The sequence below is a fragment of the Psammomys obesus genome, unplaced genomic scaffold (genome assembly GCF_907164565.1).
Source record: "Psammomys obesus unplaced genomic scaffold, mPsaObe1.curated_primary_1811, whole genome shotgun sequence".
Lineage (NCBI taxonomy): Eukaryota > Metazoa > Chordata > Mammalia > Rodentia > Muridae > Psammomys > Psammomys obesus.
The window spans coordinates 2,325,504-2,393,396 of NW_026592732.1; the positions used below are offsets into that span (position 1 = coordinate 2,325,504).

Below are 67,893 nucleotides of genomic sequence, written 5' to 3' on the forward strand. Positions count from 1 at the left end.
ATTACAGCAATAGAAACCAAACTAAGATACCCCGACTCAGAAAGCAGGGTGGGGTGGGATTTAGCGTCGTATGTCCTAATGCTACGGCCCTTTAGTACCGTGAGCCCTTGTGGTGAGCCCTCCCCAAGCAGAAAATTATTCCATTGCTACTTCAAAACTGTAATTTTGCTACCGTTATGGATCACTATGTAAATGTCTGACATGCAGGATAGCCGACATGTGGCACCCCGAGGGGGCTGAGACCCACGGGTTGAGAACCACTGTCGTATGTTGTAATTCCTGCATTACAGGCGGCAGTTTAAGCCAGTGTCAACAAGATCCTAGCTCCTCTCTGCCTCTGCTCTGTCAGTTTTACTCTCTTCTGCTCTAGACACATTCCCCCCCACCCCCAGATGAGAACACGTTTGGGAGATGGCCACAGGCAGCACCTACAGAAAGAGCATATTCTCCCATAACCTCCTCATTGGTTCAGCCTGCACCCTGTTCTGCATGGGACATCATGATCAGCCTGGATGGATTAACATGTCTGTCTGTCTGTCTCTCCCTCAGTCACGGTGGTGGGAGGCGATGTGCAGGAGAATGTTGGTTCTTGTGGGGTAGTGGTGGCACATGCCGTTAATCCCAGAACTCAGGAGACAGAGGATCTCTGAGTGCCAGGACAGCCAGAGCTACACAAAACCTGTCTCCAAAAAAACAAATAATAAAAGAAAGAAAGAAAGAAAGAAAGAAAGAAAGAAAGAAAGAAAGAAAGAAAGAAAGAAAGAAAGAATGAAAGAGGTCAGCTCCTCTTCCACACAAGGGCGCTGTACAGTGGTATACTGTGTATGCGCTGAGGTATGTATATAATACAGCAGTCTCAACTACCTTTAGCATCAATTCTTTTTCTTTCCGTGCCTGAAACCCCTAGAATAAGAAATGAAGCCGGGCCTGGTGGCCATGCCTGTAATCCCAGCACTCAGGGAGGCAGAAGAAGCCGGATCTCTGTGAGTTCGAGGCCAGCCTGGTCTACAAAGTAAGTCCAGGGCATCCAAGGCTACACAGAGAAACCCTGTCTTGACAAACTCTCCCTCCACCTTCACCCCCCCCCCCCCCCAAAAAAAAAAAAAAAAAAAAAGAAAGAAAGAAAGAAAGAAAGGAGCCACGCTGTCCAGATGATAATGACTGGGAAGTGTGAGGCCCCCAGGCCAGCCAAGCACCAAGTCTCTGCATACCGCGGTGCCCAGCTCAGGCTTATGAAATGAATGAACGGACGCCCCGCATCCAGAGATTGTCCTAGTACGATCCCGAGAGGATCAAGAGCCCGGTGGAGATCCCCACGTGCTGCTGATAGCGCATCTTTTAAATGTCCATTTATTTGCCTGCTTATTCACACTTATGCAGATGCATGCTGCGGTCGGAGGACAACTGCTTGTGGGAGTCTGCTCCCCTCCCTCACGTGAGGCCCAGGGATCGAACTCACACCCCCGAGCTTGCCTGCAAGCGCCTTCACCCGCGGAGCCATCCCAGCGTGCTGGACACGGAGGGGGTGGAACCTTCGGGAGATGGACGGAACCTTGAAGCCCCGGCCACTGTAGAGCCGGGCCAGGCCAGGCTCCCAGACCCTCAAGTTTTGGATTAAACCATTTTGCAACCGCTCCAGGGGGAGAGAGAAGAAAGTCCTTCTTCTTCTTTCTCCAGCCCTTTCGCTACCTCCGAGGCGCAGAGAAAACGCACTGGCGTCTCCAACACCCACACCGTTTCCGCCTCCGGCTCTCCACGCCTCCCGGCTCCACAGAGCCACACAGCCCGTGCTGGCCCCCCACATACACACCGCGCGGTGGCTCGCCCCAGTTTGACGCATTGCAGGGAAGGCCGGACCAATCGGAGCTGCGCTCTCATTTCCGCCGCGAGGCGGGTCCAATAGCGGCGTGGCTCACAGAGGTCCGCCTCGCTCCCCGCCACCCCGTGCCCCTCCGCCAGAGGGGAGAGCGGAACGGAGGCGAGGGGGGCTGAGAGCGCGGAGGCCGAAAGTAGTCCTCGCGGCGGGGAGCGCGCGCGCGCGCCCGCCCTCCCGGCAGCCAATCCGCGGGGCTCCGTGGCGGGGGGCGGGGGGGGACCGCAAGGCCCCGGCGCGGAGGGATCCGTAGGCAGCCGCAGTGCGGCGGGAGCGCGCGGGCCGGGCGGGGCGGGGCCGGGCGAGGCGGAGCGCGCGCGGCGGCCGTTGAAGGGACCGTTGGGGCGGTCGGCGGTGGCGGCGGCGCGCGCTGCGGGCAGAGTGTGGAGGCGCGGACGCGCGGCGGAGCTCGAGCTGCTGCAGCTGCTGCCGCCGCCACGGTAACCTCGATCCCCGAGCTCCGGATACCGGTGCCTCGCCATGGTGAGTGGGGAGGCAGAGGTCGGGAGGGGACCCCCGGGACGGCGAGCGAACCCTGGGAGGGAGAGGCCGGGTCCTTCGGGATCCCCCAAGGGGCGCTTGGGACTTGTAGAAGCGGATTTAGCCGCAGATGGAATTGGTGGGACCCCCAAACGGACAGTCTTAAGGCTTCAAATGGAGAGCACCGGGACACCTCCCCACCCCCAGGCGGCCTTCGGGTCCATCACTGGGCGATTGCTCTTAGAATCACATCCACCCCGATCCCGGGAGGAGGAAATAGGAAACGCCGGCGATGAAGGCTTTGGGTCCTAGGAGAATGCAGGAGGCTGCTCCTGGTGGCGTGGCCGTGGGTAGCTGAGCCTAAGTGGGAGAGGGGACCGATCGGTTCATGGGGGTTGTTCTGCAGAGGACCAGATAGATGGGGGTCCAGGGTCACTTCTGCACGCTGGACCTCGGTGGCGGAGGGGTCTCCAAGGACAAGCATTGCCGAGGAGGAGGAGGGTCAGGTGCAGGCTGAGGTAAGGAGGAGCCTGAGGTGGGTGGCAGCAGAGGCTAGAAGATGCTCTTGGAGCCCGCGGGGACTCAGAGGGGGAATGGAGGGAGTTAGGGTCGTAGAGGTGTTTTAAAGTAGGGACGTGCTCACGGGTAGTGGGGGAACCAGGAAGCCTTGTGGAGAACTATGTGGTGGGTAGCTAGGAAGGATTCTGAGGTTTTAGGCTTTTGCACGAGGAAGAGAGATTGAAGAGAGGGTTGGTGAGGCGTGTTTTGTTTGGGTCGGAGGAAAACGGGGTTTCCAAGGTGAGGGGTGGGGGAGGGCTTGAGTTTGAGTGGTGGGGGTGGGATTGGACAGGCTTCTAGAGGAGTAGGAGACAATGAACAGTAGCTGAGGTAGGCCTAGGTTTAGAGGTGGCTGTCCCCAGGGAAAGGCTGACAAAGGCTGATGAGTCTGGGTTGGTAGTGGGCTGCTGCAGAGGACTTGAAGGAATAGCTGTGTGGTCCCCTTTCCCTGGGAAGGATTGGGCTGGGCCAGGCTGAAGGCACCATGGCAGTGGGAGCAGGTGGGCGGAGTTGTTCAGGTCCTTATTGCGCACTGAAGCTGCATGAAATGGGAGTGGGATCAAAGTTTGGGGTGCATCAAATGAACTACCTTGCCTAAGCCAGGAAGCCTGGCCCCCTCATTGTCCCTGCCAGGCCAGGAGAACTGCCTTTCTCCTCCAGCTTCATGCACCTGCTTCTCCTTGCTGTGCCAGATGACAGCGCAATACAGTACAGCGTGGTGTCAGTGACAGACGCCTTCTCCCATCCCCTCAGGGTGGGGGCTGCAGTGTTTGTCCAGAGAAGACCTCCAGAGGATCCTCTCTCATTGACTCGAGGGCCACTTATTCTTTCTAGGTCTCTTCCCCAGCTCCCCACAGCCAGAGCTTCTGGAAGCAAAAGAGCAGACTACTTCTCCCCTGGTCCTGCCACCCACAACACCCCCAGCCCCCCCAGGCTCAGACTGGGAACCTCGTGCACCACCCTCCCTGGCAAAGCTGGGGAGGACAGGCAGCCGCCACCATGTATCAGATCTCATCCTGCTGACACAGACCTGAGGGCTCTTGCCGCCACCCCATCCCCCCCAGCAGACTTACTAAAGGGGCCCTGCATCTTGGGCAGCTGCCAGCAGCCCCCACTCCTTACCTCCAAAGAAGGTCCCGGCTTTTTGGCTTTGGCCCTGACCAGTTTTTCTTTCTGTTTGTAATCAGCAAGGTATGGGAGGTAAGAGTTTCTGGTAACTGGCCTTGGACTTTGGCCTGAGCTCTCTGGTGCCTCCTTGGCCCCGGTGAGGGGCCCTGGCCTTGGTTTCTGAGCTCATTTAACACTGCTTTCTGGCACCCACTGGGGGCCAGGGTAAGACAGAGAAATAATCCCCTCTTCCTTCCTCATCTCAAGCTGCTTTTTCTTACCCAGCCCCTCTTTGGTTCGGGAAACTGGAGACAAGAGGGTTGTTCTGCGGTGGAAGCTAAGGTTCTGGGCCATGACAGCCAGCAGCATAGTCAGTCAGTCTTCTTGGGCCATCAGTTTTCCAGGCCAGCAGCCCTGCCGTGATACCTACAGCCTTTCCGTGATGGAGCAGGAGAAAGGGCTCCTGGATGTCAGGGAGAGTGTCTGACAGGCCCTCACAGAGCCACGCCTATTTGCAGCAACCGTGACAGTGCCTCCTCTGCAGCTCTCGGCTCTTTGGGAAGAAATGGCACGTTGCGGCTTCCAGAGCCATCCTTGACCATTCTGCAGCCTCCCTTGGCCTCCTTACTCCCATCCCATTTTAGCGTCACGAAAAGGGGAAGGGAACAGAGCTTCTAGCAGACAGTGCTATGCGATGGGAAGGTCCGAGTGGGCTGACTTTTCCTATACTAGACCGTGAAAGAGAATGAAAAGCAGATGGGTCTATAGCTATCCTCCCTGGTGCTGCTCTGTCTCCTCCCCCCATTCCCCAGCACAGGCTGGCCTTGGTAACCAGAAGCCCATTCTCTTCTCACTTTCTGAGAGCAGCCAGCAGCAGTGTCCTCAGGTGTCAGAACCAAGGGGTGGGCCTGATAGTCTTCACCCTCCCTCATGCTCAGGAAGGCAGCTAGAACAAGGGCTCCTTGGCCTGGGCAACCAGGTCAGAGTTAGGAAGCCCACCACTCCGAGTCATTTTTGATAGCTATGAAGAGTACACATTTGGCCTTTTCTGTCTTTACCTTCCTTCTCCAATTCCACCCCCTCTGCAGGCATTTCCCCCATCACTTTGATTCTCCTCCAATACTGCCTGTTTGGGGCTTGGTCTCAAGTTCTCTAGGTTAAAAATACCCCCCCCATCTACATCATTTATTATAATGGGGGGTTAGAGGCTATTGTTTTCAAGACCAGCCAAAAGTTAGGGGTAGGCAGTGGTTTGTAGCCTCTGCTAGGAGCTGCAGAGCCTTAGTGAAATGGTGCTTGTGTCTACCATAGTTCACTTCTGTTTCTGGGGCTTGCAGGCTCAGGCCAGGATCCTACTGTGGCCTTGGTACCCTTGCTCTGATGGGAAAATGAAGGAGCATCATCTGGACTACAGTGGCCCCAGGATGGTAGAGGGGTTTTTTGTTTTTTTGTTTGTTTGTTTTTTTTTTTTTTTTGACAGGATTTGACAGGATTCACATACACACACAAAAAAGAAAACTGGCCCTATTTATTGTTCAAAGCTTGAAGTTGAGCTCTAGCCCCCATTTTGCCCCTCCCAGGAGGACCTCTACACCCCAAGATAACCAGGGCTCATGGGAAAGGAGCTTAGAGCTGTGTTTCCTTCATACAACCCTAGATACAGCAGGGCAGACTACCTTGGCTGGCTAGGCCTCAAGTAGCCCAGCCTGAAAGGGTTAAAAACTGCAGCGCTGAATCTGGAAGGCTGAAGCCCAAGCGGATTTTAGTCTTTTGCCACCATTGCTTACTGCAATACCTCCCTGCCATTTGGTCCTCTAACCAAGAAGTAACAGAATGGTGCCCTACACCTGCCTTGCCTATGAGTGCTTAGAGCAGCCTCTCGCCTGATGAGGGTTCTTTCAGGCCCTGGAGGAACCTGGAGCCACACTGTTGGGCCTGGTGTCTCCAAATAGGAGACAGAGAAATGAGAAAAGGTAGCCCCAGACAGTTTCTGTCCACCCTACCCAGCAACTGGCCTATTTTGATTTGGAGCCTTCTAGAGCACTTGGTGAGGCCTCTGGGGCTCCCGGAGTGAAACCTCAGCACCACATGCACTGTGCCCAGGTTGGGCTGGAGCAGCCCTGCTCCTGAGACAAGGTGCTTTGCCCAGCCTGCATCCGGCAGGCCCGCCATTGCAGCCCACCCTCTCACCTGGCTTGTGAGTCCCAACTATCCTGACTCTGACACACATACTCTTCCCTTGTCCAGCAGGAAGGCCTTCTGAAACTGGCTGCAGCAGAGGGGGCTGAGCAGCGGGAGGAGGCCACATCAAGGGTGGGGAGATAGCACAGTGACTTATTCTTCATTCCTCCTTTTCCAGGCTGACCAGCTGACTGAAGAACAGATTGCAGGTGAGTTTGCTGCTCTGACCCCAGCCAGATCTCAGCCTGCCCCTGCACCTGATGAAAATGTGTGTCCACATTCCCTCAGGCCAGGCCTGTTGCTAGAATGTTGATGTGTGTGCAGAAGATTCTGCTCAGCCAGGCCCTGCTGCACCTACTCCACGGCTCTGCCACAGACCTTGCCCAGGCTGCAGGGGCAGTCTGTCCTCCCCTCCCTCAGCTTACTTGAAATGAACCTCACAGGACCTGCCTGCCCAGCTGTTCCTCACAGTTGCAGCCAGCCAGGCTGAGTAGGTGTGCCCCTGCCTTTCCTACTATGGGCTGGCCTTCCTGCATACCCCAGAAGGTGAAGATGGCTGTCCCCTCCACTTCTCACTTGCTTCCTTTTTTCACTTCCAACCCTGTCTTGCGACAGGCGGATACCTGCCCTTTGCCAGAGCTCTGCTTCCCTGACCCCAACCCAAGCAGGCAGCTCCTTTCCTCCATTCCTCACTGCCTGTGTGGTGCAGGCTTGTCTGATGGGCCATGGGTGCCCCATCTTCTTTTCCTATTGTTGCTGACACCAGGAATCAATTCCTAGAGCATAGGACTTGTTTTAGTTGGTTGCTGCCATGTCCTCAATGCCTAGAATATAGTCGGTATCCCTTAAATTTTTTTTTCTGCATAAACAATAATCATACACCTCCATAAACTAAAAGAAAACCCCTAGATCCCATGTGATTTATTTTTGTGGCTCTGCCCCCAACCCAAGCCCCAGGAAGACCAGCTACAGGACCCATGGACTGTGTTTCTGTGTTTTTGCCCCTCCACAGCCTAAATACCAAGAAGCCTGAGGCAACTTCTAGTGTATCTCCTAGCCATGGGTTGCCACAAGGCTGACCCGAGGCCAATGTAAGAGAAAAGATCTCTGTTCCTAGCTCTGCTGGCTGTGTGACTAGATGGTGGACATGGGCCTGCTTTCTCAGAGTCACCACTTTGGCCCTGGGCAGGTAGAAACTCACCAAGGAAAGACAGATTAGACTTGTTTGTTGGTCAGGGGCTTTTAAGTCACGTGACCGACTCTCTACTGCCACCCCCACCCCTAGCATCCAGGTCTCAGCACAGGGAGATGACAGCATCCTCAAGGAGACTTGGGCTGTTTCCCCAAGGCCCAGAAGTTCAGGTCATAGCTGCCCAGCAGTGTGCATCCCTCCCACCCCACCTACCATCCCCAGGCTGGCCCTCCTATAACACAAACACCGCTTCTCACTGTGTGCCCATTAGCAAAATGTCCACCACGCCCCTCCACCACCACCACCCCTCCCAGCCCACACCCTCTGGGAACAGGCTGCCAGGCATCTGTTCTCAGAGGGTTTGGGGGTGGGGAGCTCTGGGTGCCAAAGTGGGCCCAGTGGGAGGGCAGGAGCTACATGTTTCTCTCCCCTCTCCTGATGCGGCCCCAGCTGTGGCCTTCCCACTCAGCACCGCACTCCTCATCCTCCTGGCTTGGCAGCCATCCTCCTTTGCCTCCCACCCCTTCAACCCCACACACTGCCCATCAGCCAAGTGCTGCTGGAGACCACCTCTACACGTCACTGCCCCACAGGCTTGGCTCCTCCTGAAGAAGCCGGTAGTGCGCACAGCTGGGGACTGGACTGGCAGTGCCCGGCAGAAGGAATCTGATGGCACATTTCCTTTTGTGGCTGGCCAGAAGCCTCTGCAGCTTCCTTTTCCCTCCTGCCAGTTGACCTTGGCTACTGAACTTCAGATAAAGAACTGTCTTTCCTCTTAACACCCGCCATCACTTTGGTCCAGTGCATCATTTGAGAAAAAGAGGACCAAGAAGAAATAAGAATTAGCAGGGGACAGCTGTCAGACCAGATAGCTCAGAGACAGAGGAGATAGGCAACTTCTCATGCTGTAGAGAGTGAAAGAAGGTGGAGGTGGCAGAGGCACTTGACCCTGCCAAGTGCAGGGTCCTGCGTCTTCCTTCTCCACCTGCAAATAGGAGACTAGGTGACTCTAACCCCTTGACACCTTGATCCTTTCCTTCACCAGAGTTCAAAGAAGCCTTCTCCCTCTTTGACAAAGATGGAGATGGTACCATTACTACCAAGGAGTTGGGGACTGTGATGAGATCACTGGGGCAGAACCCCACTGAGGCCGAACTGCAGGACATGATCAATGAGGTGGATGCTGATGGTGAGCACTCATTGTTCAGTCAGTTGCCCCAAGGAACTCTTAATCTCTAGAGGGCTCTAGGTAACATGTGCCTCCTTCCCCTCTTCTAGGGAATGGGACCATTGACTTCCCAGAGTTCCTGACCATGATGGCCAGAAAGATGAAGGATACAGACAGTGAGGAGGAGATACGAGAGGCCTTCCGTGTCTTTGACAAGGTAAGCAGTCCTTCTACTCCAAGCCCTGTGACAGATGCCAGACAGCAAAGCCAGAACCCTTTCTGCACTCTCAGAACCCCAGAATGTTGGGGAGGCAGTTGGCAATCCTTGCCCACTGCAGCTTTGCCACCACGGGAAGCTGAGTGACAAGCCTTTGTCTCCAAACCCCAGGATGGGAATGGCTATATCAGTGCCGCTGAGCTGCGTCACGTCATGACGAACCTGGGGGAGAAGCTAACAGATGAGGAAGTGGATGAGATGATCCGAGAGGCTGACATTGATGGAGACGGCCAGGTCAATTATGAAGGTGAGTTGTGTGGTCTAGGTCCCCCATGCCCTGGAGCTGGGAGGACTGCAGGGGCTCAGCTTGTGATGGACTCAACTTCGTATCTCTTGGCAGAGTTTGTACAGATGATGACTGCGAAGTGAAGGCCCGGGCAGCTGGCCATGCCCGTTCTTCTGATCTCTTCTCGCGCTCTCCTCTCTTCAACACTCCCCTGCGTACCCGGTTCTAGCAAACACCAGTTGATTGACTGAGAATCTGATAAAGCAACAAAAAGATTTGTCCCAAGCTGCATGACTGCTCTTTCTCCTTCCTCCTGACTGTCCCTCCATGGCCCTCATCGCTTCCTTTGGCCTCCCCCCTTCCATTCCCATTTTCCAGGCCTGATGCATTCATAAGGTGAACTCCATTGCCCTGGGGAGCCTCTGCCCTCCTTCTGCAGCCCGGATGGCTCTCCTCCGTTTTTTGGTTTGTTTCCTTCTGTTTGCCCTTCTTTGGGTGCTGGGGTGGCCACCAGTCTTGTCCCTTCCTGGTGGGGAAGGGTGGGAGGCCTTTGCCAAGTGGAGGAGCATGTCCTCTGCCACTGTTGCATGCACCCCAGCCCTGTGACTCTGTGTGCAAACCCAGCAGCCTATGGGGCAGGGTGCCAGGATGGGGGCGTTGCAGGACGAGGGAGTCCAAGTGGTGGCAGTGACTGATGTGACCCAGGATGGGGGGTGGGAGGGGGGAAGGGGCAGGAAGGCCTTGGAAGCTAACATTGCTTTCACTATGGGAGGGGCGGATAGAGCGGATGGCACTCGGGTCTTGCTGGCTCTGTTCTGAAACCATCTGGCTGGCTTTCTGAGGTCAGGCTGGGTAGGGGGCTGTCATTGGCCATGCTGCCGATCACACTTGCCCTCATCCCTCCAGCAATCTCACGCTGTTCTGTAAATACCTGGTGCTAACATCCTATGCCGCTCCCCCATGGCGCCCCCAGCCACCTGCGCAGTTCAGGGCTGGTCCAGGAATGGGTGTGGGGGATGGTCGCTGTGTAATGTGCTGGTGATCTTTTTTTTTCTTTTTTTCTTCCCCTGTATGCCCCTTAAAACTTTGATTTTTTTTTTTTTTTTTTTTTGTCCCAAACATGCTGGGCCAAGTAAAGGGTGGGGAGAGGGGAGACGAGCCCCACCATGCTCATAAGAACCAACCTGCAATAAAAAACACTTCTATGGGCCGCCACACAGAGCACGCAGTGGGCACCTCCTGCCCCGTCGTGGTGACTTGGCATCGCTTTCTGCCCGCCTCTGCCCTCACCCTGCCTGCCCCACTTAGCGGAGAGCATGATCCGCGTGCCCTTGCTTCTGACTCTAGCCTCTGGGACATGTCAGTCAATGTGGGCAGTTCAGTCTGGGTTCGTTTTCTTTCTCTGTTCTCATCTGGCCCCCCAGGGCAATCACGTTGCTTTTGCTGGGACCTGCCCAGCTTTGAGACTCTCTTCTCCACCCCTTGGCACCAGCCTCGAGGGAGGGAGGGACAGACCTATCAGGAGACCCAGCCAAGAGTTGAGGGCAAGGGCAGGTAGGCGTGAGGCTATGGACTTTGCCGAATGTTTCGGGTTTTTTGTTTTTATTTTTTTTTTTTATTTTTTTTCTTTTTCTTTTTTTCTTTTTTTTTTTTTTTAAACCGGGCAATATTGTGTTCAGTTCAAGCTGTGAAGAAAAATATATATCAATGTTTTCCAATAAAATACAGTGACTACCTGTCTGGACTCTTCCTTCTGTCCTCAGCCTTCCTCTGTGGACAGGTTGCCGAGGGCAAAGTGCTACCCTGGCCCTGCAGCCTGGGGGTGTGTATGAGGACTGCAAAGACAGCTCCATCACCAAAAAAGCACCTAGAGGCCCCCGACCCCAGGGGAAGGAAGGCTACTACAGCCAGAGGAACCACGGACACACTGGCAGAACAGGACATGAGGGGCCGAAAAGCAGCGAGGCTGGGGGAACCTCACAGCCTCGTCAGCCCGGGCGGCACTGACGGCACCGCTGAGGAGTGCAGTAGGGTAAAATCAAGTGGCTGTAGTGACAGTCCCCAGCACAGGCAAGCAACCTGAGTTGGAGGCCATCCTGGGCTTCAGAGAGACCCAGTCTCTGTGAGGCTGTGGTGAGAGAAGGCTTCCCAGTTTGCTTGGGGGTATGTGAGAAAGGGGGTGGGAGGGCTCCCTGCTGCAGATCTTCCTCACCACTCTGAATTTTAAGGGCTGGGCTTTAGATAGAGGCTCCTTTTGGGGCCAGAAAGATGGCTCAGCAAATAAAAGCCTAACAGCCCCACGCGTTCAGTCCCCAGAAGCTACCTAAGTCAACTGCTGTGGTCCCAGGTCGCAGTGGTGAGATGGGATGGTGGAATCTGGAGTTGCTTGAGAGGCTGCTTCAAAGCAGGGCAGGCGAGCAACCTGCTGACAGCACTCATGCAACATAGACGGGGCTGCCTCCTACTTCTGGGCCCCAGTGTACTGAAACGGAAAACACTGAAATATAAACTCTTGACTTGTACCACCACGTGTTTCCATTCCCACCCAGGCTAGGTGGCCCACCCTACTTGTGGGCCCTGGCTTAGGCGCATGAGCTGTAGACTTGTTTTTGGAGACAGGAAGTTCAAGCAGATAAAGCCTCCCACTGCTTGGAAGTGGTGCATAATCAAGCTCTCCCCTCCCAGATGCCAAGCAGTTAGCCACAGCATGCCCTGCCCCAGACCCCACCACCTGTGTGGTTCTTGATCCTTAGTGATGTTCAGGAAGACTTATTACCTGCAGACAGGCCAAATTATTAAATAATCGCCACCCTGAAGACATGCACAACACTCAGCCTCTAACTGTCCGGGTGAGCAGTAAGGGCTGGCAGCTAGAGCCCAAGGCCATTGCAGTGTCTGTGGGGGAGTCCTGTCCACGTAAGGCTCCCAGATCTAGGCCAACCAGAACCTGGCCAGTGTGCCAGGCGGGTCCCCTCACTTCTCGGAGTTGAGGGCAGCCCTTGAAGTAAGCTGAGGCCCCTTGTAAGTGACATTCTCAGCGTGACCAGCAGATGGAGCCATGAGAACAAAGGGCCTGCCGCTCAGGGACTGGTGCGTATTAGTATTGTTTAACTGTTCATTATAACTTAGTTTAGCAAGCTAGGAAGCTCTAGGCCATCTGCAGTTCAGTGCAGTTGGGAGATGGGTAGTGTGGCTGGCTTTAGGTGAAGCACATGTTCACTTTTTCGAGGGATAGCTGTTTAACCTCATTGGCTCCCTCGGCAAACGGGCCCTGCTAATGTTCCTGATGTGTACTGTCTTTACAATACATCCATGACAATAAAATGCTAATGAGGTAGTGGTGTCTGTCTGCACAGCCACCTGTCCACCACATTCCTAGAAAGGTCTAACTTTTGTCCTTCAAGACCTTTAGTCATTTCTCCTGTAGGTTCTGGGGCGCCGCGTTACTCCCACCAGGTCACAGCCACTTCATGCAACCTGTTGTGTTTAACTTTGCTTTTCTGTCATGGCGATGGAACCCATAGTCATGCACGTAGGAGGCAAGCCTCCCGCCGAGTCATGGCCCTAGAACACATAGTGATCTGTTACTTTTTCTTTAATTTGGTTTGAGAGAGGGTCTCAAGTAGCCCAGGCTGGCTTGGAACTCGCTCTGCAACTGAGGATGACGGACTTTTTTGTTCCTGTTTTTGGGTTTTTCGAGACAGGGTTTCTCTGTCTGGTCCTGACTGCCCTGGAACTCACTCTGTAGACCAGGCTGGCCTTGAACTCACAGAGATCTGCCTGCCTCTGCCTCTGGCTCTTGAGTGCTGGGATTAAAGGCTTGCGCCACTACCAACTTGAACTTCTGATGCTCCTGTGTGCTGTGCTTTCAAACCCTCACCACCACACCCAGATTCATACGGTGCTGGAGATGGAGCCCAGAGATTTGAGCATGCTGAGTCAGCAACTTTACCAGCTGAGTCATATTCCCAACCTGCCTGTGCTTTTCTTGAGTTGGGGTCATGCTATGTTCTTAGGCTGGCCTCCAACTTCAGGCAATCCTTCCTCAGCCTTCCAAGTGCAGAGATGAAAGGCATTTGTCACACAGCCAGCTCTTGTGTGTGTGTCAGTCTAGCACTAGGAAGAAAGTGAGTAAGCAGGCTGGTGAGATGGCTCAGCAGACAAAGGTGCTTGCACCGAGCCTGAAGCCTACCTTCGATTCCCAGATCTCACAGTGGAGAGAGAACCGGCTCCTGAAAGCTGTCTTCTTGCTTCCATGTGCACACACAAATAATGTAAAAGACTTGTAAAGAACAAGAAGGTTTTAGAATTAAGGCAAAACACATGAGAGTGGGAGGAGAATTAATTTTGAAGAAGGGGTCAGCAGAGTAAGAAAGGGTGAGGGAGTGTCTTCATCTTGTAAATGAGTGAAGTCTCCCTGGTGGAGACGGACCCACTCTCTTGGCAGCCCATTCTTGGTTACCACCAGACTGGGGCAGGCTTCTGGGACTTTTCCTCACATGCCCTATCTTTCCTCAGCCCAAGTTGTAATTTCACAGGGATGTTTCCTATAATACATATTGATGTGATTATTCAGTGATTGTCCCACTGGAATGTGAGCCAAGCAGGGCCGAGGCTGTCTCACTTACTGCTCCATCAGACCCTGAGTAACCTCCAGCCCATAGCAGGCCCAAGGGAAAGTAGGATGAATTAGTAACACATGAGAGGCCCGGGAAACCAGTGAGGTGTTGGATGCCAGAGTCAGAAATAAAACACAACAGAAACACTCCCTGCTACTCAGCTGGATTACTTCCTAAATTCCTGGCCCTGTGCAGCCACCACCTCCAAGAAGGCCTCTCCGGTCTCCCCTCCCTGAGCCACGCCCACTTGAACACAGGGCTGTCCTCCTCAGTTAATGCCCCAGGAGAGCAGAACCAGGGTTGTATCTGTCAATAACATGTCCCCCAAAACACAAAGGATACCTCACAGTGGGTGAGAGGCCAGACATGAGTATGTATATTCTGGCAGGCTGCCATCATGGGACCAAAAGAGGTGTCAGAAAGAGGTCAAGGAGGAGGCGAAGTTTTCCATTTTCTGGGGTGTTAGGGCTTGGCTCTAAAGGCTAACCCTCATGAAATGGGTGTTCCACCCCTGAGCAGGAAAATCCCTGCCCTCGGGCCTGCCCCAGTACAGAACATTGAATATCGAGCCCAGGGCCCTAGCTAGCCAAGTTCTGACCACTGGACAACATTTTCTAAGCCAGAGCTGCCCTTAAACTCTCTGTGGCTGTGGGTCAGCTTGAACCTTCTAACCTCTCCCTGCAAAGTGGAGAGACGACAAGTGTGCCCCGCCACGCTCTGCCCCTTTGTTTGTGTTAGAGAGAGCCTTCTTGGGTAGTCTAGACTAGCCTCACACTCTCCATCCTGCCTCAGCCAGTCCAGCACTGAGGTTATGGGCGTAAGCCACCACGTCTCGCTGACTTCATTAGTAACTTCATCTAATATACTTTTACTCTTCTGGGGTTGACATGAAACCAGGCGTGGTAGTCCCCACCTCTAATCCCAGTCTAGGGAGGTAGAAGTAGGAGGATCAGAGATTCAAGATTATCCCCTATATACGACATGTTCCAGGCTTGCCTGGGCTATATGAGACCCTGTCTAAAAACTTAAAGGTGGTCTGGAATGAGGTCCAGATCCCCGCACCCACATAGCAAGCTGGATATCCCAAAGGACCTATAACTCTAGCCCGAAGGGATTCAGTCCCCACTTCTGGCTTCCGGACATGCAAAGATGCGTGCACACATGGGTGTGTGTGCTCACACACACATGGGTGAGGGAGACAGACACAGAGAGACATGCGCACAGAGGACAGGGACAGGCAGAGAAGAGACAGAGGAGAGAGGCAGACACACACACACACACACACACACACGCACACACACCTTTTTAAAAAATAACACAGAAGTTTCTAGAAGCTTTCATTTGTCAGCATCACATTTTTTTTTTTATTGTGGTAAAATACCCGTAAATAAAAAGTACCATTTTAACCATTTTCCATTCACAGACTATTACACATTCAGTGGTATTTGGCCCATTTACGCTGCCAGCAACTGTCACCAAACAATAGTCTCCAGTACCTGCTTACTGGTCACCTCATCCTGGTTTGTTTTGTGGACTTATCTGTTGTCATTTGGTTTTGAAGTCTAAAATGCCCCATGCTGACCTTGAACTCTCTATGTAGTACTTGGGTGACCCTGAACCCCAATCCTCTTGCCTGAGCATAGTGTTGGAGTTGCAGGCAAACATCGCCATGCCCGGCTTACCTCAGCCTGTTTTCACCTCTCTTGACACTCCTTACCCTTCCTTAATGTGATCTGAAATATATTTATTGGGTGGAAAAAGAGCCAAAAGAAATCCTTGCTTTGCTTCCTAATCAATGTTTGCCGAGACAACGATATTGACAGCAAGAGCAGTAACCCCCACTGTGGCGCCCTCTCAGGTCCTGTGCTAAGTTGCTCTTTTGGGAGTGGGTCATTTAATCCTCACTGAGGTACAGAGAGAGGCCATGAGAGAGGGTAACATACAGACCTACTCCACATTTTCGCTGTGTGACCCAGACTGGGGGATTACCCTCTCTGGAAAGGCTCTGTTAATATGCTGCCAAGCAGACAGGAGGACAACCAGAGTGGATGTGAAACAGGAACCAGGGCAGAAGTGAGTAGCATCTGTTGACCCTCCCCTGGCCCAGCTCTCCAGCTGACTCACTTCCCTTCATGCACCGGCCAACTCATTCCCAAGCGCCCCGGATTCTTTCCTCGGAGGCCGGGGACTTGTCTGTATCCCCAGTCCCAGGCAGGCAGACCTGCTGACTTCAGGGTCCCCTGGGAGTTTGTTGAATGGGTGGATGGATGGATGGATGGATGAGTGAGTGGAATCTTTGTAAAGATTCCAAACATGTTGAAGTCCAGTTCTAAAAGGAGGCAGTTATTTGTTCCAGAATGGAGGGTGGGGAGAGGGGGCAGGCTGGGGACGTGCACCGGTATTCCTATGAAGTCTTTGGGACCCTGCCTGCTACATCACCACCATCTCTGTTTTGTCCCTGTATCCTCCCACCAAATCCTCATAGCACAATTCCAAGCTGTGGCCGTTTCTGTGCCAGACACGTGTCCCGCAGCGTCACCTGCAGTCCAGTGGCCTTTCCTTCTTCCCGATTCCTTTTGGGATTCAGGACACCCCACCCCCCCCGACGTCAGGTGGGGGATGGGAAGCATGGGGGGGGGAACGTTTCTGAGAGAAGTTGCTGGAATGGCTTGGGAGAGGGCATGGCTGTGTCCCCTGGGGACCTGGGGTGGGCAGCCAAGGCCCGCCTCAGTGAAAGAGGAGAGCAGACACACTAACCCCAGCAGACTCACTTCCACAGAAGCTGCTGGGAATTTTTCTGCTCCCTAAATATTTAGACAGCGAGATGGATGGAGGATCCTAGGGACAGAGCAGCTAGGCCAGGCCCTGGTTATTTTGAGAGAATCCTTCTTGAGAGCCACAGAAACTTCGGCGTCCCTTATTCTCTTCCCAAGGCCCATAACCACCTTGGGAGGAGAAACAGCAGCAGACACCCCCAGACTTTAGGGGTCAAATATGTGGCTTCCACCATTATCGGCTGAATCCCTGACCTGCCTTCTGGTTCTGCATCAATGGGCCCAGGGTGGCATGCAGACCAGCTTAGATATCAGCAAAGGGAGCAGGCAACCATGGTCTCCGTTTTGGATGGCATTCCCACAGAGCAGCTGTTACCACCAGACAGAGGCCCAGCAGTCAATGGTGCCACCTGCCCAGTGCCCCAGGATGACAGGGGCACCCAGTTCCCGTCCTTAGCTTGGAGAGTAGTGGGGACCTGTGGGTCTCTTCTCCCCGATGAGGCCTGGGAAAGGGGCATCTGCAAGTCCCCCTGGACAGAACGGGCACACAGGCAACATAACCAGAGCTTGAGACGCTGGAAGACAGCCTTGCGGAAAAGGATGAAGACCCAGGGGTCCAGGATGGGGTTGAAGGCATTGAAGCGGAAGGCAAGGAGGTCCCCCATCTCACTGCTGTCCGGGACGATAGCCTGGGTGAAGCCTCGGATCTGAGGGGCAGGGCGGATGTCAGATGCATCGCAGGTTTGTCCTCCCCCGACCCTACACCCCCATCTTGAACTTCCTACCCACAGGGATAAAGAGTTGTGGCAGGTTGGAGGGGAAGGAAATGAGATAAGATGAAGAAAGATGTAGGCTGAGTTGCTGACATGCACATGCATCCGGGGAGCAGAGGACAGGAAAGTCTCAGGAGACAGCAAATGGCTGGCAGAGGGAAGACAGAGTGGAGAGGTGGGCAGCCACCCACCAGACTGACCCTTTGCAGCTGAGGGACCTTCCCCGTCCCCTCCCCCGCCTCCCCCCGAAGATGCCTGAGCCCTCTGAGGCTCCCAAAACCTCATGTGGAGCCACCCTCGGAGGTAGGTTTGTCAGCCACTGGTAACCCTCAGGAGGCTTAAACACCCCAAAATCCATCCCACGCACCCAGCACAAAGGTGTGGCTGGAGGGCGCCAGCCTCACAGGCTGCTATAGTGGGAAGGACAGCTCAAAGGTCCCTGTGGGAGGACTGAGAGTGGGAGGCTGGGAGGGGAGGGAAGGCAGGGTGGGGCCCAGGCTCTGGGAGTGAGTGGGGTGCTCGTGGGTTATACTGCCAGGCTCCGGGATGAGAGAGCCCAGACAGAGACTCAGCCTGTGTGAGCGTGGAAAACAGGCACTATCATCCTCCTGTGGAGAGGGTGACAGGATGGGACCTTAGGGTCATTTCCTGCCCAGTGCTTCTAAGATGATTGTGTAAAGCTAATTTGAAATTCATCTGAAGAGGCATTTGGAAGCCATTATGCTTTGTGTCAGCAGAAATCGAGTGTTTGTGAATTGTGGACGCTGTTATCATCACAACGGTGTGTTTGATTGGGCAGCTGGGTGGAGAGGTGTTGACAGGGGACAACTAAGGGCTGGAGGGCATCTAGTGGAGCAAAAGAAAGTGGAGAGACTTCTTAGGGTTGTCAAGAGTTGTTAGATGGAAGACAGAGTCACTGTCTGACCCTTTCTGAGCCTCAATTTCTACATCTGCCCAAATGAGCATGCTGGATAGAGAGCAGAGCGGGGTGCTGCCTTCCTCCCCTCCCCCTGCACCTCAGCTCCAAGGGACACTCACCGTGAGAGGCAGGGAGCACACGGCCATGATGACGGTCATCAGGGCCAGCAGAATCAGGTGGTCGACCTCATCCTCTCGTGCCCGAGAGGTGGGCACTGCCGAGCCATGGTGGCGCCTCTGTTGTCGGTACATGTGACAGAGGCTGAGGGTGACGGAGCCATTGCAGAAGACGATGGAGGTCACCAGCAGGGCCACGAGGCTGGCGTAGGCCAGGGAGAAGGCACAGCCACCAGGCTGGGTGGAACGCATACGGATGAAGCACCAGCTCCCGGGGCAGTACTGCTGATGCTCACCCAGGCCCAGAAGGGGCAACGAGCAGAAGAGACAACAGAAAGCATAGATGGCAGGCAAGGCCAGGCGCGCGCAGCGCGGCCCGTCCAGCTGGGCGTACAGGTAGGGGTGGCTGAGTGCCAGGCATCGCTCCACAGCCATGGCAAAGAGGATGAGTGTGGAGGCCAGGCCAAAGAAAGTCATGGCAAAGGCGAAAGTGTCACACAGCGCTGACCCACCGTGGGCCAGGCCCAGCAGCGAGCTGTTTCGAGCATAGGCCACGAACACCGCAGGGCTCAGGAAGCACGTGCCCAGCAGATCTGTCACCGCCAGCCCAGTGACCAGCACGGCAAAGGCCGATGGGTGTGACCTCCGTCGCACACCCAGGATGCCCAGTGCCAGCCCATTGCCCACCACACCAGCCACGAACATCAGGGTGCTGGTGGCAGGTCCTACCGAGTCTCGCACGTAGGTGAGGTTCCGGCAAGAGTCAGCCATGCCCTGCCGCTCCCGGCCACCCTACACGAGAAGGCTCCCAGGGGTGGGAAGGGGGCCACCAGGTTGTCCACCGCTGGCCAAGGCCCTCACAGCAGCTGGGACCTCCGTCACTTCCCGGTGTGTGCTTCTTTCTCTTGTTTGTTTGTGTCTTCTCTAGTGTCTGTCACTCTCGTGTTTCTTCCCTTCTCTTGATGTCTCTTTCCTTGTCCCCTTGTGCCTCCAGTGCCCACTGTCCTCAGTCCCTTCCTCTGGGGTTCTCTGCCACCTCCTTTACATTTCTGCTCTCTGGACCCCTCGGCACCTCTGCCTTTTGTGTGTCCTGTCCCTGTCTGCGGGTCTGTGTAGGTTTCTGTCAGCTTCTCCCTCGGAGGGCCCGCCCTCCCTCCTCATCTTGCCTACTCGCCCCAGCTTTTTTCATTTCCTCTCTGCCCCGCCTTCCTCCCCCTGAGCTGGTCTCTAGAGGTCCCCTTGGGCTCCGTGCCTGCTTTCCCCGGCCTGTACCCCATCCACTGCTCTGAGCATCCATTGCTTGCCTCTGCCTCCCCTCCGACCCCTCCTCACAGTCCCCGGCACAACCACCCACTACCACTACCCCACCCTCAGCCTCTATGCTGTCTACCCCAGCACCTCATCCGTTTCTCTGTTCCTCTCTGTGTGTCTCTGTCTGTCCATCTCTCTCTGTGTGTTTCTGTCTCTCTGTTTCTGTTCTGTCTCTGTCTTTCTGTCTGTTTCTCTCTCTGTCTCTCTTTGTCTCTTTCTCTCTGTTTCTCTGTCTCTCTGTTTCTGTTCTGTCTCTCTCTCCCTGTCTCTTTCTGTCTGCCTCTCTCTCTCACTGTCTTCCCTCCACCACTCCGTTCATATCTAAGTCCCTGTTCATGTCACCCAGATTCAAAATTCACAAGGCGGGCCAGGCAGGCCCTAGCGCTGAGTGGTTCTCCAGCCTGGCTGCAGCCTGACCTGTCTGTGCCGTGGCCTCTGAAAGCTATTCTGGGCTTCAGGCCCTGGGGTTAGGGCCTGGCCCTGGGATTGAGAAATGATGAGGAAATTCCTCCATGATGTAGTGTTTTCCAGACACCCCGGAGAACCCTGGTCCCTGGACACAATTCACTCCTTCCAGGAGTTAAGGAAGGAGGTAGCCTGGCCAGACTTCATCCCTGAGCTCCTAGACTAGGATCTCAGAGTCCTGTGTCAGGACACACAGTCCATCTGTGGTCTCCAGTTTACAGGGCTTTGATGACCCACCATTAAAGGCTGAACTCTTGCATCTCAGCATAGCACTTCCAGGCCCTAGGCCAATCACTGATGACATTGACCTCCAACAAAAACACTTTGGTGATGGATAGCCATCTCGGGCTCCAGCATTGCTCCCCCACACAAGGCTCCCTCAGAATACCTCCTCTCAAATCAGTGTGTCAGCGCAGTTGTTATGGGACCTTCTCACTGACTCCATAGTTCCTGCTTTCTCACAGTTGATGAGGGCCAGAGGGGGCCTTAAGGTCAGAGAACAATTTGCCAGAGCCAGTTTTCTCTCTCTGCCATGTTGATCCCGGGATCAACCTCAGGTATCTGTTTGGCACCAAAGCCCAGCAAGCTTTGTTTTGTTTTTATTTGTTTGTGTGACGCAAGGTCTCACTATCCGTTCCAGGCTAGCCTCAAACTTTCTCAACAATTCTCTTGCTGCCGTCCCCAGTGTGCTAGCATTCAAACTCTGAGCCCCTGCACACACCCAGCTGTGACAGCCTCGTTTTTCAGGGAGACAGTTTTAGTGAAGAGCTTACACAGCCCTTTGACTTTCATTTCTGTACCAATGTGACCACCTTCCTGATGCATGATAGTCCTTGGCAAGGGCAGAGAGTTGGTTAACCCGAGTCTCCTCTTCCATGATCCGGGTCCCAGCAGCCTCCTGGGTGTGTGACTGTGTCCAGCATTCCACCCACTCCAGGCCTGCCTTGGAGCAGGACAAAGGTCCGTGCAGAGGTGTTTCATGTTCAAGGGCAGCAGTGTCCCTGACACTAGGGCTGGACAGCAGGCAGCTGTTGCCTTGCCCTCTCTGTCCCCCCTGCCCCCATGACCACATCTTCCTATCATCTGTGTCCAGCTGCCACCCAGCTGGCATCCCTGGTTTCCGACAGGATGGATCCCCAGTTCCAGCTGCTCTGGGATCCCCAAAGGACCACCCATCCCTACTCTGGGGAGTGAGGAGCCTGCCGGGGGTGGGGGAGGCCATGTGGTCCCTGTCATGGTCTCTGGTTCCCAGGCAGACCAGAGGGAACTCAGGAAGTCATATCATATTAATGAAGGATGACGCCTGGCAGGCTTGGCGTCCTGTCTTAGCATTAGGGGAGTTTCGAGCAGGAGGTGGGACCTCTGCTTCCCGGAGCTTTCTCCTGCTGATTTCCTGTCCCCATCACCATCACTTAGCTCGGGAAGTCCCCGGCTTTTCTGCCCAGGGACCTTGGATGAGCCCCCGCACCCTTGTAGGCTGCGGTTTCCTTTCTTGCACCTCTAACAGCCATTACCCTGTGGAAGCCAGAGTCTGCCCTGCTCCAGGTGCCTCTGCCCTGCTCCTGGGTCAGAAGTAGGTAGCTCAGGGTGTGGTGCTGTGCCCTCCAGAGGTGTAGGTAAGAGGGCCAGAAGTTCAAGGTCACCATCAACTACACAGTGAGCCCCAGGTCACCCTAAACTGTAAAAGACTCCCTGCAAGGGTCAGAAAACAAACAGAGTAAGTATGGGGCAGTGATGAGGGGGAAAAGAGACCCTGGCTCTATGCATCCCTTTGTCTGGTGCCAGGGGCCTTCACGTGAGGGCTGGGCCATGTGCACACCCAGCACACGGTTTCCAGGAGCAGAGCAAGGTGGTGGGAGCCGCCCTGGGAGGGTGACTCAGCAGACCGCCTTCTACCCACACAGACAGCAGGACTCAGCCTCCCCAAGGGACCCCAGGGTTCCTCAGAAGAGGAGGAAAAGGCCAAAGGGACAGACACTACAGAGAACGACTCAGAAACATAGTTCCCAGAGGAGAGGAGTGTGGGGATCAGAGAGAGGGTGATGGGAGCCTGGGACTTGGCATGTAAGACTGCAAGTGTGAGTGTGTGTGTGCGTGCGTGCACACATGTGTGTGTGTGTGTGTGTGTGTGTGTAACACTGTATAGCTTCTGTGGGCATCTTCATTGACCAGGACCTTAGCTGGCTGCTTTCTACGAGGTGGGGTAGAAACACATAGGACTCAAAGGTGAGAGTGTGCAGACATATGTCCAGATGGGTGTGCATAGGTATAGCCAGGTGTACAGATATGTGATTTGCCAAAAACTTAGATTTATTCATTTTACCTGTATGAGTGTTTTGTTCACATGTATGTCTGTGCACCACTTGCATGCCTGGTGCCCACGGAGGGCAGAGGCAGATGTGGGAACCCCTGGAAGGAGAGTTCTGGACACTTACGAGCTACCATGTGAGTGCTGGGAAATCAACCCAGGTTCTCTGCAGGAACAAGTGCTGAGCCATCTCCCCAGCTCCCTGACCATACTTTTGCTGCTGTATGTGTTGTGCACAGATAGGCGAGTATCTGTGAAGTGGGTGAGGGTGTGCACTGCCAGGTCACAGGTGTCTTTGGAGGCATGTATCAACATAGTGTCTGGGGTTTTTGTTTGTTTGTTTTTCGAGACAGGGTTTCTCTGTGTAGCCTGGCCACCCTGGACTCTTCGCAGACCAGGCTGGCCTTGAACTCTGCCTCCCTGAGTGCTGGGATTACAGCTGCGTGCCACTGTGCCTGGCTTTTTTTTTTTTTTTTAAATCTTATTCATTGAGTTTAAGTATGTTTCTGCCCATGTGCCAAGGCATACTGAGGTCAGAGGGCAAATTGTGGGTATTGGTTCTCTTCTTCCACCATGTGAGTGGGTCCTGGGGACTGAACTCAGGTCGACAGGCTTGGAGGAAGGTGCCGTCATAAAATGAGCCATCTCCCCTGCCCCACCTCTCAAAACTCGCAGCGTCATCTAAGGAAAAGGGCTTCTGCTTCAACTAAGTCCCAGCCATGGGGTATTGTGTAAAAAGAAGAGACGCTTCATCCTGCCTGTTTCTCAGATAGCCGCTAGAGCCATCATTCCCTTGACAAACCTAAGAAACATTGTGTACCAAGGCTGGAGGGACACAGAGATGCTCAGAAGACGCCATGCAGTGAGGGTGTGCAAAGCTTCGGTGAGCAGGTCCTGGCTGATTCAGAACCCACTCTCCCTGACTCCTTAATCCCTTTCTCCCTGGTGGAGGCCCTGGGGGCATGATCATGCTCCACTCAATCCATGCAGTCCATATATGTGCCACCTGCCACCCATGCCTGCTGTAAGGCCTGACTTGTCCCCTAGCTCTGCTTCAAGAAGTTTCAAGACACTTCCAGGCTGTTCTGCTTTTTTGAGTTTTGTTTTTCTCTTTTCCCTCACTCCCAGGTCTCTTGAGACAAGCCAGCACCACTCCAGAGCATAGGGGATGAAGAGCAGGAGGCAAGGAACTCATGAGAACTGGACAACCAGAGCAATGCAGCAGGGAACTGGGAGGAGCAGATGGGAAGCAAACACTTCCTTAGGCGTGTGAGCACACACACCCTGACACCCCCACTTCTTGGCCTGAGTCTCACCCCAACTAGATCCTGGTCCTCAAAGCTGACCTCAGAGCTGAGGGTGACAGGAAAGGGCAGGGGTGACCAGAGACATGGCCATTTGGGACTGTGAAGCTAATGAGATTAGTTAAACCGGTGCTTCTGGTGTCTGGTGGCTCTATGGCTAATCTCGTCTCCCTGCCCCCACTTCAGGTTTCTGACTCCTCCAAATTTCTGTCACTGCTCTCCCTCAATCTCCTGGCTTCCCTCTTGACAATTACACCCCCCGGCTTTTTCAACAGCCTCCCTAAAACCAGCAAGGTGCAGAAGGGAGGCTTAGACTACCCAGATTCCAGTCTGGAAGGGCCCTAAATTCTGACAGTCTAGCCCAGTGGTCCTCAACCTTCCTAAGGCTGCAACCCAGTAATATAGTTCCTCATGTTATGGTGACCCCCCAACCTCAAAATAATTTTTCTTGCTACTCCATAACTGTAATTTTGCTTCTGTTATGAACCATAATGTAAATAGCTGCGTTTTCCCATGTTCCCCAACCCACAAGTTGAGAAGCACTGGTCTATGTTGGCCAAGTTGTTCCTTCTTCACAAGTCTGGAAGACTCTGGAAAGGTAGAGCCTGGGGGAGTTTACACCTCTAACCCCAGCACTGTCAAGGTGGAGGAGGCAGAAAGACTTGCTCTGAGTTCAAGGCCAGTTTGGGCTACAGGGTGAGAGCACCGGAGAAGCTGAGGAGGCAGGAGGAGCTGGGAGCTTGAGGCAAACCAAAGGATACAAAGCTAGATCCTCCCTCAGGGGGGAGAAATCATAGCAGCCTGAAATCCCAGCATTCAGGAGGCAGAAGCAAAAGGATCAGCATGAGTTCTAGGTTAGCCTGGACTACATCGTGAGTTCCAGACCTGCAGGGCTACACTGTAAAGCAAGACCTTGTCAAAAGAAAGAAGGAAAGAAAGAAAGAGAGAGAGAGAAAAGAAGGAAAGAAGGAAGGAAGGAAGGAAGGAAGGAAGAAAGAAAGAAAGAAAGAAAGAAAGAAAGAAAGAAAGAAAGAAAGAAAGACGGAAGGAAGGCAGAGAGAGAGAGAGAAGAAATTGGAGGGCTGGTGAGATGGCTGAGCAGGCAAAGGCACCTGCCATCAAGCCCAATGACTTGAGTTTCATCCCCCAGGAACCACATGGTGGAAAAAGAGAACCAACTCTCATAAGTTGTCCTCTGACCTCCATACACGCACGCACACACACAGAGCATAAAATCTAAAAAGAGAGAAAGAAATTGAACCTTGGGGCTCAGCGGTTCTGGGAGTCCAGATTCCTTCAAGCTCTGAACTGTGAAGGGCTGGGTTTGTGGCAATTAGAAGTTTTGCATTCTGGGCCCTGCCAGCTGCCCTTCCCCACTCCTTCCCCACCCCCAGTTCATCCTTGGCTCTCTCTCTCTCTGTCCCCCTTTTCCCTTGGGGCTTCCACAGACATGATGCAAACAGGCTGGAGCAGGCTGAGAGGTGGGAGCAGGAAGGAGATGTAATTACAGCTGCTTCTGCCTCTATTCTACAGGAAGCTCAGAGTAGGGGCCCAGGGGAGCCTAGTCCAGTGCAAATGTAGAGCACTTGCCAGGCTCACACCAGGCCTCCCGAGGAGGAAAGCCCCATGAACCACTTCAGGAGACAGAGTCCAGTCTCCATCGGCTGAAACAACAGACTCTGATGCGGGGTGCAGGCTAAGGGGGGTCTGAGGAGGGTGGTTTCGAATTCAGTGACCAACCAGATCAATCAAGTTTGCCTTTCCCTTGGGGGGGGGGGGTGTGAGCACACACTCGCAGGTGCAGGCACGGTTTTGTGTGAGCATGCTCATGTGTGCATAGGCACGAGTTGGGTCGTTGTATGGACATGTGTGCCTACAGACATGCAAAGGCTGCAAGCGTGTCCTTGTGCACACAAGGCCTGTGCGAGTGCGTGCGCGCATATACAGGTATGCGTGCGCAGGGAGGCCAGAGGGCAACCTCAGATACTGTTCTGCATTAACCATCCCCTGGTTGGTTGGTTGAGATAGGGCCTCTCCCTGGGTCCTAGCTAGCCTGCTGAGTCTCAGCCTCCCCAGCCTCAGGGGGATTACCACCGTGTTCCACCATCCCCAGCGCTTCACAGGGGTGCTAAGGACTGAACTCAGGCCCTAGCCACGCGACAAACACATCAGCCCTTCCCTAGTTTCAAAAGAAGCATTTTCTTTCTCATTCTACTGAAGGAAGCCCTGAAGCAGCCCCCAGCCGGAATGGCTGTAAGCTGCTCCTCCAGCCAAAACAGTTCTCCCCTCGAGGGAGGGGGAGGGCACCTGAGACTCAGAAAACAACAGAAACTTCAAGGCCCGCGAAGCTCATAAAGTCACCAGATCCACAGAGGCCCCTTGGCAGTTACATAAGCGGTACACGATTGCTGGGGACACAGACTCCTCGGCTGGGATTACCTGTTGGTGCAGTGTGAGGCTGTGCTACCATCCTTCCTCGCCTGCCTAAAGCATCTTCTGATTGGTTTAACAAGGAGCTGCCAGCAGGAGAGGATGGGCGAGACTTAAGCGAGATTTCCAGGTAGAGATGGGAACTCTGGGAAAGTATCAGGTTAAGCGGGGTGGGGAGGTGGAGTAATTAATGGTGAGGGGTGAGGGGTGTGAAGGTGAGGTGTGGGGAGGTGAGGGTGGAGGGTAGTGTCACCAGCCCGACATGGAGGAAGTCAGAAGTCAGACATAATGGGCCACGTGGCAAATGTGGATTAGAATAAACGGGTTGAGTTATATAAACTAGTTGGGAACAAGCTTAAGCTTGGGTGCTGGTGGGTCAAGACAGTCGGACTGTTGAGAGACAGTTTCCTGGGTCCAGCCATCTCAGGAACAAGTTTCATTTTGCTGGCAGTGTCAGAACTGTGCATGTTCCCAGGCCTAGTACCCAAGTATCCTGTCTTCTTCAGATGTTTCATGTTTGTCTGTTAATCAGTTATCTAAGCTAAGGCACACAAGTTGTATATGTGTTGCCTGTCTCAACTTGTTAATTACATGCAGCTGGCCCACCCCTTTGTTCCCTTAAATCCCGGGTCCAGAAGGAGATCCAATTGTAAAAAGCTGATTCAAGGGTCCTGCAGTCAGATGACCTGGAAAGACCCAGTCACCCACGTTCACTTCCTTGCTCAACCCCTTGTGTCAAATACGATTGGTCAATACAACAGCCTACCCCGCTCCTGCACCCTTTGTATTCTCATCCTTTAAAAAGTGTTGTCCAACCCTTCACAGTGGGGCACGCCTGTAATCCCCGCACTCAGGGAGGCAGAGGCGGTACAGCTCTGTGACTTCAAGGCCAGCCTGGTCTACAAAGCAAGTCCGGGACAGCCAAGGCTACACAGAGAAACCCTGTCTCAAAAAACCAAAACCAATAAAATAAAATGTTGTATAATCTCCCTTCCGGGACATAGTTCAGAACCCAAACTGGATGCCTCCCTGCGTGCACAGAAAATAACACTTTCAATTTTAAGCTTCTCTGAAGTGAGTTTTCTCGGCCAAACCAAACCTGACAGGACGATACTGAATGGAGCTGCACACTCATTGGGCTGGAAGCTCAGAGATCAGCTTTCTCGAGTCATCAGCTGCCTTTGAGTCACCAGTGTTTCCTGTAAGTCACCTCAACAAGTTAATTGGGTCCCCAAGCTGGATTCGATTGGAATATTTGTTCGTGTGTGCCTCCCAAGGAAAAGTCACACAACGGGGACAACAGTGGGGCACTGTCCAGCTGAAAAGCACAGAAGCCTTGCAAAATGCCAGGGAAGGCCAGGCATGTAGGCGCACACCAGTAATCCCAGCATTCAGAGAGCTGAGGCGAGAGGATAGTGGGTCTGAAGCCACCCTGGGCTGCATAACAAAACCTTGTGTTAAAAATAAATAAATAAACAAATTTTAAAAATTTACCCTCGGGGAAGCAGGAAATAAGGAGTTTGATGAGAAATCAGTTCCCTGTCGCAACCAAATCAAGAACGTGTTTAAGCATCATCTAGGCCAAAAATAGCCTCCAAACCACAACTGCAAGTTGTGTAGGCACCGCTCCATACGGTGTATTGGTGAACATAGTAGGGGTCCTTTGTCCTCACAGTTAAGAAAAACATGGCTGAGTTGGAGCCCACAGGACCCCAAATTAAGATAACACAGGAGGAAATCAGAGGGGGTCCCCTGAATGACTGACTGCCTTTATTGTTTCTAACACGAGTTTCTTTCATTTTTTGTTTGTTTTTTGAGACAGGGTTTCTCTGTGTAGCCCTGGCTGTCCTGGAACTCACTCTGTAGACCAGGCTGGCCTTAAACTCAGAGATCCACCTGTCTCTGCCTCCCAAGTGCTGGGAATAAAGGCGTGCGCCACCACCATCTGGCTAACCAAGGATGTTTTTTTTTTTTTTTTTTTTTTTTCTGGGTGCCTAAGTCTTACCAACACTGCATAGGAACCCAAATATCCTCTCCACAAGAAACTCCTCTATGGGTCCCAAGCTGGGCCAGGAGCTCTCTCTCTCTCTCTCACTCTCTCATCTCAGCTCTGCCCCGCGGAGGCCAGTGTCCGGATGCCTGGAACCAGGGCTGTCTCTGCCCTAGTCACATTCCCAGCATTGCCCCAGCCAGCAGGTGTCCAGGAATGATTTGAAAGAGTGAGTGGGGGTGGTGTAGCCATTAAGAGCGAGGTCAGTGAGGCAGGCCTGCAGCCCCGGCTACTCAGTGAAACCTGTCTCTAAAGAAAAGAGCCAGATGTGGTGGGACACGCCTTTAAACCGAGCGTTTGGGAGGCAGAAGCAGGCAGACCTCTGAGGTCGAGGCCAGCCTGGTCTACAAAGCAAGTTTAGGGACAGCCAGGGCTACACAGAGGAACCATGTCTCGAAAACAACCACACCAAAATTTCAAAACAAAAGGAAAAAAAAAAAAAGTAAAATGTAGAGTAAAATGAGGACTGGTGAAATCAATTAATGGGAAGCATTTGCCTAAAATCCGTCAGTGAGGGGCTGGGGTTCCGCTTCATAGTAAATTGCTTGTTTGTCCTGGGCTCAAATCCCCAGTACCTAAGGGGGGGGGGGATGTTTGTGCACTCCTTTAATCCCAGCACTCAGGAGGCAGAGGCATCTCTGTGAGTTTGAGGTAAACCTGGATTACAAAGCAAGTTCCAGGACAGCCAGAGCTAGGGAAGGAGAGCCTGTCAAAGGGGTGGGGGGTGGAGAGGTGTCAGTGTAGGTGTGTAGGTTTCTGGAGAGTTTGCTCAGTGGTTAAGAACATGTACAGCATAGAGATGGCTCAGAGGTTAAGAGTGCTGTCTGCTCTTCCAGAGGACCAGAGTTCAGTTCCCAGCAACCACTTGGTGGCTCATAACCATCTATACTGGGATCTGATGCCTTCCTCTGGCATGCAGGTATACTTGCAGATAGATAAAATACTACATAAAGAACACCTATTGCTCTTCCAGAGGTCCCGAGTTCGGTTCCCAGCATTCACACTGAACAGCTCACAGTCCCCCTAGCTCTAGGGGTTCTGACACCCTCTCTTCTGGCCTCCCTGGACACCTGCACTCATGTGCTCATACCCACATACAGACATACACAAATGCATAATTAAAAATAAAGTATATCGAGACCAGAGAGATGCCTCAGATGGTAAGAGCTGCTCTTCCAGAGGACCCAGGTTCAATTCCCAAGAACAAACATGGCAACTCACAACTGTCTGCAACTCAAGTCCCAGGGGATCCTACACCCTCACGCAGACATACATGCAAGCAAAACACAAATGCACATAAAAAATAAAAAGGAATCATTAAAAAAAATTTTAAAAACTAATGAAAAAAAAAAAAGCCAGTGTTGGGGTCAACACGATGTGAAACCGGATGGATTACGCAAAGCCCCTAAGTCCCTGCCCGGAGGGAGTGAAGGAAACGAGGCAGCCTAGGCTACAGGGCGCTCGGGACCTTCGACTCCCTCAGCTGTGGTATGGTTATCGTGCAGGCAGCCAGCTGTTCTCAAGTACTGGGAAGATGCAAAAAGGAGGAGGGCTACTACGCGGGCACCTCCTGCGGGGTCAGCGTTTCTCCGTCCCCGCACCTCTCACTCCACACACGCTCAGAAAGAAACAGAAGGGACAGACGCAGGCTCCCCCAAAGCTAGCCCCCACGCTCCGCCCGTGCCTCGTTTTCCCTAGAGTGCAGGCACCAGCAGGTTACCAAGTTTATTGGATTTCATACTTCGGCGGGGGAGGATAAAGCTTTCTTGAGGGCTCAGAGCAGGGTGCAAAAGAGTCGCTTGTCACGGAAGGGATTCTCGGCGGCGGGGACAGGCGTCACCAGTGGGTCATCCTTAGCGTGCGTCTCGCAGAAAGCCAGAAGCTCAGCTGCCGCCTGCGACACCTGCAGGTGATGGGTAGAGATGCAGTTGACCCGCCCTAGTGGCTTGGTCCCTGGGGAGCATCCGAATCCCCGCCCCGTGTCCTGACCACGCCTGGGCTGGGCACGCCCCCGACCGGAGCCCCACCTCCCCATCCGGCCTCAGCTCCAGGCTCCGCCCTCAACGAAGCCTGCCGCAGACCCCCAACCTGTTTTCCCGCGGGTGTGCGCACCTTCATGCGCTCGATGTTCACCTCCAGCTTCAGCTGCTCCACCGTCTTGCGAGCCTCAGCGATCTTGGCCATGTTGTTAGACATGGCTGCGGCAGGAAAGGGGTTAAATGCCCGGCAGGAGTGGGGACTGGGGGGCTCCTGGAACACTCTGGGTCCCCCGGGGAGTAGTGAGAAGCTGTGGTGTGACCCAGTAACAGGAGAAGCGGTTGGCACTACGAGCGAATGGGGTCCCAGAGGCAGGTTGAGAAAAGGGTGACGATTCTAGAGGACAGGAGGATGGAGGGGTGACCCGATTGGGGGGCGGGGTGTACCAAGAGGCGGCTGGAGGAGAGCAGAGGGGCCGGGGAAAGGAGGGGATACACAGATGGGAGGCTGAGAGGCAGGTGGAGGGGGGAGGGCCAGAAGGACAAGGCCACAGGTGCTTGATCAGAATCTACGGATCCAGGTGCCCTCACCCCCTGGGGTTAGAGCCTGAGCCAGGAAGGGGGGGGCCCTCCCCAGGCCAATTAGCAGCGACTCCAGGGAGAACTGAGAATTAAGATCTCGGCGGGAGGGGCGCAGAGGGGGCCTCATTAGGGCCTCAGCAGCAGCTGCCCCCTCCGCCACCCTGAGGGACCCACCCCTACCCCAGCCCTGGCTGCCTCAAAGGCTCCTCTGCTCATTAGCAGGCAGGGGAGAGGGGTTGGGCAAGCCAATCCAGCCAGCCCTGTTGACGGGCAGAGAGGACAGAGAGGGGGACAAGTGGAAAGGCCAAGGGAGGGCCAGAGCGACAGACGTGGAGAAGGAAAATAGACTGAGGTGGAGACAGATGTATGAGGGGACAGATGCTGAAGGAAGACGATATGGAAAAGAACAAAGGGCCAGGGTATAGGGAAGGAAAGAGGTACGGAGGGGACAGGAACAGAGGAGATAGGGAAGACAGGAGAGGAGGGACCCGGACAGAAGGGGACATGGCGGGGTCAGAAGGAAAATGGAGCAAGGAAAGACAAGAGAGACTGGGAGGGATAAACAGGGGAACAGAGGGGGTGATGGAGACACACGGAAGTATAAAGCCATTTATTCCCTCATTCACCCATTCACTCATTCAGTCCCAGACGCACACACAGTGGCCGCCGACCGGCTACTGGGGCCGGGCCGGGAGCCTCCTACCTGTTGCCGCTCAGGGCTGGGATGGCTGGCGGGTGACAGAGGCTGGCCGAGGCAGCGGCCGGTCCCCTTCCCAGCCCCGCCCCTTCCCCCGAGGTGCAGCCCCTCAGGACCGCCTCCTCCTAGGCACCACCTGTCTCCACGCCCTGGGCCTGTGTCTCCGGGTCCTCTCCCTGCTGCGTCTCTCCCTCCTTTTCTCTCTCTCCCCGTTTTCCAGTCACTCCTGCTCCCAGCACGTCTTTCTCTGGAGTCCCCCCTTCACACTTGCAGGGAAAGATGGTCCTTCTGGGAGTGCACACGCACGCACACAAGCCTCTCACTCCTGCACACACAGACGAGCGGCCCACCCCATCACAGTGACCCTCTTAGCGGTACACAGGCTCATGCTCAAAAGTCGCTCACGCGGGGATGCACGCTCCCGTGCTGGGTCACAGAGCAGGGCCTCAGTACTCCACACAACACCCGATGACAAAGGTCTCCACAAAGCGCTGTCACCGTCGCGCGGTCAGGTACCCTATCCGAGAGTGTCAGAGGTAACACGCCGTTACCTGCTACCGCCAAGCACAGTTTTAAGTCCTCTCCAAGTTCCCATTCACACTTTCTCAGCATCTCACACATCGACATACAACTAGTTCAGCCTCTCGGACAAGCGCTCCATTGCCTACTATGACACAGGACCGAAAGGCTTTCTTTCCAGGGTTACCTGTGTTTGCTGACATTTCCTGTCGGTCAGTTTCCTGATACACACGGGCCCACAGCGCCTCCTCCCCCCCATGGTCGCATGTAATTCCCGCCACACCCACACACTTTTAGTGTCATACATGGTTGACATGCAATGGTTTTGTGTACACACACACACACACACACACACACACACACACACAGTCACACACAGTCGTGGACACAGGTTTCTGCTGGACCCCACAGCCTGTGTCGCAAATGCTCGCCGTGCTCTCTCTTCCTCCTTCAGCCTTTCCCCAGTCTCACCTGTGCACTCACATCTGAGACCCCCCCAACAATCACACACTTTTGCACGGGCAACCACAAACATAGGCCAGCCTGTTAGTGTCACACGTGACCACCCGTTTTTTCATGACCCCCCCAGGGAGGCAGACACAGTCTCGCTGGTAGTCTCAAAGTGTCACGCTTTGCTCGGACCGTCCCAGTTCCTTTCCCCGTGCCGCTCCTGCTCTCCCTGTCACGCAGTCACACACCATCTCCTGGCGTGGGTCGCACCACTTCTGGCTGCCGCGTGCGACACCACAGCTTCGCTCGCTTCCGCGCTCACCCTCAGCGCCCGCAAGGCCCCGCCGCTGGCCACACGGGGGCGCCCGCGAGCCAAAGTCACACGAGGCGCGCGCAGGGGCGGCGAAGGCAGGGCGTTCTGGACGCCTTACCGGGGGCAGAAACCGACGATCTGGGGGTCCCGGGAAGGTGAGGGAAGGGAGGGATCAGAGCGAGTGGACGAAAATGGGACAGGGAACTTCAGAGAGAGGGGAGAGGTGCGGAGAGAGACAGGGGAACTAAGTACAGAGACAGACGCAGGACAGATGGGATGCACAGGGAGAGTCACAGGCGACAGACAGACACACAGACAGACTTGGAGACAGACTCTCAGAGACCCAGTCGGGCTGGCCGAGAGACAAACGAGAGGCGCTGAGGGCGCCTTCTCCGCCGGACCACACGGCGGAGGCGGGGCCTGTGGAGGGGCGTGGTGTGGGTGTGGTCGAGGGCGGGGCTTTGTGGGGGTGTGGTGGACGGGCCGAGGCCTGGAAGGGGGCTGGGGGGGGGGGGTTGTTCTTTTTCATTTTGCCTCCCAGGGTTCTCCTGGGAAGGGGTGGAGTAGGGAGAGGCGTTTCTGGGGTAGACAGCTCTACCCCAGTTTGGTTTTCACCGCCTGCACTGGGAAGCCAACCTGGTGGGGAAAAAAGCCTCTGATAGCTGTCACCCCCCCAGTACTGGGGATTGAATCCAAAGTCTCACGCGTGCTAAGCAAGAGCTCTACCACTGAGCTACATCCGAGGCCCTCTTTACCTTCATTTTGAGACAGTCTCCTTTAGTTGCGCTAGGTTGGCCTTGAACTCACTCCGTGGCCTAAGCAGGCTTTGAACTTGTAACCCTCCCTAGAGAGTTGGGATGACAGGCCTGAGCCACCCTGATTGCTTTTTGGAGCTGGGACCCTGGCTCCCTGACCCCTCCCTTGTGGGCGCACAGGGCCAGGTTGGAAGGAGAACGCGGCCCACATCTGGAAAGCATCAGGCGCGCCGGACGTGCCAGGGCCCCGGGCAGGGGCTGAGGGAGGGGGAGGGGAGCCGAGGAGCGCTGTCTGCCGGCGCCGAGGAGGGGCCTGGGCGAGCGCCGAGCCCGGCGCCTCCTGCAGCTGGTTTTCATCCCCAGATCTGACCTAGGCCTCCATTGAGGAAGAAACCCAGCTTACTTTAAGCTGAAAAGAGAGGGTGACGACCTTGTCTCCTGACCGAAGGCTAGAGGAAGGACAGACTGACATGGTCTGGATGGCCTCCACCTCCTTCCTAATCTGCAGAACTCAGCCGCCTATTATTTAAATATATATTTACGTTTTACTTATTTTTTGTGTGTATGGGGAAGCGTGTGCCTGTGCCATAGCCTTGGCGTGGAAGTCAGAGGGCACCTCGTGAGCCTCGGTTCTCAGGCCTGGTGGCAAAGGCCGTCAACCGACTGAGCCATTTCGGAGTCCTTAAGCCTTAAGCATTTTAAAGCAAGTCCGGAACCCAGTTTCTTCCCACAACTCCCTCCGGCTTCACTATTCTCTTGGCTTCCTCATCAGGCTTCTGCCTCTTGCCTCTGACCCTCTCAGCATGTTCCCTGTAAAGAAGTCACACGGCCTTTGTCTAAAACCAAGGCCCAGGGTACCTGTAATCCCAGCACTGAGGAGGATGAACCTGGAAGACCAGAGATTCTGGGGTAGCCTGGACTACATAGTGAGGTCCACCTCAGCTAGTGCTAGAGAGTGAAGACAGCCTTAAAAAAACGGCAGTAGGGGCCTGGCGGTGGTGGCACACGCCTTTAATCCCAACGCCCGGGAGGCAGAGGCAGGCAGAGCTCTGGGCGTGGGGCTAACCTGGTCTACAGAGCTAGTTCCGGAACAGCCGGAGCTATATTGTGAGACCCTGTCTCAAACAACAACAACAAAGGGCAGTAGGGGGGAGGACTGGAGGGGGCATCTCAGGCGGAAGAGTGCTTCCAGGCATGCAAGAAGCCACAGGGCCCCACACCTGTGAGCCCAGCATTCAGCGTGGGGCCAGCCTTAGCTACATAGCAATTTCTCTCTTCATTGTTTAAATTATTCATTTTGGTTTTTTGAGACAGGTTTCTCTGTGTAGTCCTGGCTGTCCTGGAACTTACTCTGCAGACCAGGCTGGCCTCAAACTCAACAGAAATCTGCCTGACTCTGCCTCCTGAGTGCTGGGATTAAAAGGTGTGTGCCACCACCATGTTCTTTCCATGTTTTAAAGATTTATTTTGTGTGTGTTTTGCCTGTATATGTATGTATGTATGTATTTATGCATGTATGCATGCATGTATGTATGTACAACCATGCAGGTACCTATGAATGGTTGTGATCTATCATGGGGGCGCTGGGAACCGAACCCAGACCCTCTGCAATAACAGAAAGTACCCTTAACCACTGAGACATTTCTCCTGCCCCAAAGATTAATTTTTATTGTTTAAAACACTAATTTTACTTTTGAGCATGAATGCTGTGCTTGAATGTATGTCTGTGCACCGCATGTGTGTCTGGTGACTGCGGAGAGCACGAGAGAGTGATGGATCCCCTGGAACTGGAGCCGTAGGGTCATGAGTCACCATGTGGGTGCTGAGGCTCAAACCCAGTTCCTCCACAAGAACAGATACTCTTGCTGGGTGGTGGCGGCGCAGGCCTTTGATCCCAGCACATGGGAGGTGGGGCCAGAAGGATATCTGTGAGTTCAAGGCCAGCCTGGTCTACAGAGGGAATTCCAGGACAACCAGGGCTACACAGAGAAACCCTGTCTCAAAAAACCAAATAATAATAATGACAAAATAAAGAAAAAAAAAAAAGATAACTCTTAACCACTCAACCATATCTTTAGCTCCCATAGCAAGTTTAAGAGGTTCAGAACAAGAAAAGGTGCCAGGGGGCTGGTGAGGTGGCTGGCCTAGAACTCACCATGTAGTCTATCCTGGTCTGCAGAGTGCAGGGATGACAGGTATGTGCCACCATGACTATCTGTTCTTCCCTTCTCAAGTTCCTCATCAACTTTTAAGTCACCCCGACCCCTGACCAAAGATCTTCCCCTGTGACCAAGGAAGAGTGGAAAAAGGCCATTAGCCAGGCGTGGGATGGGCATGCATGTAATTCCTCAGAAGGCTGAGGCAGGGCGATAGCCTGTTCAAGGCCAGCCTGTCAATAGAGGGAGCCCCCCTTTCAAGCACACACTGAGAGGTGGGGAGTATATGCTTCAGGATGACATCTACAACCCCAGGTCCCACCACCTGGGAGATGGAGGTGGGAGGATCAAGGTGGTCCTCAGTGACAGAAACCTCAGTGGGGCTGGGAGAGTGGAACAACCATTCCTATTTATTTGGGCCATCACTATGGGCCTGAGGAGCCCTGGCCAAGTCCCTTTTCCTTTCTGACCTCAGCTGCCTCTCCAGCGGAACAAATATCCCCCAAGGAACAACTTTTGAAAATAACATCATTCTCAGTCCCAAGTGCCAAGGATCAAACTCTTGGCCTGTGCCTCTTAAGCAGTTCTACCTCTGAGCTCCCCATCCCTAAACACCCATCCATCCATCCATCCATCCACCCATCCATCTACATCCATCCATCCATCCACCCATCCATCTATCCACCCACCTACTTTCCTAGTTACCCATCTCTGACTTTTTCCTCTTTCTTTCCGTTCTCTTTCTTCTTTCTTTCGAGACAGGGTTTCTCTGTGTAGCCTTGGCTGTCTTGCTGGCCTCGAACTCACAGAGATCCACCTCTGCCTTCCAGAGTGCTGGGATTACAGGGCTGCGCCATCACACCTGGCTCTATCTATGAATTCCTTGTGGCCTAGCTTCAAACTCACCATGTAACTGCGGACGACCTGAACTTCTGATCCTCTTGCCTCCACCTCCCAAGTGCTGGGATTACAGTGTGCCCAGCCATGCCTGGTTTCTGGGTGCCAAGTTGGAGCCTGGGCCTTCATTCACACTAGGCATGTGCTCTACCCAATGGGCCATACCCCAGCCCATCATTTCCTGGTACTTGTCCCTTCTGTCCCCACTATAGTGGAGCATGGACTCTGTTTTGTTCCCCAGAGTGTGGCTGAGCTAGATATGAGCACAGCAGACTTGTGCTCTTTTCTCTCAGGGGCATGGACCCACCCGGACAGATACGCATCCCATTCCTCCCACTGTGGAAGGAGGTGGGGTTGGATCCTGAACCCTGACTGTCCTAAGGCCTTGTGACCAGGGCTAGTAATGGCCTCTCCAGATGTCTATTTACCCACTTACGGAATGGGCACAGTAGCTGAGCTTAACCAATAGGAAAAAGAAACATGTAAAGGCTACAAAAAGGCAGTTCACATAAGAGAAGACACAAGGACCAAACCCCACACAGAAGGATGTGCCAAAGCGGAGAAATAGAGGCTGGAAAGATGGCTCAGAGGTTAAGAGCACTGGCTGCTCTTCCTGAGGACCTGAGTTCAATTCCAGAAGATCTGATGACTTCCAGCCTCTGTGGGCACCAGGCCTACACGCAGGCAAAGCACCCATACACATAAAAATAAAAAAGTAAGCCAGCTGGGTGGTGGCCACATCTTTAGTCCCAGCACTCGGGAGGCAGGGGCAGACAGATCCCTATGAGTTTGAGGCCAGCCTGGTCTACAAAGTGAGTGCAGCCAGAGCTATACAGAGAAACCCTGTCTCAAAAAACTAATTGAAATAAAGACTAAAACTAAAGCAGACGGGCGGACATGCTGATTTAACACAGCCACCTCACACCAGGAGATTGTCAAAATGAACGTGTCTGGAAGATGTGCTGAGGCATGCCTGTGGTTCCAAACTCCTGAGGCTGAGGCAGGAGGATCTCCAGCTGCAGGCTGATGTGGGTTATAGAACACGTTCATGGCCAGCTCAGCTACCCCCGGGGACAGCCTGTCTCTAACAGGGGTTGTTGTTGTAAGCAAACGTTATTGAGACAGGGATCTGTGGCCCAGGCTGGCCCGGAACTAACTGTGTACGCCAGGCCGGAGATCTGCCCACCCACACCTCCCTGGCTTTTCCCACCACGCCTGGCTTCTACATACTTATTAGTGATCCAAATTCAGGTCCTCAGGCTTGCGCAGCAGCGGACTCTCCAATCCCCCATCTCAAGATGACTTCTTTAGAGTGTGTGGTGTGAGGCATGCACAAGCAGTGGCGCACGTGTGGAGGCCCTTCTAAGTTGCCACAGGCTGTTGCCGCCACTTCATACAGCAGGGTGGCTGGCCCTGGGGCCTCCAGGGCCGCTCCTGCCTGCGTTTCCCGCTGCCTTACAGCACTGGACACACACGGGGACGCTGAGCGGGGCTTTGCAAGGGTTCTGAGGACCGGAACTCACACCCTGGAATTCGGCAAGAGCTTGATACACACAGCAGCCGGGCAGCCTTGATCTTCACTTGCCCTTTTTACGAAAACATAAAATGATGTCCAAATATAACACAACGGTCAGAGTTCCTGAAGAAAAAGTCAGGGGTCATGAAGTGAGGTTAAAACTCAACCTGGGCCCCAGCACCTGGCTCTGCACTCCGCCGTTCCACAGCAAACCGAAGGTGCTTCCTACATGCCTCTTGAAAGAAAAAGGGTCACATCTCTCATTTTAAGGCAGAACAGGAATCCAGGGAGTATGTAACATTGTGCATTTATTTACAAAGAGGTTAGAGAAACACAGAATCTGGCCCCCCATGCACCGGGGAGTCACCATTGTCATAATAAATACAGTGATTTCTTTAATCAAAAACAAAAACAAAAATAAAAAACAACAAAACAACAAAAAACAAATAAAAAACCCCACTGGATTGGAACAGCTGAGGGTCATTCAGCTTCCCCCACTCCCCGCGGGGAGAGGCACCAGATTGAAACCATCTTCCTTCCTCTCTAACTTGCCAATCCTCCATCACTGTCCAGGGATGGAGCAGAAAGAGTCCTTTTCCAGGTGTTGGCAACTCCTACTTGACCCTCAAAGCCCCTAAGACAGTGCCACTTCCTCTTCCAGGGCACTCTACAGGCATGACCTGAGTCAGACAGTCTCTGACCCGGGGCCCCAGGGGTATCCTAAGGGTCCGCGGACATGGAGGGGGCACTTTGTGAATGAGAAGGGAGCCCTGCCTGGGCAAGGAAAGGAGGAATGAGAAGGCTGTGTGAGAGAAGTGAGGAGAAAACAGACTAAGCTTCTCAAACTAAAAGGGGGGTTGGGGGGAACTGAATGGAAGGAATTACGGCTTTTGCACACATGGACACCCGTTGTACAGATGGGGAGAGTGAGGCCCAAAGAGGGGCGCCTTCGGGTCCAAGACGTTAAAAACCAGCTCTACTGGGCCAATCTGGGCGCCTCCAGATTGAGGAGAGAGGGGCAGCCTCTCCAGGACGGCTATGGATGGCGGGCAGTGAGTGAGGAGGGTCTTTGGAAACAGAGAAAACCGGTGGTCTTTGGAAGGTGGGTGTGGAGGGGCTCAAGGATGAGAAGGGGGTGGGTGGGTGCGGAGGCCATGGAGGTGGGAGCCCAAGCCCATCCCCCCCCAACTCACACAGTCGTCATGACCTTCAGAGAACCCGACCGGAACCGCAGGATCTTTTTCTTCAGCGCGTGGGATGCCTTGATCTTCACGAAGACCTTGGCCGGCCCCGCCGGGGTCGCTCCACTCGCCACACCCCCCGGCCCCGACGGCGAGGCCCCGGCGGCTGCCACCAGCTGCTGCGGCCACACGAGGCCTCCGCTGCCGTCGGAGTCGCTGGAGGCGGAGCTGAAGGCAGGCGACTCGCCGTCGCTGGCACTCGACTCGCTCTCGCCGTAGCCCCCGGGGGCGCATCCGGACGGCATCCGACGGCCCAGTGGCACGGGCCGCCCTGCCGCCGAGCACTCGGAGTCGCTGCCCGCGCAACCGTACAGTAGCCGGCGCGGGGGCGCGGATGGCGATGGCGCAGGGCCGCGCGGCGCGGGCACGCGGCCGCGGGCGCGTCGGCCTTCGGGCGAGTCGATCTCGGCCGTGGAGCGCCACCGACGGCAGGCCTGGACGGTGGGCGTGGGCGCGGGGCCGCGCCGGGGCCGCGGTGGTCGGGGCTCGTCTCGCTCGGCCGTGGGGTACTTGGGAGGCGGAGCGGCGTGCGCGCGGCCCAGCAGGCTGGTCTCGGACTGCGAGCGCGCCGCCTTGCGCGCCCTCGGCGATCCCCGACGCCCAGACGGCTCTGCCAGGCGGCCCCGACGGCCCGCGGCGCGCGGCCGCTCCCTGGGCGGGGACTGCTCCACGCTGCGCCCTCGCGTGAGCGGCGGAGCCCGGCGGCGCGCGGCGCGGCCCGGGAGGCCCCTGGAGGCCGCGGGCGCGCCGGGTATGTACTGTGCCTTCACCAGGCGTCCCTCCGCCGGGCTGGAGGGCGGTGACGGGGCGGCCGGAGGCGCGGGTTCGGGCGGAACCTCCGCCTCCCACGCCCAGGCGCGCTCCGTCGACGGCTCCCGCGCGGGTCGCGCGCCGCCGGGGGGCGGGGACGCTTCGGGCGGCCGCGGGCGCGCGCCGTTTTGGCGTCGCGCGCCCCCGTCCGCACCCCCGGGACTCGTGCGCGGTTGACCCGCCCCCCGGCGGCGACGCCTGCGCAGGAGCGCCGAGATGTAGCCATCCAGGGGTCGGCTAGCCGCCCCGTCGGGGGAGCCGCACGGTACACGTCCGCTTGGCCGTGGGCTGCGCAGAGCCACCGCGTGCAGCGGGCTGGGCGTCAGGAAGGGCCCCGCGCGCGCACGCCGCTCTGCGGAGGAGCAGGCCTCGGCTCCGGCTGCCCCCGACGGGTAGGGAGCTGAGAAGGATCGAGGCACCGCAGCCCGGGCGCCCACTGACTCCGGAGCGCTGGGACTGGCGTCGCCTGCGGAAGAGAAGCAGAGGAAGAGAGAGGAGGGGCTCTCAAAGGCCTTTCTTAGCCTAGAAATGAAGCAGCTGAGGCAAGAGGATCACCTCCAGTTTTGAGCCAGCCTGAGCTGTGGAACACCTTAATAGTGTACAATAAATAAATAAATAAGCAAATTAACTAATAAATAACGGGCTTGGTGGTGCACATGTGTGATCCATCTCAGGACTGAGAAGGTGGAGGCCACTCTCAGCTACTTCGCATGTTGGAGGCACCCCCACCCTCAAAAACAAAAACAAATCTAAGTTGGACAAAGTGATACAAGCTTGTCGTCTCAGCGCTGGGCAGATGGAGGTAGGAGGAGCAGGGGTTTAAGGTCACCCCCAGCCACACAGCAAGTTTGTGGCCAGTCTGCGCTACACGAGAGCCTCCTTCAAACAAACAGTTAAGCGAGGTGTGGCGGCCCTTGTTTGTAATGCTGAGGAGGCTGCGGAGAAGTGCTCCAGGTCCCCAGCCGGCCAGCCGGGGTTACAGAAAAAGACCAGAATAAGAGCCGGTGGTGCTTTAATCCTAGCATTTGGGAGGCAGAGGCAGGCAAAACTCTGAGTTCAAGGCCAGCCTGGTCTACAGAGGAATAAAATTGAAGCTGGTGGAGAACCCAGCCTGAATAGGGCAAACTACCCCCTGAAGACCCTGCCCCACTCATACCCTTTTATATGGTTCATGACAAAATCTCTTCAAGACTTCATCACTTGTCTTGCTCTGATCTCTCTCACCCCACTGTTTACCCTGCACATTCGTATTTTTGCATCTGCAGCTGCACTGACCTCCCAGAAGCCCCAAATTGCCAGGCTCTGATCTTGGGGCCTTTGTGATTTCTGCTTCCTGGCCTCTTCCTTCGGGATATCAGCTTCGCCTATGCTCTCACATCTCTCAGATGTCAAGGGCTCAGTGAAGCTTTCCCTGTCTGTATTTTCTAAAGCCAGTTTCCTCTTGAGGCCAGGTTTGGTGGTGCATGCCTCTCCTCCCTCCAATCTTGGGAGGCACATGCAGGTTTGAAGCCGGCCTGGTATATTTAGTGAGTAACAGGATTGCCAGGGCTATATAATAGAGATATCCCTGTCTCAAAAAGGAGAAGGAGGAGAGGAAGAAGAGAAAAGAAAAAAAGAAATTCAAGGGGCCCTCACTGGCTTGGAACTCACTATGTACACAAGGCCGGCCTTGAACTCCCAGAGATCTGCTGCCTATCAGCCTTCCAAGTGAATGCTTAGTTTAAAGGTATGCATTGCTATGGCAGGCTTTTTTTTTTTTTTTGAGACAGGGTTTCTCTGTGTAGCCCTGGCTGTCCTGGAACTCACTCTCTAGACCAGGCTGGCCTCGAACTCACAGAGATCCACCTGCCTCTGCCTCCCGAGTGCTGGGATTAAAGACATGCATGCACCAACACTACTCATACCCAGCATTTCTCTTCCTTCCTTCCTTCCTTCCTTCCTTCCTTCCTTCCTTCCTTCCTCTCTCCCTCCCTTCCTTTCGTTTTCTTTTCTCTTTTTTTTTTTGGTGTTTGAGACAGGGTCTCTCTACAGAGCAATGGCTGTCGTGGAACTCTGTAGACCAGGCTGGCCTTGAACTCACAGAGATCTGTCTGCCTGTGCCTCTGCCTCCAAGTGCTAGGATTGAAAGCATGGGCCACTATGCCTTGCTGCACTCATGCAGTATAGACACTTAGGACACCCCCCCCCCCCCGTTAGCTGAACTGAAGCCCAGAAGGAAGAGAGATGCTAAAACCATACCAAGACCTACGGTCTCGGCCAGCACCGGAAGTCCAAAGTGGACTCATTAATGTTCAGAGCCATCCTCTGGCTGTCATAGGGCCCCACCATCTAACGTACCTAGGGACTTGGGTCTCTCACTGGCATAGAGGCCCCGAGGGTCCGAGGGGCCCAGGCGTCCATAGGAGCCAGATCCGGAGAAGCTACTATCCCCGCAGAAGGTGGATGGTGGTGAATCTGGGCCTCCGGTAGAACTGGGGTCTTCATAGAAGCCTGGATTCCAGGGAGAAGTTGAGACAATTAGGGGACCTGGGGTGAAGAAGGGAAGAGGTGGGTCTGGGAGAGACAGGGGCTGCTTGAGGGACAGAGGACACTGAGAAAGACTGGGGTGCCCTGGAGAGACCCCACCCCTCACCTGAGCTGCGCCCACTCTCCTGGTCCAGGCCGCCAGACTCTAGACTCAGGTCTCCCAGCTGCTGGCTCAGGTCCCAGACGAGCCCAGGCAGGGCTTCCTGAAGTACAAGGACAGAGTGGTCAGAAGGGTCCGGAGCCCATCTGCCTCCTGTTCATGAAACCCGAGCCCTGGCAGATTTCCTCTTGGAAATGTCGGCTCTCTGTCCCTCGGCTGTTAGCAAGTTCTTCTGTATAACTTCCAGCCTTCATGCTGTATTCCCATCCATGTGTGTTAAGACTTCAGAAGGGCCCATCTTTTGTCCATTCTGGTTAGCTAAGCCCCATCTGTGCACACAGCTCCCTAAGCCCTATAGCGTGTTCCCTTCCACTCTCATTTTATGTCTTCGTTTTGCCTCTTTGTGTTCCGAGACATCTCTGCAGCCCTGGCTTTTCTGGAACTCATTATGTAAACCAGACAGACCCTGAACTCGAAGAGATCTGCCTGCTTCTGCCTCCTAAGTGGTGGCATTAAACACTCACACCACCAAGGCTGGCATCTTTTTAACAATTAATCAGATGAATTAATTAGCTAATTAATTATATGCTATGGGTGTTTTGTCTGAATGCATGCCTGTGCACCGTGTGTGTGCAGTGTTCAGGGAGATGGGAAGAGGGCATCAGATTCTCTGGTACTGGAGTTACAGATGGTTGTGAGCCACAGCGTGGGTGCTGGGACTCAAACCTGAGTTCTCTCGATAGCAGTGAGTGCTCTTAACTGAGCCATCTCTCCAGCTCCTTTGTCTCTTGGGACAGAGATTCAAGCATGTGTGATGGAAAGCGGCCTACCAACTAAGTATAGCCTCTGCTTTTATTTATTTTTCAACAGGGTTTTTCTGTGTAGCCTTGGCTGTCCTGGAACTCATTCTGTAGACCAGGCTGGCCTCAAACTCAAGAGATCTGCCCACTTCAGCCTCCTGAGTGCTGGATTAAAGGCATGTGCCACCACTGCCTGGCTTTTTTTTTTTTTTTTTCCAATTTTTTTCTTTTTTTTTTTTTTTTAAGCTGGGCTTGGTGGTACACACCTTTAATCCCAGCACTCAGGGAGGCAGAGGCAGGCGGATCACTGTGAGTTTGAGGCCAGCCTAGTCTACAAAGCAAGTCCAGAACAACCAATGCTACACAGAGAAACCTTGTCTCAAAATATATATATATTTTTATGTGCATTGGTGTTTGGTCTCATTGTACATCTGTGTGTGTGTGGGGGGGTATCAGATCCCCTCAAACTAGGGTTGCAGACACTTGTGAGCCATGTGGGGACTGGAAAACAAATTCAGGACCTCTGGAGGAACAGCCATTGGTCTTAACCACGTAGCCATCTCTCCAGCCCTGCTTGCTTGCTTCACTTACTTGTTTAATTGTTTATTTACTAAGACAGGGTCTCACTTTCTAGCCCTATCTGGACTAGAACTCCCCATGTAGCCTAGGCTGGCCTTAACTTGCAGAGATCCTGCCTCTGCTTCCCAAGTGCTGGAATCCAAGTTGTGTTTAATTATATTTTTGATATTTATTTACCCATGTATGTAGGTGTCTCTGTGGGTGTATGTGCATGAGTGTGGAGGTCAGAGGAGGGGCATCAAGTGTACTCTGTCACTCTCTGCCTACTCCTTTGAGGCAGGGTGTCCCCCTGAACTTGGGGTTCAGTCCTCAGTGACTTTCCTTTTAGAGCTGCTGAGGCATATTCTAGGAATTCTGCTTACCATGTAGTGGTGAGATTCAAACTCTAGTCCTCATGGCACTCAGCAAGGACTTGTGACCACTGAACCATCTGTCTAGCCCCTTCAGCTTATTTTTTTGAGGCAGGGCCTCACCTGCTTAGGCTAGCCTGGCTCCGATAAGCTCCACAATCCTCCTGACCCTGCCTTCCCAGGGTCATGGATCTCAGCCTCACCCAACCTTTTCCTGGCTTCTATATCATGCTCAGCTGTCAGGCACCTTACTGAGACATCTCCCTAGATGTCCCCCAGCCATTTCTGAGAGTCTCCCTCTCACATAGTCCAGGCTGGCCTCAGACTTGGCATGCAGGGGAGCATGAACTTGACCTTGTGACCTGCCTGTACCTTCTGAGTAGGGTGTTGCTGGTATGTGGCACACCATACTTAGGCCTTAACTTAAGGTCGAGTTCATGGTAAAAGGGGATGACCACGGGGCTGCCTCCTCCTCCTCCATTTTGACCTTTCTTTTTTAGGTATATCACTCTTCCTGACATTGTCCCTTATCACCAAAGGGAAGTTTTTTTTGTTTTGTTTTTAATTTATTTACCTTAATGTGCTTTGTTGCTTTTTGCCTACATATATGTCTATGTGAGAGTGTCAGATCTTGGAGTTACAGACAGTTGTGAGTTGCCATGCGGGTGCTGGGATCTGAACCTTGGTCTTCTGGAGGAGCAGCCAGTGCCCCCAACTGCAGAGCTATCTCTCCAGCCCACAAGGTGAGGCTCCTGCAGAAGTCTCCTCTCAGTGCTCCCTGCTGCTGCAGGCTGGCTACCTCACATAAAACTCAAGGCGTGCAATTCACACACCTCCTGGCTCCTCCCCTCAGAAAGAACCACTCTTTTGTGCCTCCTGCAAAACCTTTTGCAAGCCAAGCCACACTGGTGGCTACAGCAGTGATCACAGACCAAGACCCCCAGGGCTGGAGGAGAGGGGCCTAGGTTGGAAGAGTGATTGCCTAGCAGGAAACTCTGGGTTCAGTCCCGAGGATGGCATAAAAGACCTGTAGTCCTAGCACTGACTAGGGAGGTAGAGGCAGGAGGATGAGGAGCTCAAGGCCATCCTTGGCTACTTAGTGAGTCTGAGGGCAGCCTGAGCAAGAAGACCTTGTCTCTACAATTAAAGAAAAAAAAAAATCTGGGATTTTTTTCTTATTTTGGAATCCGCAGAAGCAGGGCCAGGGAATGTCTCACAGGGGACTGAGTGAGACCAGAGGTAGCGGCTGCCTGGGGCAGACAGTTGACCCTCAGACAAAAGCGGCTTGTCTGGCCTCTCTCGGGAGGGCGGGGACCAGCACCCAGCTCTGCCTATTTAGGGCAGAAAGACTGGCCTGGCTCTGGGCAGCAGCCACCGCCCCCCACCCCCGCCCCAGCCCTTGACTCCTCCAGGCCTGGCCTCCTCCCCTCCAGGAACAGAAGCCCTGATGTGGCCCCTGTGTGTACAACTAAGGTCAACAAATGCCTCCAGCTGGAGCCTCCCACTCTGGGTGTGTGATGCCCATGACTCAATCAAACTTTAAGCAAAACCAAAAGAAAAAAAAAAAAGGCCACAGGCCTGGGCTGCCCATCAATGGCCTGTGTCATGTCCCAAGTGGACCATCTGCTGCCTGACTCTCTGATTGTCACCACACTTTGGCCCCACCCCACCCTTACCCCAAATCCTACAACTTGGGCTTTTCTAATGTGATCTCCCATCCCCCGCCTTTCTAAAACAGTCCCTTTGCCATTCTGCACCCTGTCACTCTGCTTTTTCTCCCACCTCCTAACTTTAAAACATATATCAGAGCATCACTCATTTATTGTGTCTCACTAGGCGGCGATTTCTCAGTGGGGCAGGGATTTCTGACTGTTTGTTCACAGCAGCACACTCCTCCCTTGAGCTTAGCACCTAGGAAATTTGTGATGAATGAATGCCTGAATGTTCGTGGAATACTGTGTAGCTGTTAAGATGGACAAAGACAGATTTTCTGTGATACAGTATTGAGCAGCAGAAGAGGACTATACAGGAGAGGGAGGAAGCCAGAATCACAGACACAGGGATACATGTGTCATCCTGTGACTTCATCATAATAGGGGCATTGCAGACTTTAAACAAACAAACAAACAAACAAACAAACAAGCTACAGTGCCAACAAGCAGTACATTGTTTTGAGGTTTGGAGACAGTCTCAGGTAGCCCAGGCTGACCTTGAACTCCTTATGTAGCCAACGATGACTTACTTCCAATCTTCCTGCCTTCACCTCCCAGGTGCCAAGGAGCTCAGATGTCACCCAGTGGTGACAATCTTATGGGAGCCACCATTGCACATGTATGCCATGGCTGGTGGGAGTTGGCAAGGGGAGAAAGCCTGGAGGGTCTGCAAAAACCAAAGTTACCAAGTTCCAGCTTGAGAGCTTCTGGACACACCTGGGTTGGAACCCCAGCATTTGTATATTTCACCACTTTCACAGCTTGTGTCTCCTTTGGTGGGAGGGGCCACATTTTGAAGACCATGAGCAAAGCTTTGGGACCGCACCCAAGAAATGTGAATTTTATAAAATAGCAAAACCTTTGAGGCAAGCCAGGGGTGCAGTTTAAGATACTTCAGTGATCTGCAAAGCAAAGACAGGAGCATGCAAAGTTCAAAGCCTGTCTAGGAATTACAGAGAAACCCAGTCTCAAAAAGAGGGCAAGGGCCAGACAAGGCAGCAGAAGCAGGTGTAGCCAACCAGGGCTACACAGGGAGATCTCGTCTCAAAAAGTGAACCAAACCAAAACTAAACTAAAAACAAAAATAGAGGACTGGGGACATGGCTCAGTGGTAGAGCCCCTGCCTAGAATTCCCCAGTGAGGGGCTGGAAATGTGGCTCAGTGGTAGAGCCCCTGCCTAGAATTCCCCAGTGAGGTGCTAGGGGTGTGGCTCAGTGGGAGAACCCCTGTCTAGAATCCCCCAGTGACAGGCTAGGGGCATGGTTCAGGAGTACAGCATTTGCCTAGCCTGCTCCTTACCCTTAGGTCCAATCCCTGTACTGGTAAATAAAAAAAGCAAAGCTCCGTGGAGTGCTTTCCATTTCTTTCCTGGTCTATATACTCTTTAGTGGAGTACATACATTAGAAAAAAGTCAGAATGGACTCAAGCTAAGGTCAAGCAGTAGTGGCCTTCCTAACACAGGGAATCAAAGGAGAGATGAGGGGAACTGTGTAGGACAATGAAATATTTGTGTGACTTGGTACCTAGTGTCCAAGATTCAACTCATCTCTTCCACAGGCCAGCTGTAAGACCTTGGGTGTATGTCTTGGCTTCTCTGGGCTTCATTTTCCTCATCTGAAACATGGGAATCATACAACCAGGTCTTTGATAAGCTTGCTGAAATGGCTAAAATGAGTTAAAAGAACAGTTCTTTTCAGTGCTTCATCAATGCTAGCTTAATTATTACAAGAAAGTATCTCACAAGGAGTACTTTCAAATACTGTTTGCATAATTAAAATTATGTAAAATGATGTATGTAAAATGATGGGTTTTAGGGGTGGGAGAGATGGATTCCACAGCTCTCATTTCAGTTTTTCCACTAGGGTGAAGAGTCAAGAGTTGGGGGAACAGCAGCCTGAGTTCATCTTTAAATGACCCGATGTCTTGAGAGACTTCTTTGCCCAAACGTCCCCATATCTTTTTTCCTCTTTTTTACACTCCAACCGGTGTTTCATCTACGTTAAGAAGTCCTTTTGCAAGTCTAGCTCAAGTCCTCCTTGCTGGAAGGGATCTTTTTCCTTCCTAGGAGCAAACAGGACCCCTCCATACACAATATCCATGCCTCTCTTTTCTGCAATACCTCTGCTCTTTATTTGATATGGCCACATCTGCAGGGTTTTTTGTTTGCTTGTTTGTTTTGTTTGCTTCAAAGGGAGTGTGTTTCTGAGTGACGGATGGAGATGTAGGTTGTCTCAAGAGGTGACCCTGCTCATCTTCAGAAGGACCTAGGAACCCTCCAGGCCAGAAGTGTTTATATATAGCGCTCTTCTCCTCCATCAGCCAGGCTCCTATCCCAGTCCCCCACCACCTCTTCTTTGGGGGCTGGGTCAAGCCTTAACTGCTGACAGTGGGGAAGGAGTGGAGTGTGAAGGGACAGTCCCCTCTTCCATCACTACCTCTGTGCCAGCCAGGAGGAGTAAGCAGTGAGAAGTGGGGTAGAAAGGCAAACGGATGCATGGAAAGTGAGGGGCAGAGAGTGAGGAGGGAAGAGAGGCCAGGCCAGTCCTGGTCTACAGTGGTGCCCTCTCCCTCCTTCTAGTGGGGTAGTGGGGTCTGGCAAAGCCCAGGCAGCTTGGGGCAGGGGGAGCGGTTGAACAGCCCCCCCCTTCTGTAACTTTTGGAGGGGGCGGGGCCTCCCACAGCTGTTTTTGCTTGGAGAAGAATGTGTAAGGTCCCACTCCTTGCACGGTCAGGCCGTTGGGGGGTGGGGCTGAGCGTCTGGCCTCAACGCCTTTCCCCACTTCCCATCTGGGGAGGGGGCAGTCGAGGTCAGCAACAGCCAGAGCCCCCTCCCCACCCCCACAGCCTCGGCTCAGGTTTCCCTAAACGGGAAGCTCTGACCACACACATGTACACAGGCACAGAGGCTTAGGGATTGGGATGGGCCAGGGGAGTGGGCTGGGGGAAGGGAAGAGAGATGGAGACAGAGGGGCAGAAAAGCACTGAGCGCCTAGAGCCAGACCACGATCCCATCTCTGACCTCCCCTGGTTTTGGAAGCCATGCAGGTCTTGGAAGACTATAGAGCAGGAACAGGATTCAGAAAATAAAACAGGGATGCTGTGTTATGGAAAGGTGGGAGGGACACCCGGAGAGGGTCTTCAGACTCAAGGAGTGATGGGGGGGGGGAGTTGGGGCCTTTTCATTTTGAAAGTCATCATTAGAGCGCCACGGAGAGCCAGACTTCCCTCCATCCCCCAGCCACCTTCACCAGGCTTCCCCTTATGTTACCGGGGCATGGGACCAAGTAGAAGAGAGAAGTGTTATCCGGTGGATCAAAATGCCCCCTGGGGTCCTCAGGGACTGTGAGGTTCTCAGCAGTGGGTCCTGCCCTCCAGAGGCCTGAAGATTCCCCTTCCCCCACCCCGCCCCCTCCAGGGATCTCCAAGCACCCCGGGGACTTAAGGAAAGATGGAGCCCGGGGAGCGGGGCCCAGAGGGAGGTTATGTTTGAATGCCGGTTGTGTGACCTTGGGTGAGTCTCTTCCTGTCTCTAAACCTCAGTTTCTTTCTCTGTAAAATGAGTACTCTGGAACCCTCCTGAGGTGGGAAGACTGTACGAAGCCCGGTGTTCGGTTTGACACACACTAGGCGCCCAGGACGGTTAACAGGGTTCCATGCTGAGGGTCCAGCGGAGGGCCGCGCATCCTCCCCATCAGCTCAGTTTGGGGGTGGGGGAGGCCAGGTCTCCAGTCTCATCTCTCTCGCTTTCCCCCTGCCTGCTCCCCCACCCTAAGACCGGTGTCCTGAGCTTACACTACCCAGACAGGCAGACCGACACACAGACGGGGAGGTGGGGGAACGGATGGGGGAGGGAGGGATGCACGGATGGACGCACGGACCGGCGACCCCTCACCAGCTGCTCCTCCAGGGCTGCCGCGGCCCTGCGCGCCGCTGCCGCATCCTCGTCCTCCTCGGCGTCCTCCTCGTCCTCGGCCTCGGCGCCCCCCATCCCGGGCTGGGCCAGCCGCAGCGCCTGCTGCACGCGGTACTCCTGCCTCTCTCGGAGCCAATGCAACTCGCAGAGCCCGGCCAGGCTGCCTTCCAACCATCCCCGCAGCCGACCCCGCTCCGGGCTAACCGGGAACGAGAAGGCCCGGATCATGGCTGCGGCCCCCCGCCCCAGCCCGGCCGGGCCCCACGGCCGCCCCTCTCGCCGGTCCCACCTCCCCGCCCCAGCAGCCCGCCCGCCCGCTGGCCCGGCTGTCACCGTCTCATCTGCATAGGCGCCCGCCCATTGGGCCGCCCACCCGCGCCTTATCTACATGACCACGCCCCTGGCGGCACAACAGCGACCTACTATTGGGTGCTGCCTTCCGTGACGCAAGGCTCCGTCCCGCCCCGTCCCGCCCCACAACGCACGACCGCGACTACCTACGGGGAACCAGACTCGCCACGCCCCATTCGTGAACAGACTAAGGGCTGTGGTCACGCCCCCTTACGTCACAATGAAACAAGCCCGCCCTTGCTCCCATTCCATTGGTGCCAGCCACTTGATTCTGGAGCCGGCCCCGCCCTCTTGCGGGCGAGCTCTGGTTGCCATTGGGTTGGCCGGATAGGGTGGTCTATAAATAGAGATTGGATCCACGTGACAACTCCGCCGCTGCTCCTGCTGCCCCTCCTGAGCGTTCGGCTGTGAGTCTGCGCAGGAGGAGGATCGTCGGCAAGGATGGAATCTGGATCACGCCTCCTCTTCCAGGAAGCTTTCCCAGACACTCAAAAGCAAAACGGAACGGACATCTTACGATACGATTATGCTTTTAAGCAGGGCCGGCTTACAAGGCTCTGTAATTCCATCATGGGGGAGGCTGGGGCCGGAAAAGAATTGAGAGTTCGAGGCCAGCTGGAGCAACATAGTGAGTTTCAAGCTAGTCTGGATTACACGGCTAGTTTCTGTCTCATGAAAACAACACACGTCTGGAATTACAAGATCCTGGGTGAAATAGTCCATGATTTGACCAGAAGAGAATCTTTTGTCTTCCAGGTGCTGTGGGGCTGTGAGGTCCACCAAACTGAGATCGCAGGGGCTTTTGTTCCCGGTTCTAAGAGGCTTTGTTCTCTTTCTTCTGAGATGCTCTGTTCTCAGTGTTCTGTGGTCCTGACTCTGACCCTCTCCACTTTGGTAGGCTGCGTCCTGCCTCCCCTCGCTGGGCAAGCGAGGCTAGCGCTCCCTCAGGCGGCCAGCCTGTGTCACTTCACCCGGTGTGCCTGCAATTTCTGTGGCAGGATTTTTTTCTGTGTAGCCCTGGCTTTCCTGGACTCTGTAGACCAGCCTGGCCTCGAACTCACACAGATTAGCTTACCTCTGCCTCCCTGAGTGCTAGGATTACAGGCGTTCGCCACCGAAGGACCTTTGACTTCTTAAAAAGTTCGTAACTGTGAGGGAGGCCGGGGCAGAAGAATCACCCTGAGTTTGAGGCCAGTCTGGGCTAACTATGAGAGCCTGTTAGAAAAAGAAAAACATATTGTTTTTTTTTTTTTTTTGAGCAATGGCTTCTACTGTCTATGCCTGTAATCCAAGGACTGGGGCTGGAGAGATGGCTCAGCGGCTGACGAGTGCTTGCTGCTCTTCCGGAAGATCTGGGTTCAATTCCTGGCACACGGGTGGAAAAAGAGGCTCACAATCGCCTGTAACTCTAGCATCAGGGGATCGGGTGTCCTCTTCTGGTCACCTCAGGCGACTCTAGGGCATAGACACACATGCATACACATAATTTAAAATATTTAGTTCTTAAAAACCATTCTTGAGGTGCCAACCAAGCGTGGTGGCTCAGGCCTGTCACCCCAGTACTCTAAATGATGAGGCAGGAAGATCTGCAGGTCCAGGATAGCCTGGGCTACACAGCAAGCCCAAACAAAGGACTGGGGATGGGGCTCAGTGGTAGAAAGTCAAGAAGCCTGGTAGGTTCGATCCCCAGTACATGAATGATCATGTTCAGTTGAATCCTCAGTTTACTCTTAGCTGTGGAGGGTTGAGGGCCAAAAGTGAGGGTGACCCAGCAACCGGAGACCTGGGCAGGGTCCAGAGTTGAAAAAGACAGCATGATGATGGCACCTATCTTTAATCCCAGCCCTTGGGAGGCAAAGGCGGGTGGACAGTAAATTCAAGGGCAGCCTGGTCTAGACAGTGAGTTTTAGGACAGCCAGAGCTATGTAGAGAGACCCTGTCTCAAAAAGAAAAAAAAAAAAAAAGATGTGGGACATGTGATCCCTTCAGGTCATTTCCTTTCCCTCAGGGCCAAGATGGCGCTTGGGTGTTCCCCTAGACAAGCCTGCCCATGCTCTCAGACTGCTTCAGGCTGCCCTGTTATGCTCCCTGCCCAGCCCTCCTCCGCCTACTCACGATCAGCGCTGTCCCCAGGACTGGTCCCATCTCTGTCATGGGGGCAGGGCCTCAGGGGTCATGGTCACCACTGAGTACCCAGCATCACTCAGCACGGTGACAAAAATGGAGACGGGGAAGGAGCACCTGTCAAGAAGTCGCTGCAGCGGAGAACACCAAGGCTAGGAAGACGGCTCGGTGGGAAAAGTGTGGAAACATGAGGAACTGAGTCCAGATTCCTGGCATCCAGGCAAAGGGCCAAATGGAACGGTCCCGTACTTGCCTGACTAGTGCTGGGGGATGGACACAGGGTCACTGAGGCCTGAAGGGCAGCCAAGTCTAGCCAATTAGTGACCTTGATTCAACAGGAGAGCCTGTGGGGAAAATCTAGGTGGGATAGCCAGGCCTACGACCTGGTTCTCGCTGGGTAGGAATAGGATGGTAGAAGGAGATAATTGACCTCTGCAGGCACGCCTCTGCGCACCCCGCGTCAGTTTTTTTTTCTTCTTCTGAGACAGGGTTTCTCTGTGTAGACCAGGCTGGCTTTGAACTCATAGAGATCCACCTGCCTCTGCCTCCCAAGTAATGGGATTAAGGTGTACAGCACCATCACCTGCCATGATATGGACTTTTTGTTTCCACACATGCACACCACACACACACACACACACACACACACACAACACACACAGACTGCACCAGCTGGGCAGGAGTGTAGCAGGTTTTAATCCCAGCACTTGGTAGGCAGAGGCCAGCCTGGTCTACAGATCAAGTTTGAGCCAGGGCTCTGTCTTCAAAAACAAAAAGAATTAAAAAAAAAAAAAAAAAAAAAAAAGAAGGGTCCTCCATGTATCCCAGGCTGGTTTCAAATTAAAATATAATTTAAAAATAATGTATGTAGTCAAAGATGATATAAATTTTGCTGTGTGCGCGCGCTCGAGCGCAGGGGGGTGGCTGGCATGTGCTGCACTGTGATACGGAGGTCAGAGGACAACTTCCTGGAGTCAGTTCTCGTCCCTTAAAGGCTGGGCTGGGGCTTGAACTTGGGTCAGCCTTCTCTGCAAGCATGTTACTCCCTGAGCCAACTCATCTCCCTGTGACTCTCAATCTTGGAACCTTCCTACTTCTACACCTACAGTTTTATGACTTGCTTTTCATGGAGGAAGACGGTACCTTGGCACATACTAGACAAGTGTCCTACAGCTAAGCCAGGACCCTAGACCCTTCCTGGTGGGTTCTAGGCAAGGACTTCATCTGTGCCCCTTAAACGCACTTTTAGGATCGGTGTCTTCACGCTGAGAATGGTACCCACTCATCCATCATGGTGCATCTTCTTCCTCTCCCTTCCTCCTTTTCCTCTTCCTCTGTATTCAGAAATCTGTGCTGGGATTAGAGGTGTGCACTCTAAGCTGCACACGCCTTTCCCTTTTCTGGCAGATGTGATGTCCCTCTCTCATATTCTACTCCAGAGAGTGCTCCTCCCCAAACTCTTCCCCTTCTGCCCTTGTCTTCACCACCGTCTGTAGCATCCACTTTCTGGGTCTTAAGAGCCCAGAGTGGCCTGGAACTCAACGTGTACCTAAGGATGGCCTTGAACACCCGATCCTTCTGACTCTTACCTCCCCAGCACTAGAACTACAGGCAGCAGCCAGCACAGAAAAAGCTGTGTGTCCTGTTTTTGAGGCAGAGTCACACTCTGAGACCTTGGTTGGCCTTGAGCTGCTCCGAGTGAGTGGGACTGTAGACTCGCATAACTATGGCCAGAGAGAGCCTGGTTTTTAAAAATTACGTTTATTTATTGCATGTGTTTGTGTGGGCACATGTGGTGGTCAGAGGACAACTGGGAGGAGCTGATTCTCTCCTTCAAAAAGGTTCATCCCGGGATCAAACTTAAGTTGTCAGGCTTGGCGGTAAGCGCCTGTACCCACAGAGTCATCTCTGCAGGCTTGGAACTTCCTTTTCATACAGTCCTTTTTGTGGGCAACAGCCTAATGACTAGGATTGGGACATCAGAGACTACGACCATGGCCCAGGGAAGAGTCTGTTTCGGTGACCAGAAAGCCAGACGGCCCTGGTCCCCTGCATACTGCTCCATCCCGTCTGTGCAGGAAGCTGCTTCCCCTAGAACAGCTCACTTCCGGGGTGGCGTGCAGGATTCCAGAGAAAGCAGCCCAGCAGGGAACTTGGGCCTCAGAGGATGCTAATCCGCTCAGCCAGCCCCTGCATTTCGTGGTCCTGCGGCAGACGGGCGCCACACAGGTCCCCCTCTGCAAGTGTCCCATGGCGCTCTGCCACAAACTGATCCCAGCGCGCGTCGTCGCTCTCGTGGGTGATATATCGCTCGCCCATCTTTCCCTCTAGCTCTCGGAGGTCAAGCCACGTCTGGTACTCCTGGGCAGGGGAAAACTGGGTTAGCTTGGGCATCCCAAGCTGGGCAGAGTACAGCAATCTCAGCAACAGCCTGGGTTCCGCTGGGACCAATGATGGCAAAGCACCACGCCCCACAACCGGCCCAGCCAATAGAGGCGTAGCCTCGTTCCCAACCACAGGGCAGCAGCAGGAGGGTCAATCACTCGCCCAGCCAATTAAAGACGGCTCTGCCGCCGACTCTAGCCCCCACTCCCTACGTCACCTGTAACCAGGGGTGGCTGAGAGACTTGTCCACGCTGTAGCGCTTGCGCATCTTCACCTGCAACAGGTTGTTGATGAGGTCGATGGCTGTGAAGGAAGCAGACAGATGAAGCTCGCCTGGAGCGACAGGCTGCCTCTTCCAACAAGGCACCCCACCCCCCTGCCATGGAGGCGTAGCTGCAGCCTGGCCCAGGTGAACAAACACCTATCCCTGCTTTTCTCATTAAATTAAAAATCCTGCCACTCATGGTGGCCCACCCTCGTAATTCTAACACGTGGGAGGTGGGAGCTGGAGACCGGGAGTTCAAGGCTAGCCTGGGCTACACGTGGCAATTGCTGAAATTGTAAGTATGCACCAGCTCAAAGTGTGACCAGCTCAAATTTTAAGAATTATTTTATTTTTCGACTGGTTTGGTAGTGCAAGCCTTTACTCCTAGCCCTCGGGAGGCAGAAGCACACGGGTCTTTGTGGGTTCAGGAGAGCCAAGGTTACATAGTGAGACACTATAAAAAAAAAAAAATCTTATTTTTATGTATCAAAACCCAAACCAAACCAAACAAAATTTACTTTATTTTCACATATGTGTGTGTGTGCGCGTACAACTGAATGGCGGTATCCCATTACGCCAGCAGGGAGCGCTGGGACCCGGAACTAGAATCCCAGGTGCTTGTGACCTGTCTGACGTGGCCGGTGGGAACCTAACTGTGGATCCTCTGCAAGAGCTGAGGCAGGCTTAACTGCTGACACATCTGTCCTGCTCTTCTGGCTCCAGTTCTTAAGAGTATAGGTTCTGAGGCGAGGACGTTGATGGCGAATGGAAGCCTCACATCCCTGCAGTCGTCAGGGAGCTAACAATAACGTGCCATACGGACAAAAGGAAGATGAAAACAAAGTCCTGCCACGCACGACGTCACCTTCGCTTGCGGAAGGCTCACGTGGAAAGGTTACCGAGAGCCAGCTGTTGAAGCCAAAGCCCCATTGAGGCTTTGTCGCTGGCAGCACATCTTGAAGGACAGGGCTTTACCGTGTGGCCCGTGTTAGCCCGGGTGCAATATTTACAGGGATTCCATGGATACCGAACTCCACAGATGCTCGAGTTCTTTATAGGAAACAGCAGAATTTGTGCACAGCCTCCGCACAATCTCCCTGCTTGCTTTGAGCCATCTCTAGATAACTTATGATGGGGTTCTGGTTACACTGCTATAGAGGGCACCCAGCACTTCACAGGTAATTGCCAGGAGAACTACCACTGACCTGCCCCCCTCCCCCGGGCTCTCAGCATGTTTTCTAGACATGAGCTCCAACACGGAGCCACAACCCCACACCCCTCGCTGGGGGATCCTAGGCAGAAGATCTAGTACTGAGACACACTCCCAGCCCCTTGGGAGATTGCAGGCAGGGGCTCTACCACTGTCCTATACTCCCACAGTAGATTTCTTATACTAACACATGGAAATGTTATGTAAATAGTTGTTATGCTGTGTTCAGGGAACAATGGAAACAAGAGCCCTACCAGGCTCGTCTGGCATCAGCCTGTAATCCCAGCATTTAGGAAGTTGAGGGCAGGATGATCAGGAGTACAAAGTCATCTTTAGCTACGTAGTCCAAAGCCAGCCAGCCAAACCAAACAAGCCCACCCTGACTCTTATCTTCTAAAACATCCTCCCCCCTACACTGGATCCCAAAGCTTCATGTCTCAGGGCTTATCTCCCAGGTCCAGTTGCCAGGCAACAAGCTTGTCTTGAGACCCACCGTTGGGCCTCTAATGAAAATATCAAAATGTCTTCCCAGCCCTGGCTCCCTTTTCCTCCCATCCCCATCATGTTCTGGGTCCCCAGAAAGCACCTCTTTGCTGGACCACCCCATTGCCACACTCCTAGACTGAGCTGCCTTTCCTCTGGACACATTTCCAAGCTGCAGGCTCATCTCTGCTCCATTCATAGAGTTAGGCTCCAGCCGCTGTCTGGAGAGGCTGCAGACATCTGTGTAGGCCACTCTGGCTTCCTCTAGTCCCATTCCTCTCAGGGTCCTTCACAGACAAGCTGCAACTCACCCTCAAAGCCCCAAGCATCTGTCTCAGGACTCCTAAACCATATGCTGCTGTCAAAACTTGAGTGTCAGCCAGGCCTGGTGGCTCTCAGGCCTACCGTCCCAGCTGCTGTTCAATGCCTTAGTGATCTACAAAATGAGTTCAAGGCCAGCCTGGGAAATTTAGTGCGGCCCTCTCTCAAGCTAAAATGCAACCAAGGGGTCTGTTGGTTGAGTTTAGTCATGGCTTAGTTAGGGCACTTATCTATCATGCATGAGGCTCTGGGCTTAATCCCTGGTGTTGCAAAAGAAAACAACTACAAAGACAGCTGACTTGGGGCTGGAGAGATGGCTCAGGGGTTAAGAAAACTCACTAGCTGCTCTTCCAAAGGATTTGTTAGGTTCCCAGCACCTATGTGGAGGCTCACAACTGCCTGCAACTTCAGTTCCAGGGGATCAGCTGGAGAGATGGCTCTGAGGTTAAGAGAATTGGCTGCTCCTCCAGAGGTCCTGAGTTCAATCCCAGCAACCACGTGGTGGCGCACAACCATCTATAGTGAGATCTGGTGCCCTCTGCTGGCCTGCAGGTGTACATTCCAGGGCCTCTGATACCATTTCCTGGCCTTCGAGAGCACTAGGGCCTGCCTATGATGCACACACACACTTGCAGACCAAATACCGCCCCCCCCCCCCAATAAAATAACAAAACAAAAAAGAGAAACCTGTCTACCCACTACCCTGGTTCTGTACTTGCCCTAGAGTCTCACGCCACCATGACACCCCTGGGTTCCAGAGTTCTACCTACAAGACAGCTGTTCCTCCGGCGTTCACCCTCACAGTTCTCCCCACTCACACAGCCCAGCCTCTTTGATGGCCCCTCTTTCAGCCCCACCCACATTTTGACCTGGGTCCACGCCCACATTATAGTCCCGCCCACCCAGGCAGCTCTGCCCAACTCCCTTCCTACGGCACTGTCACGCGGCTTTCAGTCCCCACCCACCCTTACAGCCTCCTGAAGTCTGAGGCCTGGCCTCTCCCCACCCCTCTCGCTTCTACTGTGTCCACCACGGCTCACCTCCAGATGAGATACGGCTCCAGGGGTTGGCCGGGTACATAAAGGCCGCATTCTGGATCTGGTCGTTGATGTCCTCGTCCTCATTGAAGGGGAACGTGCCGCTGAGGCTGACGTACATGATCACGCCCACAGACCACATGTCCAGCGAGCGGTTGTAACCCTGGTTGAGCAGCACCTCAGGGGCCAGGTAGGCAGGCGTGCCCACCACGGAGCGCCGGAAGGACTTCTCGCCGATGATTCGAGCAAAGCCGAAGTCACACAGCTTCACCTGCAAAGAAACGCTGAGGCATGACGGCGCCGCCGCTGCACGTCCACACCGTCGCTACCTTCCTGTTCCAGGATTTGCCACTCACTAGCCGAGCGATCTCAGGTGAGTGACTTCCCCTCCCTGTGCCTCAGGTTCCGCACCTCGAACACAAGGAAGAACATGACAGCAGCTGTCTCAAAGGGCTGTCACGAGGATGGCGTGAGTTAATCCACAGACAGCTGCGCACTGGACTGTGCCCAGTATGAAGACGTTTCTATTAGATAATCCTATAGCTGTCTGTCTGCCTCCTAGGACCGGTCACAGCCTTCCTATGCCCTTTGGTGATGCTCCCTACTGGACAGGTGGGGGGTATGGAATGAAAGAGGGATCGCAGGCGACATTCTAGAAGCCCGTCCACTGAGAATGGGCCCATGATTTCCAAACAAAGGCCCTGAGTCCGCCAAGCTGGCAATGGGCTAACTTCTAGGACTTTCTGGGGATTAAAGAAGACCAAGCATACAGGACCTGCTGGTGAGGTACGGAGAGGCAGAAGTAGGAGGATTACAAGTTCAAGGCTAGCCTGGACAACAGACTGAGTTCAAGGTTAGCCTGAGCAACTCCATTTATTCATTTGTTGTTTTGTTTTTTTAATATAGGGTTTCTGTGTGTAGCCCTGGATATCCTGGAACTTGCTCTGTAGAGCAGGCTGGCCTTGAACTTAGAGATTCACTCGTCTTTGTCTCCTGAGCGCTGGGATTAAAGGTGTTTGCCATCACCCCAGCAGATTTATTTACTTTTAAAGTCAGAACAAACATAGATTAAGAAAAAGAAATACTGATCTCGAGAGAAGAAGTACTGAGATTTTGTGTCAAATAAAAATTTAAAAGGGTTGGATTAGCTTAATGGTAGAGCCCCTGCCTAACTCCCCCTCCCCCCTGCCTTGAGGGGTTGGGATGTGGCTCAGTGGTAGAGCCCCTGCCTAGAATCCTCCAGTGAGGGGCTGGGTGTGGCTCAGTGGGAGAGAACCTTCCTAGAATAAGCAGGGCCCTAGGTTCCATCCCTAGAAGGAAAGGTCAATGGGAAGTGAGGAAATGCTGTGGGCACTCTCCCCACTACCGCAGTGAAGGAAAGGGCCACATGTGTTTCTTGCACCTCTTGTCTTTTTTCATTTTAGCTAGACTATGGACCATGAAGGCCAGCAGTACCACTAAACTGTCCTAAAAATAACAGCAGGGAAGGGGGTGCCTCACCATGTCACACCTTTGCAGCCCCAGAATGCAGCTGGGGTGAGAGATCACCTGCACCTGGGCTGTTGGAGTCACTCCCCCCCCCCCCCCCAGCTGTTGGGACTTGCCCCAGGCCAGGAGGAGACATGACGGACCTGAGGGAATGGATCGGCTGATGCCAGCAACACATTCTCCGGCTTCAAGTCACAGTGGACGATGTTCTTGAAGTGCAGGTGTCGCAGCGCCACCAGGATCTGAGCAGAGGAGGCCGGTGAGAAAGGGAGGGGAGAGCCGTGGTGCCCACACCTGCGAGCCCCACCCAGGCCTTCCCCTGCTTCTCTAAGGATGCTGTCTAGGTGAGGGAGCCATTACGGAATCCCGGAAACCATAGACCCACTTACTCCCAAGAGCTAAGAGATTCATGCAGACCTCTACAAAGGCTTGGGCTACAGTGGGGAGGGGTGGGAGAACTGAGCTTAGAACAGTAAAGAGTTGTTAAAACAGCAGAGATTCCCAAGACCCTTCCTTCATGTGGTGCTATTAAAAAACATTTTTAGGCCTGATGTGACAGCACACGCCTTTAAATCCCAACATTTGAGAGGCAGAGGCAAATGGACCTCAGTGAGTTTTTGCTTTTTGTTTTTGTTTGAGACAGGGTTTCTCTGTGTAGCCTTGGCTGTCCTGGAATTCACACTATACACCAGGCTGGTCTTCAACTCAAGAGATCCGCCTGCCTCTGTCTCCCGAGTGCTGGGATTAAAGAAACAAATTGTTACATCTTTGATTCTCAGTTTGCTTCTCTCTAAAATGGGAACAATAATGGCACTCACCTCAAGGGTTTTATGATATTTATTTAGCTACGTTTTTAGATAAGATCTCAAGTTCAAATCATGCCACCACTGCCTGGCATGATCTCAGTGAGTTTGAGGCCAGCCTGGTCTACAGAGTGAGTTCCAGGACAGCCAGAGCTGTGCTGTAGGACCCTGTGTCAAAAACAAAACAATAACCAACAGCAGCAAAACCTGTTTCGTTGGCAAGATGGCTCAGCAGGGGGAGGCGCTTGCCACTAAGCTGGATGAACCCACATGGTGGATGGAGAGAAGCAGTTTCTGCAAGTCCTCCTCTCATCCTCACCTGTACTGTGCATGCACCCTTCCCTCACTCCACACATACACACACGCACACACAACATACTAAATTTAATTTTTAGAAAGTATTCCAAAAATTCTTACCATTTAAAAAGCTGTGATACTGGGGCTGGAGAGATGGCTCAGATGCTCTTCTAGAGGACTTGAGCTCAATTCCCAGCAACCACATGGTGGCTCACAACCATCCATAGTGAGATCTGACGCCCTTTCTGGCATGAGGTGTACATGTAGACAGAGCACTGATATCCATAAACACATTTTTTTTTTAAGCTGGAATAATGAGCCAGGTGTGGCAGGGCATGTCTATAATCCCAGCACTGAAGAGGGGGAGGCAGGTCAAGGCCAGCCTAGACTACATAATGAGTGTTAGGCTAGCATGGGCTACAGTGAGATCTTTTTTTTTTTTTCCCTCCCCCGAGACAGGGTCAGGTTTTTGTGCAGCCCTGGCTGTCCTGGAACTCACTCTGTAGACCAGGCTGGCCTTGAATTCAGAGATCCACCTGCTTCTGCCTTCCAAGTGCTAGGATCAAAGGCAAGTGCCACTACTGTGCCCAGTAGAGATGATGTCTTAGAAAATCAAATAAATAAATCTTTTAATACAAGGCAACGCAATCAACAGTGTAAGCAAGACAAGGGTTATATAACAAATGTATGCACCTCTGTCTAGGCCAGCGGTTCTCAACCTTCCTAAAGCTGTGCTGCTTTAATACAGTTCCTCCTGCTGTGGTCACCCCCAACCATAAAATTACTTTGTTGCTACTTCATAGCTGCAATTCTGCTACTGTTGCGAATTGTAACTATCTGTATACAGGGTATCTATATGCGACCCTCACTAAAGGGTCATTGGCCCCCTGAAGGGGTCATCACCCACAGGTGGAGAACAGCTGGTCTAGAGGTAAAAAAGCAGCTACTTGCTCAAGTAGAAAATCTGATTCCACATTTACTAACCTGTGGATTTGGACAACTTGTTACATCTTTGAGTCTCAGCTTGCTACTCTCTGAAATGGGAACAATAATGATACCCACCTAAAGGGTTTATGGTATTTATTTAGCTCTGTTTTTAGATAAGATCTCAAGTTCAAAGCTTGGACTCACTTTATTGTACCCTTGATGACCTTGAACTTCTGGTCCTCCTGCCTCCACTTCCCCAGGCAGCGCTGGAATTACAGGCATGTGCCATACTTACTGATTTTTGTGGTGCCAGGGATTGAACCCAGGGCAAGTGTTAGACAAGCACTGTACCAACTGAGTCACACTCCCTAGACCGATGTCTGGTTTTATGAGACAGGGTCTCACTCTAGCTCATGTTGTCTACGGATTTCCTTTGTTTTAATTCTGTACCATTATATTTTGTTTTTGAGACAGAGTCTCCCTTATATAATGGAGGTTGGCTAGGAACTCACTCTGTAGACCAGGCTGGCCTTGAATTCGCTAAGATACACCTGCCTGTTCCACACCTGGCACCTCCTTTTATTTTTAAGACAGGGTCTTATGTATCCCAGTCTAGTCCCAAACTCTATGTAGCTGAAGCTAGCCTTGAGCTGGTCCTTGTACCTCTTCCTCCTGAGTGCTAGGGTTACACGCCTGTGTCACCATGCCCTGCTGAGGTCAGGACTTAATGATACCTACCTGGAAGGGCCATGGTGAAGCCTAAAGTTCCTGGGGCAAAGAACTGGGTCCAGTGCTTAGAGGTGGGGAAGGCAAGAACCCGAGGACAGAAATCTGCAGAAAGAGGATGTGGGGGAAGGGAGGGAGGGAGAGAGTGGCAGGATAAAATGGAAGACCAGCAAGAGAAATTGCTTTGGTTGCTGAAAGAACTCAGCTCCCTCTTCCACGAAGTCAGGATTTGGATGCCTCAGGGGGTCTCTGTCCCATCTCCCAGAATGCTCAGCAAACCCAGGCATACTGCTAAGGGTTCAGAAGGTCAGAGCAGTGGCCAAGTACAACACGGGATGCCTTACAGCCAACAGAAATGTCCCAGAGTGAAGAGTCCCAGCCAGAGGGCAGGCCTTTCCAGGAAGGACTGAACTTAGACCACACCAGGTAGTGTTGGAAGAAAAGGTTAAATTTTTATGGGAGAATGAAAGCCACGGGTGGAGTGATGGCCTAGCTAGCATGCACAAAGTCCAGGGTTCCAGCTTATCACTGGGGAGGTGGAGGCAGGAAGACCAGGAATTTAAGGTCCTCTTTGATTAGATAACAAGTTCAAGGCCAGCCTAGGATATAGGAGACCATGTCTCAAACAACAACAGAAGAGGAAAGAAAAGAAAGCTGCCAACAAATATTGTGATAGAAAGGATTGAACAGGCCTGCAGAGATGGCCACCGAGCCTGACTTCAATCCCTGAGACCCACATTGTGGGAAGGAGAGAACAAACTCTTGCAAGTTGTCCTATGACCTCCATACGTGTACCATGCACCCAAGCTGTAGCTCATGAACAACACACACACAGGCAAACTCACACAGTAAAGATAGTAACATATCAAATAGTACAAAGGACAATGACCTCATATCTATCATATATAAAGAGCACGTATACTGCAATAAGTATGCTTGGTAGCCAGGTGCAGTGGTGCACACCTGTGATCCCAGCACTCAGGGAGGCAGAGGCAGCAGATTTCTGTGAGTTTGAGCCTAGCCTGGTCTATAAAGCAAGTCCAGGAAAGCCAAGGCCACACAGAAAAACCCTGTCTCAAAAAACCAAAAAAAAAAAAAAAAAAAAAGCATTCTTAGTGATCCATGCCTGTAAGCCCAGTTGTTTGAAGGTGGAGACAGAAGCTCTGCTGTATGAGGAAAAGGCCAGCCACAGATACATGGTAAGATCTTATCTCCAAACACAAACAAAACAAGAGCAGAGAGACAATTCTGTGATCAGGACCACTATCTGCTCTTCCAGAGGACCAGGGTACCAGGGTTAAATTCCCAACGCAGAGGGTGGTTCACAACTCGTGTTCCCAGGGACATCTGATGCCCTCTTCTTGCCTCCAGAGGCACTGCACAGACTGCAGTGCTTCATACCGTACATTAAGGTAAACACTCATATACATATAAGATAGTAAGTCAGGGGCTGGAGAGGTGGCTCAGAGGTTAAGGGCACTGGCTGCTCTTCCAAAGGACCCGAGTTCAATTCCCAGCAACCACATGGTGGCTCACAACCATCTATAATGCTCTCTTCTGGCCTGCAGGCAAAATACTGTATAAATAATAAATCTTAAAAAAGAAACTCTGAAATTGGGACACATGTCTTTAATCTCAGAACTTGGGATGCTGAGGCAGATGAATCTCTGTGAGTTCAGGGCAGCTTGGTCTACAGAGTGAGACCCTGACTCATAACTAATTAATTAAAAAAAATATACAAAGTTGACATAAAATATAGACCAAAATAACTTGAGTGTGGGCACACACGTGTGATCCCAGCAGCAGGAAGGATGATGCAGGAGCATCACATCAAGTACATGCCAGCATCAAGTCCATGAGATCCTGTCTCAGAACGCCAAAAGCCAATAAATAAGAGCCTTTCTGAGCCTGGCAATTATTTGTATCTAGCATTAGTAAGACGGGTGAAAACACGCATCCTCCCACTGGGTTGGTCGAAAAGATGGAAAAGGGTTTAGACAATAAAAATTGTCTTTTACTTTTTGAGACAGGGCCTCATGTAGCCCAGGCTGGCTTTGAATTCGCTGATAGGCGAGGATGGCCTTAGACCCCGGATCTTCCTGCCTCCCAGGAAGTCTGTTCCTGGTTTATACAGTGTTGCTGCTCCCACTCAAGGCGAGGTGCATGCTAGGCAGGCAAGCATTCCACCTCAAGTCAGCTGCCTAAAGGGGTATTCAGCTGTGCTGCAGCTCTCACAGCGCTGGGCTCACGGTGAGAAGCTGGGTACGGGCAGCACGCCTGTGCTTTCAGCATTTGGGGAGTAAAGGCAGGAGGAACAGGAGTTACAGGCCAGCCTGGACAATATGAGTCCACACACACGCACACACACGAAAATATGCAAACATCAGGGGATGTCGCTCTGTTCTCTTTGTGGAGCCCGCAAAGCCCTGGGTTTGAGTCCCAGAACTGCAGAAACTGGGCACGGTGGTACAAGTCCATATGAGGGCACTCAGAAAACAGAGGCGCGAGGATCCCTAGTGTGAGGTCATGCTCATCTACACGAGTTCCAGGCTAGCCTGAGCTACACAAGACCCTTTCTCAAAAAGAAGAGTGAGCCAGGAGAATAGTGCACGCCTTTGACCCCAGCCCGGGAAGGTTATTAAAACTGCTCATAATAGCTATTACTACTACGAAAGGGTGAATTTTTTTTCCTCCGCCTCGCAATCTTTCAACCCTTCACTAGGTTCTTTGACCAAACCTCCCCCAGATTCTGGACTATGCTTCTCCCAGGCTGGGGAGTATAGGGGACACAGTGGTGACAGTGATAGCCCTCTGCCTTGGATGGTGGGTGATGTCACCCACGGCGGGCAGGGCTGCCACAGGGAGAGACTGTGATGATATCATAGTATTTACTGAGCCCCAATTGTCATTGTCCATTTTTGTTTTTCCCTTTTTTTTTTTTTTTTTTGAGACAGGGTCTCACAGTGTAGCTCTGGCTGTCCTGAACTCACCACATAGCACAAGCTGGCCTTGAGCTCACAGAGTTCCGGCCTACCTCTGCCTCCCAAGTTCTAGGAATATACCACCACATTCGGCTTCTGTCCCTTTATTAGTTATCTCTTACTGCTATTAATTAATATGATTTCCATCTATTTCTCTAATCTGTCCTCTTGACTACCCAGGACACCAGCCTGTTCTCCGCGCCTCCACCAGAGGGCGCCCGAGGCCACAGCGCGCAGCACACCTGCGTGATGAGGAACTTGGTGAGGCGCTCAGGAAGCCGGCCCTTCTCGCTGGAAAGGATCATCTCCAACATGTCCCCGTGCAGTTTCTCCATCACCACGAATACCTTCTCAGGAGTCTCAAACATGCACTCGAGGTTCACGATCCCGGGATGCCGCAGACTCTGCCCAGGAACGCGGGAAGAAGGGTCAGGACTGAGATCAGTAAGACCAGAGGTGGGAAGCCCCTAGAGTGCTTTGCATCATGAACTTATGGGGAAGGCCTGGGCATAAGGGGATTGTAGGAAGCTTGCGAATACAGCGAGGTGTGCTGTATGTGTGTAGCTCTGGTTTCTATTAGATTGATTTTCTTCTGCAAGCTAGGCAAATGCTCTGCTGCTGATCCCCCAGCCCACAAAATCTTCCTAGGTACCTTTAGAAGAAAGCCCATTGCACTTCTTCCCACCCTCCTCCCTGGCCGCATTTCTTCCATGGCTCTAGGGTTCTTGCACAGGCTGTCCTGGCCCCTGTCAGGGCACCCCTCAGGTCCAGCATGCACACCTTCTCTTCCAGCTGGGAAGCCTAACTTGACCACGCTTAGACTATGGCTCAGGTTGTACTTAAAAGGAGCAAGCGGGAAGGGCAGGCTCTCCACATGCAGGGGCATAGCTAGGTCAGGATCCTGCGGGTCACACCTGCAGAATGGCCACCTCGTTCCTGAGCTGGCTCTCCTGCTTGGTGGGAAAGCGCAGCTTGTCGATGACCTTCACGGCCACGTCTCTCCCAGTCTTCCTGTGCTTTCCTGAGGGCAGGGTGGAAGAAAGATAAAGGAGAGCAAGACTTCCTGTTCCTTCTCCCACTCTATGGAGACCCAGATGAAACTGAGCAAGAACACTGGAGGCCTTTATGGTTTCTCTGAGGTGTTTTCAATATGAGGGGTGGGATGGCAGGGCTAGGGAGTAAAAGAGAGAGGAGAGGGGCTAACAGTGTGGTTCAGTGAGCACCTGCACACCTGCCTAGAATCCCCCAGTGAGGGGCTGGGGTGTGGCTCAGTGGTAGATCCCTGCCTAGAATCCCCCAGTGAGGGGCTGGGGTGTGGCTCAGTAGTAGAGCCCCTGCTTAGCATGCAGACTGCCCTGGGTTTCACGCCTACGAAGAGAAAGACAAAACAAAAATAAACAAGCCAGGCATGGTGATGCAATCCTATTATCCAAGCATTTGGAAGACTGGGGCAAGAGGATCACAAGGTTGAGGGCATCTTGGGTTGCAAATTAAAGGTAGAGAGAGTTTCAAGAAAGGCAATGAATATCATATCATGGGCTACTACATGCATAACCAATGAGAAGCCAGAATGAACCTCTCCTATTGATAACAGGCAAGAAGCCCACGGGTTTTCCTAATAAGAAAAGGAACCTGCAAGCCTCTGCACCTGGAGTCCAGCTTTCCAAAACAGGAGATGGGCATCGAGGAGGGCATGGTGCCACCTGAGTCAGCCTCTTGAGGCAGGCCTGTGGCATCCTTACCTCCATAGACCACTCCAAACTGCCCGGAGCCCAGCACCTCATCTGGGAAGATCTGGTAGACGGTAGCAATGTCCTGTGAGGTGGAGACAGCAGGGTCACAGGTACAGATTGGAAATGAGAGAGGGTCAAGGGCACAGAAGCCTGGAGGTTGGAGGTCAGATGAAATCTGACACGTATGACAGTTTGGTCGGCTGGGGGTTGGGCCAGGTCAGGTGGCCTGGGAAGGGACTGTCTTATTACGGCCGTGGAAAGACCCGGGCAAACCGTGAGCGGCAACCTTCTCTGGCTCTGGGTCCTAGACCTCACGGAGGAGGAGGAGAAGGAGGAGGGCTGAGTGGCAGGCAGGAATGTATACATTCCTCTCTGCCCGCGGCTGCAGACATGGCCATCTGCGGCAAGGTCCTGCTGAGGTGACTGACTGCCACCTGGAATTCTGAGCCAAAATATACCCTTTCTTTCCTCAGTGGTTTTACATTTTTGACTTTATTTTCAATTATGTGTATCTTTGTGCACGCATGTGACTGCTGGCCTCCTCCGGGACCTCCCGGAGGAGGCCAGCAGAGAATGTGGGGTCCTCTGGAGCTGGAACTACAGGGGGCTGGGAGACAGCCATGTGGGTGCCTGGGAATCTACTGAGGTCCTCTTCAAGGCAAATGCTCTCAACTGCTGAGCAATCTCTCCAGCCCCACAAGTCTGCTTTGAGCAGCGTATTTTGTCATAATAACCTCA

At 53.4% G+C, this 67,893-nt stretch overlaps 5 protein-coding genes across 7 annotated transcripts in view; 1 reads left to right on the forward strand and 4 right to left on the reverse strand.

Annotated features, from left to right (window-relative positions):
* The first annotated feature begins 2,191 nt into the window (after positions 1-2,191).
* On the forward strand, positions 2,192-10,798 carry Calm3 (calmodulin 3). Its single transcript, XM_055615531.1, has 6 exons — positions 2,192-2,356; positions 6,378-6,408; positions 8,437-8,580; positions 8,670-8,776; positions 8,948-9,083; positions 9,177-10,798. Exons 1-6 carry the CDS (start codon positions 2,354-2,356, stop codon positions 9,203-9,205), a joined length of 450 nt encoding a protein of 149 aa, XP_055471506.1. The 5' UTR covers positions 2,192-2,353; the 3' UTR covers positions 9,206-10,798.
* A 4,234-nt stretch (positions 10,799-15,032) lies between these two features.
* On the reverse strand, positions 15,033-19,345 carry Ptgir (prostaglandin I2 receptor). Its single transcript, XM_055615576.1, has 2 exons — positions 18,267-19,345; positions 15,033-17,162 (listed from the first exon to the last, which is right to left on the reverse strand). The coding sequence occupies exons 1-2, from the start codon at positions 19,032-19,034 to the stop codon at positions 16,767-16,769; spliced, it is 1,164 nt and encodes a 387-aa protein (XP_055471551.1). The 5' UTR covers positions 19,035-19,345; the 3' UTR covers positions 15,033-16,766.
* A 10,494-nt stretch (positions 19,346-29,839) lies between these two features.
* On the reverse strand, positions 29,840-31,441 carry Gng8 (G protein subunit gamma 8). Of its 2 annotated transcripts, none has more exons than XM_055615633.1 (3): positions 31,393-31,441; positions 30,244-30,329; positions 29,840-30,034 (listed from the first exon to the last, which is right to left on the reverse strand). In XM_055615633.1, exons 2-3 carry the CDS (start codon positions 30,325-30,327, stop codon positions 29,906-29,908), a joined length of 213 nt encoding a protein of 70 aa, XP_055471608.1. In that variant the 5' UTR covers positions 30,328-30,329; positions 31,393-31,441; the 3' UTR covers positions 29,840-29,905. The 2 variants fall into 2 exon arrangements, with proteins under 2 accessions (XP_055471608.1, XP_055471609.1); XM_055615634.1 differs by having other exon boundaries at positions 30,244-30,504; positions 31,393-31,435.
* A 7,676-nt stretch (positions 31,442-39,117) lies between these two features.
* Positions 39,118-50,331, reverse strand: Dact3 (dishevelled binding antagonist of beta catenin 3). Its single transcript, XM_055615659.1, has 4 exons — positions 50,004-50,331; positions 42,676-42,772; positions 42,381-42,533; positions 39,118-40,509 (listed from the first exon to the last, which is right to left on the reverse strand). Exons 1-4 carry the CDS (start codon positions 50,250-50,252, stop codon positions 39,182-39,184), a joined length of 1,827 nt encoding a protein of 608 aa, XP_055471634.1. The 5' UTR covers positions 50,253-50,331; the 3' UTR covers positions 39,118-39,181.
* A 3,913-nt stretch (positions 50,332-54,244) lies between these two features.
* Positions 54,245-67,893, reverse strand: part of Prkd2 (protein kinase D2) — a 27,562-nt gene continuing 13,913 nt past the window's right edge. For both annotated transcript variants that reach the window (XM_055615513.1, XM_055615512.1), the window contains 7 exons: positions 67,165-67,237; positions 66,337-66,443; positions 65,665-65,826; positions 59,832-59,930; positions 58,204-58,471; positions 55,102-55,187; positions 54,245-54,860 (listed from right to left, as the gene is read on the reverse strand). In XM_055615513.1, the coding sequence (XP_055471488.1) occupies positions 54,660-54,860; positions 55,102-55,187; positions 58,204-58,471; positions 59,832-59,930; positions 65,665-65,826; positions 66,337-66,443; positions 67,165-67,237 (996 nt within the window). In that variant the 3' untranslated portion in view covers positions 54,245-54,659. The remainder of the gene's footprint in view (positions 54,861-55,101; positions 55,188-58,203; positions 58,472-59,831; positions 59,931-65,664; positions 65,827-66,336; positions 66,444-67,164; positions 67,238-67,893) is intronic.

What these genes read in the sequence shown, in the direction of transcription:
- Dact3 (XM_055615659.1), bottom strand. Translation starts at nt 50,252, where the DNA reads ATGATCCGGGCCTTCTCGTTCCCGGTTAGCCCGGAGCGGGGTCGGCTG. An exon ending in CAGCCCTGGAGGAGCAGCTG is followed by an intron (nt 42,773 to 50,003) that starts GTGAGGGGTCGC and finishes CTTGTACTTCAG; the next exon opens with GAAGCCCTGCCTGGGCTCGT. An exon ending in GGAGAGTGGGCGCAGCTCAG is followed by an intron (nt 42,534 to 42,675) that starts GTGAGGGGTGGG and finishes CCTGGAATCCAG; the next exon opens with GCTTCTATGAAGACCCCAGT.
- Ptgir (XM_055615576.1), bottom strand. Translation starts at nt 19,034, where the DNA reads ATGGCTGACTCTTGCCGGAACCTCACCTACGTGCGAGACTCGGTAGGA. An exon ending in TGTGCTCCCTGCCTCTCACG is followed by an intron (nt 17,163 to 18,266) that starts GTGAGTGTCCCT and finishes CCTGCCCCTCAG; the next exon opens with ATCCGAGGCTTCACCCAGGC.
- Gng8 (XM_055615633.1), bottom strand. Translation starts at nt 30,327, where the DNA reads ATGTCTAACAACATGGCCAAGATCGCTGAGGCTCGCAAGACGGTGGAG. An exon ending in TGAACATCGAGCGCATGAAG is followed by an intron (nt 30,035 to 30,243) that starts GTGCGCACACCC and finishes CATCACCTGCAG; the next exon opens with GTGTCGCAGGCGGCAGCTGA.
- Calm3 (XM_055615531.1), top strand. An exon ending in CAATGAGGTGGATGCTGATG is followed by an intron (nt 8,581 to 8,669) that starts GTGAGCACTCAT and finishes CCCCTCTTCTAG; the next exon opens with GGAATGGGACCATTGACTTC. An exon ending in CCTTCCGTGTCTTTGACAAG is followed by an intron (nt 8,777 to 8,947) that starts GTAAGCAGTCCT and finishes TCCAAACCCCAG; the next exon opens with GATGGGAATGGCTATATCAG.